The sequence below is a fragment of the Oncorhynchus clarkii genome, chromosome 31, assembly GCF_045791955.1.
Source record: "Oncorhynchus clarkii lewisi isolate Uvic-CL-2024 chromosome 31, UVic_Ocla_1.0, whole genome shotgun sequence".
In the NCBI taxonomy this organism is placed as follows: Eukaryota; Metazoa; Chordata; class Actinopteri; order Salmoniformes; family Salmonidae; genus Oncorhynchus; species Oncorhynchus clarkii.
In genome coordinates, this window is record NC_092177.1 from 1788070 (window position 1) to 1860158 (window position 72089).

General features: G+C 40.5%; 3 protein-coding genes across 3 annotated transcripts; 1 reads left to right on the top strand and 2 right to left on the bottom strand.

Annotated features, from left to right (window-relative positions):
• Positions 1-3940: 3940 nt before the first annotated feature.
• Positions 3941-12690, bottom strand: LOC139391000 (threonylcarbamoyl-AMP synthase-like). The gene is made up of 6 exons (XM_071138457.1): positions 12565-12690; positions 11983-12092; positions 11452-11809; positions 10869-11034; positions 5219-5313; positions 3941-4940 (listed from the first exon to the last, which is right to left on the bottom strand). Exons 1-6 carry the CDS (start codon positions 12626-12628, stop codon positions 4855-4857), a joined length of 879 nt encoding a protein of 292 aa, XP_070994558.1. The 5' UTR covers positions 12629-12690; the 3' UTR covers positions 3941-4854.
• A 2373-nt stretch (positions 12691-15063) lies between these two features.
• LOC139390475 (uncharacterized) lies at positions 15064-22108 on the bottom strand. Its single transcript, XM_071137605.1, has 4 exons — positions 22016-22108; positions 19256-19433; positions 16389-17951; positions 15064-15242 (listed from the first exon to the last, which is right to left on the bottom strand). Exons 2-4 carry the CDS (start codon positions 19410-19412, stop codon positions 15064-15066), a joined length of 1899 nt encoding a protein of 632 aa, XP_070993706.1. The 5' UTR covers positions 19413-19433; positions 22016-22108.
• A 313-nt stretch (positions 22109-22421) lies between these two features.
• LOC139390998 (cis-aconitate decarboxylase-like) lies at positions 22422-35001 on the top strand. The gene is made up of 6 exons (XM_071138455.1): positions 22422-22654; positions 23845-23902; positions 25025-25212; positions 27844-27936; positions 33035-33240; positions 33855-35001. The coding sequence occupies exons 1-6, from the start codon at positions 22637-22639 to the stop codon at positions 34798-34800; spliced, it is 1509 nt and encodes a 502-aa protein (XP_070994556.1). The 5' UTR covers positions 22422-22636; the 3' UTR covers positions 34801-35001.
• The last annotated feature ends 37088 nt before the right edge of the window (positions 35002-72089 follow it).

Consider the following 72089-nt stretch of genomic DNA (forward strand, 5'->3'; position numbering starts at 1 on the left):
CATCAGACCGAGGCTCTGCATCTGTCCTCGTGCTCCTAGACCTTAGTGCTGCTTTTGATACCATCGATCACCACATTCTTTTGGAGAGATTGGAAACCCAAATTGGTCTACACGGACAAGTTCTGGCCTGGTTTAGATCTTATCTGTCGGAAAGATATCAGTTTGTCTCTGTGAATGGTTTGTCCTCTGACAAATAAACTGTACATTTCGGTGTTCCTCAAGGTTCCATTTTAGGACCACTATTGTTTTCACTATATATTTTACCTCTTGGGGATGTCATTCGAAAACATAATGTTAACTTTCACTGCTATGCGGATGACACACAGCTGTACATTTCAATGAAACATGGTGAAGCCCCAAAAATGCCCTCGCTAGAAGCATGTGTTTCAGACATAAGGAAGTGGATGGCTGCAAACTTTCTACTTTTAAACTCGGACAAAACAAAGATGCTTGTTCTAGGTCCCAAGAAACAAAGAGATCTTCTGTTGAATCTGACAATTAATCTTAATGGTTGTACAGTCGTCTCAAATAAGACTGTGAAGGACCTCGGCGTTACTCTGGACCCTGATCTCTCTTTTGAAGAACATATCAAGACGTGTAGGTATGTACGGCATATCAAGAACATTGCAAAAATCAGAAACTTTCTGTCCAAAAATGGTGCAGAAAAATTAATCCATGCTTTTGTCACTTCTAGGTTAGACTGCTGCAATGCTCTACTTTCCGGCTACCCGGATAAAGCACTAAATAAACTTCAGTTAGTGCTAAATACGGCTGCTAGAATCCTGACTAGAACCAAAAAAGTTGATCATATTACTCCAGTGCTAGCCTCCCTACACTGGCTTACTGTCAAGGCAAGGGCTGATTTCAAGGTTTTACTGCTAACCTACAAAGCATTACATGGGCTTGCTCCTACCTATCTCTCTGATTTGGTCCTGCCGTACATACCTACACGTATGCTACGGTCACAAGACGCAGGCCTCCTAATTGTCCCTAGATTTTTTAAGCAAACAGCTGCAGGCAGGGCTTTCTCCTATAGAGCTCCATTTTTATGGAATGGTCTGCCTACCCATGTAAGAGACGCAAACTCGGTCTCAACCTTTAAGTCTTTACTGAAGACTCATCTCTTCAGTGGGTCATATGATTGAGTGTAGTCTGGCCCAGGAGTGGGAAGGTGAATGGAAAGGCTCTGGAGCAACGAACCGCCCTTGCTGTCTCTGCCTGGCCGGTGCCCCTCTTTCCACCTCTTTCCACTATTACAGGGGCTGAGTCACTGGCTTACTGGGGCTCTTTCATACTGTCCCTGGGGGGGGGGTGTCACTTGAGTGGGTTGAGTCACTGATGTGATCTTCCTGTCTGGGTTGGCGCCCCCCCCCCACCCTTGGGTTGTGCCGTGGGGGAGATCTTTGTGGGCTATACTCGGCCTTGTCTCAGGATGGTAAGTTGGTGGTTGAAGATATCCCTCTAGTGGTGTGGGGGCTGTGCATTGGCAAAGTGGGTGGGGTTATATCCTTCCTGTTTGGCCCTGTCCGGGGGTTTCCTTGGATGGGGCCACATTGTCTCCTGACCCCTCCTGTCTCAGCATCCAGTATTTATGCTGCAGTAGTTTATGTGTCGGGGGGCTAGGGTCAGTTTGTTATATCTGGAGTACTTCTCCTGTCCTATTCGGTGTCCTGTGTGAATTTAAGTGTGCTCTCTCTAATTCTCTCTTTTTCTCTTTCTTTCTCTCTCTCGGAGGACCTGAGCCCTAGGACCATGCCTCAGGACTACCTGACATGATGACTCCTTGCTGTCCCCAGTCCACCTGGCCGTGCTGCTGCTCCAGTTTCAACTGTTCTGCCTTATTATTATTGGACCATGCAGGTCATTTATGAACATTTGAACATCTTGGCCATGTTCTGTTATAATCTCCACCCGGCACAGCCAGAAGAGGACTGGCCACCCCACATAGCCTGGTTCCTCTCTAGGTTTCTTCCCTGGTTTTGGCCTTTCTAGGGAGTTTTTCCTAGCCACAGTGCTTCTACACCTGCATTGCTTGCTGTTTGGGGTTTTAGGCTGGTTTTCTGTACAGCACTTTGAGATATCAGCTGATGTACGAAGGGCTATATGAATAAATTGGATTTTATTTTATTTGACTAGTCTCTACCCACACACTGACTAGACTCTACTCACACACTCACTAGACTCTACCCACACACTGACTAGACTCTACCCACACACTCACTAGACTCTACCCACACACTGACTCTACCCACACACTGACTAGACTCTACCCAAACACTGACTAGACTCTACCCAGACACTGACTAGACTCTACCCACACACTGACTAGACTCTACCCACACACTGACTAGTCTCTACCCACACACATACTAGACTCTACCCACACACTCACTAGACTCTATCCACACAATCACTAGACTCTACCCATACACTCACTAGCCTCTACCCACACACTGACTAGTCTCTAATCACACACTGACTAGACTCTACCCACACACTCAGTAGACTCTACCCACACACTCACTAGGCTCTACCCACACACTCACTAGCCTCTACCCACACACTGACTAGACTCTACCCACACACTGACTAGACTCTACCCAAACACTGACTAGTTTCTAATCACACACTGACTAGATTCTACCCACACACTTACTAGATTCTACCCACACACTCACTAGACTCTACCCACACACTCACTAGACTCTACCCACACACTCACTAAAATCTACTAACACACTCACTATTCTCTACCCACACACTCACTAGAATCTACCCACACACTCACTAGTCTCTACCCACACACTCACTAGCCTCTACCCACACACTGACTAAACTCTACCCACACACTCACTAGTCTCTACCCACACACTCACTAGAATCTACCCACACACTCACTAGTCTCTACCCACACACTCACTAGCCTCTACCCACACACTCACTAGACTCTACACACACACTCACTAGACTCTACCCACACACTCACTAGACTCTACCCACACACTGACTAGTCTCTAATCACACACTGACTAGACTCTACCCACACACTGACTAGACTCTACCCACACACTCACTAGACTCTACCCACACACTCACTAGACTCTACCCACACAATCACACGTACTACACCACACATTCTCCCACATGCAAAACAAGCACACTTGCATATTGACGCCACACTCACACACACTCTTCACATACGCTGCTGTTACTGTGTTTATTATCTATCTTGATTGACTAGACACTTTAACCCCTACATATGGTACATGTTACCTCAACTACCTGATACTCCCTTTATATAGCCATGTTATTACCTGGTACTCCCTGTATATAGCCATGTTATTACCTCTCTGTATATAGCCATGTTATTACCTGGTACTCCCTGTATATGCCCATGTTATTACCTGGTACTCCCTGTATATAGCCATGTTATTACCTGGTACTTCCTGTTTATAGCCATGTTATTACCTGTTACTCCCTGTATATAGCCATGTTATTACCTGGTAATCCCTGTATATAGCCATGTTATTACCTGGTACTCCTTGTATATAGCCATGTTATTACCTGGTACTCCCTGTATATAGCCATGATATTACCTGGTACTTCCTGTTTATAGCCATGTTACTACCTGGTACTTCCTGTTTATAGCCCTGTTACTACCTGGTACTCCCTGTTTATAGCCATGTTACTACCTGGTACTTCCTGTTTATAGCCCTGTTACTACCTGCAACTTCCTGTTTATAGCCTCGTTATTGTTTTCATTGTCTTCCTTTTTCCTTATTAATTTAGCAAACATGTGTCTTACTTTTTAACTTCACCGTTGGTTAAGGGCTCGTAAATCAGCATTTCACGGTAAAGTCTACCCCTGCTGTATTTGGCACATGTGGAAAATATCGTTTGATTTGATGATCTGAAATGTTGGTTACAGAGCAGAACAAAGTGGAGAAATAAGTATATTTAATTAGAGTTTTATTCTGAAAGTATAACTTCACTATATACATGAATCTACAACAGTTTTTTTGAAAGTATAACTTCACTATATACATGGATCTACAACAGTTTTTTTTAAGTATAACTTCACTATGTACATGGATCTATTGCAGTAAATTGCCAAAGCAAATAATGCTTTTCAATGTTGCATGTATGCATTTGGCCTGCGTCAATCTCCCATATTAAACAATATATATATTCCCAGTTAAACAGTACTTCACAATAATGTATTATTAATTTATACCCAGCAGCATCGTACATTCACATACATCATCCTTCATTAATCCCTCATTTAGAGTTCTACATCATCCTTCATTAATCCCTCATTTAGAGAACTACATCATCCTTCATTAATCCCTCATTTAGAGTTCTACATCATCCTTCATTAATCCCTCATTTAGAGAACTACATCATCCTTCATTAATCCCTCATTTAGAGTTCTACATCATCCTTCATTAATCCCTCATTTAGAGAACTACATCATCCTTCATTAATCCCTCATTTAGAGTTCTACATCATCCTTCATTAATCCCTCATTTAGAGTACTACATCATTAGCGTATAATTTCTGTTAACACTTCATTTTACATAATCAAATCATACAGAACAAAACAAACATACTTATAATCCTAAAATCAAATCTAAAATGTACATATTTATATAGGATTACATCGACAACATACAGAATAAATATGTAACAACTGTTCCTCAACATGTTTGAGAGACATATTGGATGGTGGCCTGAGGTGGGTGGGTCCAGTATCTGATCTGAGTGTCGTCATTGGTCAACAGAGGATGGAGGGAGAGAATGGGGGAGGGGAGCTGGGTGGAAGAGAGGATAGAGGGACGGAGGGAAGGGTCCTCCTCACAACATACTGGTCTTCACCCTCTCAAAGATCTGTCGGACCTTCACAGCCGGGACGCAGCCTTCCCTCACGATACTAATCGTGCCTGGAGGAGGAGGAAACACAATATTGACTGAGTGATCACTGACACACAATGAATCATAGGGTGGGACAAGGGTTGCAATGTCCCGGTAACGTTCCCAGGTTTTCTAGAAATCCTGGTCAGAGGATTCTTTGAAATCCAGGAATCTTTCAACCTATATTTCTGGAAAGCCTGGGAATTTGAGGAAAGTTTCCAGAATGTTCCATCCCAAGACAGGACAACACAACCTAAGAGATTAGTAATTAGTTATTGTAGTGTGCTTCTGTTCTATAACATCATACCTTCATCTATCTTGAGGCAGTTCACCACCGTTGAGGCTACGATCTCGTTGGAATCCCCGTCACACAGAACCCCCTGGATCTTATGGCCCAGCCGACTAGGATACACATAGAGACAGACAGTGTCAGAGTAGGTTCAGGTTCAGGTTTAGATTGGCCCAGCCGACTAGGATTCACATGGAGACAGACAGTGGCAGAGTAGGTTCAGGTTCAGGTTTAGATTGGCCCAGCCGACTAGGATACACATAGAGACAGACAGTGTCAGAGTAGGTTCAGGTTCAGGTTCAGGTTTAGGTTAGGTTTAGATTGGCCCAGCCGACTAGGATACACATAGAGACAGACAGTGTCAGAGTAGGTTCAGGTTCAGGTTTAGGTTAGGTTTAGATTGGCCCAGCCGACTAGGATACACATAGAGACAGACAGTGTCAGAGTAGGTTCAGGTTCAGGTTTAGGTTAGGTTTAGATTGGCCCAGCCGACTAGGGTACACATAGAGACAGACAGTGTCAGAGTAGGTTCAGGTTCAGGTTTAGGTTAGGTTTAGATTGGCCCAGCCGACTAGGATACACATAGAGACAGACAGTGTCAGGGTAGGTTCAGGTTCAGGTTTAGTTTAGGTTTAGATTGGCCCAGCCGACTAGGATACACATAGAGACAGACAGTGTCAGAGTAGGTTCAGGTTCAGGTTTAGGTTAGGTTTAGATTGCCCCAGCCGACTAGGATACACGTAGAGACAGACAGTGTCAGAGTAGGTTCAGGTAAAGGTTTAGGTTAGGTTTAGATTGGCCCAGCCGACTAGGATTCACATAGAGACAGACAGTTTCAGAGTAGGTTAAGGTTCAGGTTCAGGTTTAGGTTAGGTTTAGATTGGTCCAGCCAACTAGGATACACATAGAGACAGACAGTGTCAGAGTAGGTTCAGGTTCAGGTTTAGGTTAGGTTTAGATTGGCCCAGCAGACTAGGATACACATAGAGACAGTCAGTGTCTACAGTTGGTTCAGGTTTAGGTTCAGGTTTAGGTTAGGTTTAGATTGGCCCAGCCGACTAGGATACACATAGAGACAGACAGTGTCAGAGTAGGTTCAGGTTCAGGTTTAGGTTAGGTTTAGATTGGCCCAGCCGACTAGGATACACGTAGAGACAGACAGTGTCAGAGTAGGTTCAGATTCAGGTTAGGTTTACACCTTGTATATTGACTCTATACCGGTACCCCCTGTATATAGCCTCCACATTGACTCTGTACCGTAATACCCTGTATATAGTCTCCACATTGAATCAGTACTGTAATACCCTGTATATAGCCTCCACATTGACTCTGTACCGGTACCCAAACTGTATATAGCCTCCACATTGACTCAGTACCGTAATACCCTGTATATAGCCTCCACATTGACTCTGTACCAGTACCCCCCTGTATATAGCCTCCACATGGCTCTGTACTGTAATACCCTGTATATAGCCTCCACATTGACTCAGTACCATAATACCCTGTATATAGCCTCCACATTGACTCTGTACTGTAATACCCTGTATATAGCCTCCACATTAACTCTGTACCGTAATACCCTGTATATAGCCTCCACATGGCTATGTACTGCAATACCCTGTATATAGCCTCCACATTGACTCAGTACCATAATACCCTGTATATAGCCTCCACATTGACTCTGTACTGTAATACCCTGTATATAGCCTACACATTGACTCTGTACTGTAATACCCTGTATATAGCCTCCACATTGATTCAGTGCCGTAATACCCTGTATATAGCCTCCACATTGACTCTGTACCAGTACCCAAACTGTATATAGCCTCCACATTTACTCAGTACCGTAATACCCTGTATATAGCCTCCACATTGACTCTGTACTGTAATACCCTGTATATAGCCTCTACATTGACTCTGTACCGTAATACCCTGTATATAGCCTCCACATTGACTCTGTACCGTAATACCCTGTATATAGCCTCCACATGGCTCTGTACTGTAATACCCTGTATATAGCCTCCACATTGACTCAGTACCATAATACCCTGTATATAGCCTCCACATTGACTCTGTACTGTAATACCCTGTATATAGCCTCCACATTGACTCTGTACTGTAATACCCTGTATATACCCTCCACATTGACTCTGTACTGTAATACCCTGTATATAGTCTCCACATGGCTCTGTACTGTAATACCCTGTATATAGCCTCCACATTGACTCAGTACCATAATACCCTATATATAGCCTCCACATTGACTCTGTACTGTAATACCCTGTATATAGCCTCCACATTGACTCTGTACCGTAATACCCTGTATATAGCCTCCACATGGCTCTGTACTGTAATACCCTGTATATAGCCTCCACATTGACTCAGTACCATAATACCCTGTATATAGCCTCCACATTCACTCTGTACTGTAATACCCTGTATATAGCCTACACATTGACTCTGTACTCTAATACCCTGTATATAGCCTCCACATTGACTCTGTACTGTAATACCCTGTATATAGCCTCCACATTGACTCTGTACTGTAATACCATGTATATAGCCTCCACATTGACTCTGTACTGTAATACCATGTATATGGCCTCCACATTGTTAGTTTGATTATTGGTTACTTTTATTTTTTATTTTTTTATTTTTTTACTTAACACTTGTTCTTTAACATTGTTGGTTAAGGGCTTGTAAGTTTACTACACCTGTTGTAAGTCAGCAGTTCACTGTAAGGTCTACTACACCTGTTGTATTCAGCATTTCACTGTAAGGTCTACTACACCTGTTGTATTCAGCAGTTCACTGTGAGGTCTACTACACCTGTTGTATTCAGCAGTTCACTGTGAGGTCTACTACACCTGTTGTATTCAGCATTTCACTGTAAGGTCTACTACACCTGTCAGCATTTAACAGTAAGGTCTACTACACCTGTTGTATTCAGCATTTCACTGTAAGGTCTACTACACCTGTTGTATTCAGCATTTCACTGTAAGGTCTACTACACCTGTTGTATTCAGCATTTCACTGTAAGGTCTACTACACCTGTTGTATTCATAATTTCACTGTAAGGTCTACTACACCTGCTGTATTCAGCATTTCACTGTAAGGTCTACTACACCTGTTGTATTCAGCATTTCACTGTAAGGTCTACTACACCTGTTGTATTCAGCATTTCACTGTAAGGTCTACTACACCTGTTGTATTCAGCAGTTCACTGTGAGGTCTACTACACCTGTTGTATTCAGCAGTTCACTGTAAGGTCTACTACACCTGTTGTATTCAGCATTTCACTGTAAGGTCTACTTCACCTGTGTATTTGGCGCATGTGACAAATAACATTTGATTTGATTTTGTTTGTACGAATGATTCCACCCTAGATCAGCTAGATGCAGGCAAGAGTGTGAAAGGCGATATTGAATGTGTCACTGTCTGTCACCTTGATTACACGACCTGCGCACCTACGTTGTAAACGTTCATTTGTAGGCTAGGTTGTAGCAACCTCATGATGGGTAGAGGGAAAATTAGAGTATCATGTAGTAGCCTAAACCGATCACTGTTACATTGAACTGGGTGAATGGAATAATGTATTCCAGTCATTCAATATGCTGTAATAGATTTAAGGCCATGCTCTTAGAAAAATAATCGTCCTCACTATTCTTAAACGGCACCTACCATCAATGGAAACTAATCATCATGACCCTACAGCCATCAGGACACAAGGCAGAGGACTGATTAACACAGATATATTAGTAGAACTGGATATTTACACAGCAGGCTGACTGATATGAAACCAGTCTGACAGGAAATATCAGACCAGTTTACAATACAACCAGCAATCCAAGATAGAAAAATACTTCAATACTGACATCACTTTTAGTATCATGATCAGCATGAAGGGAGCATAGCTGTTCAAACTATCTGATGAAGGGAGCATAGCTGTTCAAACTATCTGATGAAGGGAGCATAGCTGTTCAAACTATCTGATGAAGGGAGCATAGCTGTTCAAACTATCTGATGAAGGGAGCATAGCTGTTCAAACTATCTGATGAAGGGAGCATAGCTGTTCAAACTATCTGATGAAGGGAGCATAGCTGTTCAAACTATCTGATGAAGGGAGCATAGCTGTTCAAACTATCTGATGAAGGCAGCATAGCTGTTCAAACTATCTGATGAAGGCAGCATAGCTGTTCAAACTATCTGATGAAGGCAGCATAGCTGTTCAAACTATCTGATGAAGGCAGCATAGCTGTTCAAACTATCTGATGAAGGCAGCATAGCTGTTCAAACTATCTAATGAAGGCAGCATAGCTGTTCAAACTATCTAATGAAGGCAGCATAGCTGTTCAAACTATCTGATGAAGGCAGCATAGCTGTTCAAACTATCTGATGAAAGGAGCATAGCTGTTCAAACTATCTGATGAAGGGAGCATAGCTGTTCAAACTATCTGATGAAGGGAGCATAGCTGTTCAAACTATCTAATGAAGGGAGCATAGCTGTTCAAACTATCTGATGAAGGGAGCATAGCTGTTCAAACTATCTGATGAAGGGAGCATAGCTGTTCAAACTATCTAATGAAGGGAGCATAGCTGTTCAAACTATCTGATGAAGGGAGCATAGCTGTTCAAACTATCTGATGAAGGGAGCATAGCTGTTCAAACTATCTGATGAAGGGAGCATAGCTGTTCAAACTATCTGATGAAGGGAGCATAGCTGTTCAAACTATCTGATGAAGGGAGCATAGCTGTTCAAACTATCTGATGAAGGGAGCATAGCTGTTCAAACTATCTGATGAAGGGAGCATAGCTGTTCAAACTATCTAATGAAGGGAGCATAGCTGTTCAAACTATCTGATGAATGGAGCATAGCTGTTCAAACTATCTGATGAAGGGAGCATAGCTGTTCAAACTATCTGATGAAGGGAGCATAGCTGTTCAAACTATCTGATGAAGGGAGCATAGCTGTTCAAACTATCTGATGAAGGGAGCATAGCTGTTCAAACTATCTAATGAAGGGAGCATAGCTGTTCAAACTATCTGATGAAGGGAGCATAGCTGTTCAAACTATCTGATGAAGGGAGCATAGCTGTTCAAACTATCTGATGAAAGGAGCATAGCTGTTCAAACTATCTGATGAAGGGAGCATAGCTGTTCAAACTATCTAATGAAGGGAGCATAGCTGTTCAAACTATCTGATGAAGGGAGCATAGCTGTTCAAACTATCTGATGAAGGGAGCATAGCTGTTCAAACTATCTAATGAAGGGAGCATAGCTGTTCAAACTATCTGATGAATGGAGCATAGCTGTTCAAACTATCTAATGAAGGGAGCATAGCTGTTCAAACTATCTAATGAAGGGAGCATAGCTGTTCAAACTATCTGATGAATGGAGCATAGCTGTTCAAACTATCTAATGAAGGGAGCATAGCTGTTCAAACTATCTAATGAAGGGAGCATAGCTGTTCAAACTATCTGATGAAGGGAGCATAGCTGTTCAAACTATCTGATGAAGGCAGCATAGCATACTAACAGGCTTAAGTGCTTAAGTATAGGTGAGTACAGGGTACAGGTGGGTACAGGTGGGTACAGGTGAGAACAGGCGAGTACAGGTGAGTAGAGGTGGGTACTGGTGGGTACAGGTGAGTGTTATGATAGGACTTTACCTGATGACCATGTCGTGGTGCGTGCTGTCGGGTTCTCCACTGGGATTGGCTGAGGTGATTGCAAGTGGTCCGGTGATGTTACACAGGTGTCCTGTGACGGTGTGGTCAGGGACTCGGATCATGATGCTATCATTGGTCCCCACGCGGTCGTAGGCCGGACCCACACCTGGACAACATAGGTAAACAATTAGAACATCAATCGAATGATCGCTCACAATATAGAATAAAGAGACCAAATAATATGTTGTTTCAATAAGTGGAAGTCAGGCATGCTGTTATCAAACCATTTCTGAGAGTATCCCTAACTCTAAACCAATGTAACCCGGCAGGGTAGCCTAGTGGTTAGCGCGTTGGACTAGTAAGCGGAAGGTTGCAAGTTCAAACCTCTGAGCTGACAAGGTACAAATCTGTCATTCTGCACCTGAACAGGCAGTCAACCCACTGTTCCTAGGCTGTCATTGAAAATAAGAATTTGTTCTTAACTGACTTGCTTAGTTAAATAAAGTTTTAAAAAACTATTTAAAATCCCAATGCAGTTGAAGCCACCCTCCTCCTCCCCTCTCTTCCCCTCGTCACCCCTTACCCAGTCTGAGTAGCCAGTCTCCCTTGCTGACGATGCAGCTGATCCCTCCAGGGTAGACGTTCCTCATAAATTCCCAGAGTAGAGAGCTGAATGGGGGCTTGGCTGCCACCAGCTGCTCCACACTGGAGATACAGATACAGATGGGTTTCTCTGCTGGACGGTCCTTAATGTTGTAGATGTTCTCGATGGCCTGAGGGTTCTTGCAGGATGCGGCCAGGGCGTAGACCGTATCGGTGGGGATTCCACAGACCCCCCCGTCGTCCAGCAGTCTGGAGATCTTCAGAAGACCGCTGGTCAGTCTGGAGTCTGCTACGGGACAAGGCAGGGCAGGGGAGGACATCTGCTGCTGATTCACATCCTGAGACACAACAACACAGGGAGAGAGACACACGATATGGAACACAATAGAAAAGGAATGAACTGGATTGGAGAAAAGTAGAATAAAATGTAATGAAGCACATGAACCCACTCCATTCTACTTGTCAGCTCATCCAGTGGAAAGCAACAGAATGGAATAGTGCTTGTTCTCACCTTAACCAGTGGAGGCCCCATGGGCATCACACTCTGACGGAAGGTGCAGTTGACCAGTGATGCCAGGGTTCCATATAGACAGACGACAGAGAACACAGCTAGCATGGCAACTACAAGAACAACGCCAGAAATGTATTAGAACAGTAACACAGCTGACATCTAGATTGCAAAATAATGTGTACATTTTACAGTTACTGTTTGAGCAGCAAACGTATTGATGGATACCACATAACACTGTCTGAATCACAAACCCAACACTTCAACCACTCCGATCACTCCATAAAGGGCAGATGGCCAAGTGTTGGTTTTGGGTTTCAGCCTTACTGTATATCACAATAGGTTGGTGGAACCTTCATTGGGGAGAAATGAGGGCTTGCCATTAGGGCTTGTTCTATTGACTGGAACAGAATCAGTGGAATGGTAGCAAATACATCAAACACATAGTTTCAAGGTGGTTGATGCCATTCCATTTGCTCCGTTCCGGCCATTATTATGAGCCGTTCTCCCCTCAGGAGCCTCCTGAGCCGTTTATGTAGAATGTGAGTCCTGTCAGTGTAGGGAGGTGAAAAGCAGGTCACTTACTCTCCAGCTGGTAGGGGAGCTGTTGCAGAGTGGACAGGAGGAAACACACTAGAACCATCTCCATGACCACGGTCAGAGACAAGAGGGTCCTCCATACGCAGCTGGAGGGGACATGGAGAGGGTTAGGACCAGGTTACCATGGAGAGGGTTAGGACCAGGTTACCATGGAGGGGGTTAGGACCAGGTTACCATGGAGAGGGTTAGGACCAGGTTACCATGGAGTGGGTTAGGACCAGGTTACCATGGAGAGGTTTCGGACCAGGTTACCATGGAGTGGGTTAGGACCAGGTTACCATGGAGAGGGTTAGGACCAGGTTACCATGGAGAGGTTTCGGACCAGGTTACCATGGAGAGGGTTAGGACCAGGTTACCATGGAGAGGCTTAGGACCAGGTTACCATGGAGAGGGTTAGGACCAGGTTACCATGGAGGGGGTTAGGACCAGGTTACCATGGAGAGGGTTAGGACCAGGTTACCATGGAGAGGTTTAGGACCAGGTTACCATGGAGAGGGTTAGGACCAGGTTACCATGGAGAGGGTTAGGACCAGGTTACCATGGAGAGGTTTAGGACCAGGTTACCATGGAGAGGGTTAGGACCAGGTTACCATGGAGAGGGTTAGGACCAGGTTACCATGGAGTGGGCACTACTTTAGACCAGTGCCCTATTCCCTATATAGTGCACTACTATAGACCAGTGCCCTATTCCCTATATACAGTGCATTGCGAAAGTATTCGGCCCCCTTGAACTTTGCGACCTTTTGCCACAGGCTTCAAACATAAAGATATAAAACTGTATTTTTTTGTGAAGAATCAACAACAAGTGGGACACAATCATGAAGTGGAACGACATTTATTGGATATTTCAAACTTTTTTAACAAATCAAAAACTGAAAAATTGGGCGTGCAAAATTATTCAGCCGCCTTAAGTTAATACTTTGTAGCGCCACCTTTTGCTGCAATTACAGCTGTAAGTCGCTTGGGGTATGTCTCTATCAGTTTTGCACATCGAGAGACTGAAATTTTTTCCCATTCCTCCTTGCAAAACAGCTCGAGCTCAGTGCGGCTGGATGGAGAGCATTTGTGAACAGCAGTTTTCAGTTCTTTCCACAGATTCTCGATTGGATTAAGGTCTGGACTTTGACTTGGCCATTCTAACACCTGGATATGTTTATTTTTGAACCATTCCATTGTAGATTTTGCTTTATGTTTTGGATCATTGTCTTGTTGGAAGACAAATCTCCGTCCCAGTCTCAGGTCTTTTGCAGACTCCATCAGGTTTTCTTCCAGAATGGTCCTGTATTTGGCTCCATCCATCTTCCCATCAATTTTAACCATCTTCCCTGTCCCTGCTGAAGAAAAGCAGGCCCAAACCATGATGCTGCCACCACCATGTTTGACAGTGGGGATGGTGTGTTCAGGGTGATGAGCTGTGTTGCTTTTACGCCAAACATAACATCTTGCATTGTTGCCAAAAAGTTCAATTTTGGTTTCATCTGACCAGAGCACCTTCTTCCACATGTTTGGTGTGTCTCCCAGGTGGCTTGTGGCAAACTTTAAACGACACTTTTTATGGATATCTTTAAGAAATGGCTTTCTTCTTGCCACTCTTCCATAAAGGCCAGATTTGTGCAATATACTGATTGTTGTCCTATGGACAGAGTCTCCCACCTCAGCTGTAGATCTCTGCAGTTCATCCAGAGTGATCATGGGCCTCTTGGCTGCATCTCTGATCAGTCTTCTCCTTGTATGAGCTGAAAGTTTAGAGGGACGGCCAGGTCTTGGTAGATTTGCAGTGGTCTGATACTCCTTCCATTTCAATATTATCGCTTGCACAGTGCTCCTTGGGATGTTTAAAGCTTGGGAAATCTTTTCGTATCCAAATCCGGCTTTAAACTTCTTCACAACAGTATCTCGGACCTGCCTGGTGTGTTCCTTGTTCTTCATGATGCTCTCTGCCCTTTTAACGGACCTCTGAGACTATCACAGTGCAGGTGCATTTATACGGAGACTTGATTACACACAGGTGGATTGTATTTATCATCATTAGTCATTTAGGTCAACATTGGATCATTCAGAGATCCTCACTGAACTTCTGGAGAGAGTTTGCTGCACTGAAAGTAAAGGGGCTGAATAATTTTGCACGCCCAATTTTTCAGTTTTTGATTTGTTAAAAAAGTTTGAAATATCCAATAAATGTCGTTCCACTTCATGATTGTGTCCCACTTGTTGTTGATTCTTCACAAAAAAATACAGTTTTATATCTTTATGTTTGAAGCCTGAAATGTGGCAAAAGGTCGCAAAGTTCAAGGGGGCCGAATACTTTTGCAATGCACTGTAGTGCACTACTTTAGACCAGTGCCCTATTCCCTATATAGTGCACTGCTATAGACCAGTGCCCTATTCTCTATATAGTGCACTACTATAGACCAGGGCCTATTCTCTATATAGTGCACTACTTTAGACCAGGACCTATGGGGCTGTGTAGGGAATAGAATGACATTAGGGAAAACCCACTCCGTTCTTCTCTCCCTCTGTATTGCAGCAGGAGAAGAGGTAGATATAGATGATTTCATGTAAAGACTGACCGATGAGCATGAGGAAAGCGTTGATGACCAGGAAAGCGATGGCTCCAGCTGTAAACCCATAGGATCCTACTGGAGAGATCTGCAGCAAGGGGCCTGAGAAAAGAACACAGAGATGTTTTACTGAAACAGGCAACAGAGCATGGAGACAGCAACAACAACAACAACAACAGCAACAACAACCACATCAACAACATCAACAACAACAACATCAACAACATTAACAACAACATTAACAACAAGCACATCAACAGCAACAACAACAAGATCAACAACAACGTCAACATTAACAACAACAACAACCACAGGGTACGAGATAATTACATGGCTATATATACGGGGTATCAGGTAATAAGATGGCTATATATACAGGGTATCAGATAATAACATGGCTATATATACAAGGTATGAGATAATAACATGGCTATATATACAGGGTACGAGAAAATAACATGGCTATATATACAGGGTATCAGGTAATAACATGGCTATATATACAGGGTACCAGATAATAACATGGCTATATATACAGGGTATCAGATAATAACATGGCTATATATACAGGGTACCAGATAATAACATGGCTATATATACGGGGTATCAGATAATAACATGGTTATATATACAGGGTACCAGATAATAACATGGATATATATACAGGGTATCAGGTAATAACATGGCTATATATACAGGGTATCAGATAATAACATGGCTATATATACAGGGTATGAGATAATAACATGGCTATATATACAGGGTACGAGATAATAACATGGCTGTATATACAGGGTATGAGATAATAACATGGCTATATATACAGGGTACCAGATAATAACATGGCTATATATACAGGGTATCAGATAATAACATGGCTATATATACAGGGTATCAGATAATAACATGGATATATATACAGGGTACCAGATAATAACATGGCTATATATACAGGGTATCAGGTAATAACATGGCTATATATACAGGGTATCAGATAATAACATGGCTATATATACAGGGTATGAGATAATAACATGGCTATATATACAGGGTAGAAGAGGTAGAAGTGTTTCAGGGTCCTGTTGGTTGCAGACTTGGTACATTGGTACTGCTTGCCGTCCGGTAGCAGAGAGAACATTCCATGGCTTGGGTGGCTGGAGTCTGAATTTTTATGGGGCTTTTCCTAGTTATGAAAAAAGTTAACTCCAGTTAGGATTGGTTAGTGTTAGCTTGAAGTCATCCACATACCTGCGAAGCGATACCATGTCCAGGTGGCCCAGACAGACAGGTAGAAGGATGGGATGACGGAGCCAAACCTTTGTCCTCCTCTGACCTGCAGCCTGCTGACGAACCCCTGTACCACCGCTCCAGATACCAGAACCCAGGGAACACTCAGTCGCAGGAAGGACACGCTCTGACTGGATGAGGCCGCGTGGAGCGCCGAGAGAGCGGCCACGCCGTTGGTCAGGTAGAACAGAGCGTCAGGGATCTGATTGGTCGGGGAGGATGCTGATGATGATAAAGGCAGCGCCCCCTGGAGTTTCCCCGGGGAGCGAAAGCAGGACAGGAAGGAGTGGAGACGGTCGGAGGAGATGGGCTGAGGACCCACCGGGATCAGACTCTTTTCAGCGATGGAGTTGATCAGGCGGCAAAATGTCCCGTAGAGCGAAGCGGAGGCGAACAGGGAACAGGACACCCCGAAGAACACATAGTACCCCTGGAGGGGGATCTGGGGGACCGTGGAGACGGACAGCAGCAGGAACAGAGCATTATGGGTAACCTCCAGGGTGTCATTACTCAGACTGACAACTAGGAGGAGGAGCGCCACCGCCACGAAGAACCAATCACCAACCATCGCCTGTCTCCCAGTAGCCACCTCTCTCTCCGGCTCCGACACGATCACAGCCGACAACAGAAACTCCTCCCACGCCTTGGTAAGCCAGTAGGCGGCATGCAGGCCGGCCTTGGTGACCAGGTAGCCATCTTGCCGCAGGTGAGCGTAGTAGCTAGAGAGGAGTTGAGCAGCAGAGATTATGGAGACCCACACAGCACCCAGGGAGAAGGATGTGACGTATCCAAAGCTGTAGAACAACATGATGAAGGGAGACACCGTGTCACAGAAGAAGGAGAGCGCCTGAGGTTCAGCGTACTTGGTGTTCTTCTTCTTCTCCTGTCCCAGGCTCTGGGCGCTGGCCGCAGGGCTGTTGGTCCCCAGCAGGAGCACGTTGAACAGCGGCGTGCCGAACCCCTTGAGGACATAGCGCTGCGCCAGACCTTTCACCAACAGGGCGGCGCTGCCGTACACGGCGAAAAGGAGGATGAGGAGTTCTAGAATGCCAGAGACGACCAGTGGCCAGGCCGAGGACACGCCCACCGCCACAGCCTCAAACAGCAGGGTAAGCGTGATGGCACCGAACACGAAGGGCATGATGACGTTTACCGTGGCAGAGCAGAAGGCCAATAGGAAGGATAGAAGGATGTAGGGGACCAATCCCGCGATGGCAGACTGGGGGATGAGCAGGAGAGACAGCCAATCAGGGCTCTGCGAGGTGCTGTTCCAGAGTTCAGCCGACAGGGATAGGTTGGTCGTGAGGGCAGTGAGCTGGGTCGTGTTACTCATCAGGTCATGTGACATGGTCAGGTTAGTTGTGATTGATTGGGATGCACCCAGGAAGATGCGTGTGGCACCATAGCTGCCCCAGAGAGCTGCATAGCCAATGAAGGCGGTGCCACTCAGGTGGTCGTATTTACGGAACGACAGGAGGCCGGCAATCAGCTGACACACTCCACCTATCAGGATGAGATGAACACCTGAAACACAACACAATGATGTTGAACAACACCTGAAACACAACACAATGATGTTGAACAACACCTGAAACACAACACAATGATGTTGAACAACACCTGAAACACAACACAGTGATGTTGAACAACACCTGAAACACAACACAGTGATGTTGAACAACACCTGAAACACAACACAGTGATGTTGAACAACACCTGAAACACAACACAATGATGTTGAACAACACCTGAAACACAACACAGTGATGTTGAACAACACCTGAAACACAACACAGTGCTGTTGAACAACACCTGAAACACAACACAATGATGTTGAACAACACCTGAAACACAACACAATGATGTTGAACAACCACCTGAAACACAACACAGTGCTGTTGAACAACACCTGAAACACAACACAGTGATTTTGAACAACACCTGAAACACAACACAATGATGTTGAACAACACCTGAAACACAACACAATGATGTTGAACAACACCTGAAACACAACACAGTGATGTTGAACAACACCTGAAACACAACACAATGATGTTGAACAGCACCTGAAACACAACACAATGATGTTGAACAACACCTGAAACACAACACAGTGATGTTGAACAACACCTGAAACACAACACAGTGATGTTGAACAACACCTGAAACACAACACAGTGCTGTTGAACAACCACCTGAAACACAACACAGTGCTGTTGAACAACCACCTGAAACACAACACAATGATGTTGAACAACACCTGAAACACAACACAGTGATGTTGAACAACACCTGAAACACAACACAGTGATGTTGAACAACACCTGAAACACAACACAGTGATGTTGAACAACACCTGAAACACAACACAGTGATGTTGAACAACACCTGAAACACAACACAGTGATGTTGAACAACACCTGAAACACAACACAGTGATGTTGAACAACACCTGAAACACAACACAATGATGTTGAACAACACCTGAAACACAACACAGTGATGTTGAACAACACCTGAAACACAACACAGTGATGTTGAACAACACCTGAAACACAACACAGTGATGTTGAACAACACCTGAAACACAACACAGTGATGTTGAACAACACCTGAAACACAACACAGTGATGTTGAACAACACCTGAAACACAACACAATGATGTTGAACAACACCTGAAACACAACACACTGATGTTGAACAACACCTGAAACACAACACAATGATGTTGAACAACACCTGAAACACAACAGATCAAGAACAGGGAAAAAAGTAGGGTTAGTCATTGTGAAAGTGATTGTGATGGATGGATTGATTAGCGTACCTGCCAGAATGTTTTCCACCCCCTCTGCAGATACTCCGGTTCTAGCTGTGTTGAAGTTCTGCAGTAGAACCAGGAACGCACTGATCCCATTGGCCAACATACCCAACACCCCCGGCTCCCCATAGAAACTGGCGGGAAAACCATCCAAGGTTGCCATGGCGCAGTGGTTTAGCTACAGCTGTAAAACAGAGAAGATCCGAATATCATGTCAACATGAGAGAGACAACTGGAAAATAAAGAAAGAGTGAGAGAGACGGCCGAATGATACAAATAGACGTTAATCAGTAGGCTTTTATTCCAGCCTTAGGTCAAATGTTTAACCACAAGGTTGTAGACTGAGCCCCCTTGGCTCCCTCTTTCCTATGGGGAACCTGGTCAAAAGTAGTGCACTACAGTATATAGGGAGGAGGGGGCCATTTAGGATGCAGCCTAGCTGGTGTGGTTGGCTTGTCTGTCTGTCAACACGCTCCTCCAACCCAGGGCCTTCCTCTAGCTATACACTTAAACCTAATATTTGCTCTTTTCGATATCCTGTGGAATGGAAGTAAAGTATAAATGTGTTTCTGGTATAAATGTGTTTTGGATAATAAAATAGAAGATATATTTGGAGAGCTGATGATGTCACCGAGCCAGGCCATCATGAAGGATAAATGTTTTGTTGACTGGAGAGATGACACATCCTCGACAGACAGACAGACAGACAGACAGACAGACAGGCAGGCAGAGGATAGACAGTAGGGGGGCATCAGAGAGACAGGCAGACAATCAGACAGGCAGGCAGACAGACAGAGGAAAGACAGTAGGGGGGCGTTAGAGAGACAGACAGACAATCAGACAGGCAGACAGACAGACAGAGGATAGACAGTAGGGGGGGCATTAGAGAGACAGACAGACAATCAGACCGGCAGACAGACAGACAGACAGACAGACAGACAGACAGACAGGCAGACAGACAGACAGACAGACAGACAGACAGACAGACAGACAGACAGACAGGCAGACAGACAGACAGACAGACAGACAGACAGACAGACAGACAGACAGACAGACAGACATAGGATAAACAGTAGGGGGGCGTTAGAGAGACAGACAGACAATCAGACAGGCAGGCAGAGGATAGACAGTAGGGGGGCGTTAGAGAGACAGACAAACAATCAGACAGACAAACAGACAGACAGACAGACAGACAGACAGACAGACAGGCAGGCAGACAGACAGACAGACAGACAGACAGACAGACAGACAGACAGACAGACAGACGATAAACAGTAGGGGGGCGTTAGAGAGACAAACAATCAGACAGACAGACAGACAAACAGACAGACAGGGGATAGACAGTAGGGGGGCATTAGAGAGACAGACAGACAGACAGACAGACAGACAGACAGACAGACAGACAGACAGACAGACAGACAGACAGACAGAGGATAGACAGTAGGGGGGCATTAGAGAGACAGACAGACAGACAGACAGACAGACAGACAGACAGAGACAGATATTCTTCATGTTAACTGATCCTATCTCAGCAGTCCTAGTCTGACAGACTTCCTGGATACGAAGCAGGCCAGATTTATCTCAATACTTCATGTTATTTCTCAGTGAACATAAAGATCACAGCTCCCTCTAGATGGAACACAGCAAACTACACTTATTATGAGAAAACATTTAGGAATTATTATATATATATATGTAAGTATATCTGTTAAACTGTCATACTGTATATCTGTTAGACTGTCATACTGTATATCTGTTAGACTGTCATACTGTATATCTGTTAGACTGTCATACTGTATATCTGTTAGACTGCCATACTGTATATCTGTTAGACTGTCATAATGTATATCTGTTAGACTGTCATACTGTATATCTGTTAGACTGTCATACTGTATATCTGTTAGACTGTCATAATGTATATCTGTTAGACTGTCATACTGTATATCTGTTAAACTGTCATACTGTATATCTGTTAGACTGTCATACTGTATATCTGTTAGACTGTCATACTGTATATCTGCTAGACTGTCATATTGTATATCTGTTAGACTGTCATACTCTATATCTGTTAGACTGTCATACTGTATATGTGTTAGACTGTCATACTGTATATGTGTTAGACTGTCATACTGTATATCTGTTAGACTGTCATACTGTATATCTGTTAGACTGTCATACTGTATATCTGTTAGACTGTCATACTGTATATCTGCTAGACTGTCATACTGTATATCTGTTAGACTGTCATACTGTATATTTGTAAACTGTCACAATGTATATATGTTAGATTGTCAAACATCAAGTATTATTAAGTTGAGGACTGTTTTTAGTTTAGTAGAGGTCTTCTACTAATATCAGACCTCTCTCTCTCTCTCTCTCTCTCTCTCTCTCTCACTGTCTCTCACTCTCTCTCACTCTCTCTCACTCTCTCTCACTCACACTCGCTCTCACTCTCTACTCTCCACTCTCTCACTCTCTCTCTCTCACTCTCCACTCTGCTCTCCTGTCCTCATCTCTCTCTCTCACCATTTTACCATTTCTCCACTGAGAGTCTCTGCTAACTTGTCAGACAACTTCTCCACGGTGCTAAAAGCTGTTTTTAACTTTCTTTAACATTCATATTTACATCAAATACATGTTATTTCTAATCGTGCCATGAATTTTTTAAAATAATATATTGTTTGATCTGAAACTAGCCTATACAGTGTATTTACAGAGGGAAGAGATGGACAGATTATTCAGTGACAAGTAAGACAGAGTTTTTACCTGGCGGAGGTTAAGATGGTGATAATGATGATTGTCAGGCTGAGAGAGAGAAGAGGTGATGCTGGGACGGAGAGAGAGAAAGGCTGTTAATCTGATGCTCTGGAGGAATGTTGATGTTTATCACCAGAAATATCCTGTCTTCAGGGTGGGAGGAGTTTCTGGAGTTCCCCTGGTCCCACCCTTGAGTGGTGACATCATACCTTACCTAAGAAGTCAATTACTTCCTTCTGATGATGATGATGAGGAGGAAAAATCTCAGCTTGTGATTGGAATAGAGGTGGTGTTTTGGAAGTTCCTCCCCCTCTCCCTGTTGTCTATCAGTTTAGACCTTTTGTCCATTCTGCAGTATATAAGACAGGCAGAGCTCACCTGAGAGACAACCTGCATCCTCCCTACCTACGCTACATCATCCACCCATCCATCGATCCCTCGCCGACAAAGAAGAGAGAGGAGAAACAGAGAGAAGAGATCAAAAACGACCAAGCAGAGGACAGACAGACACACAACCAAGGAAGAGTTGAACAACAGAGAGAGTGAAGACAGACAGACAGACAGACAGACAGACAGACAGACAGACAGACAGACAGACAGACAGACAGACAGACAGACAGACAGACAGACATGTTCTCCAAAGTACAGGTAAGACTCAGTCATGTAGTCAATATGGTCACCAGGCATAACCTACAGTATATGAGACTTATGTTCAATTATTTAGTTTGAAATGTATAGGTCTCTTTCTGTTCAACTGCCTCATTGTGTTAGAGACCTAGAAACCTGTCAGTACATTAGTAGAGGTTAGAGGTTAGATAACTAGAAATCTGTCAGTACATTAGTAGAGGTTAGAGACCTAGAAACCTGTCAGTACATTAGTAGAGGTTAGAGGTTAGAGGTTAGAGACCTAGAAACCTGTCTGTGGCATGTTGAGATTTAACCATGTTGTGCTGCTACCATTTTATGCTGCTACTATGTTGTGTTGCCACCATGTTGTTCTGCTACCATGTTGTGCCTCTACCATGTTGAGCTTCTGCCATGTCGCGCTGCTACCATGTTGTGTCACTACCATGTGCTTCTGCCATGTTGCGTTGCTACCATGTTGCTCTACTACCATGTTGTGTTTCTTCCATGTTGTGTTGCTACCATGTTGCTCTGCTACCATGTTGTGATGTTGGTCTGCTACCATGCTGTGTTGCTTCCATGTTGTGTTGTTTCCATGTTGTTCTGCTACCATGTTGTGCTACTACCATGTGGTGATGCTACTATGTTGTGTTGCTACCATGTTGTGTTGCTACCATGTTGAGCTGCTGCCATGTTGAGCTGCCACCATGTTGTGCTGCTACCATGTTGTGTTGCTACCATGTTGTAATGCTACCATGTTGTGCTGCGACCTTGTTGTGTTGCTACCATGTTGTGCTGCTACCATGTTGCACTGCTACCATGTGAAACTTCTACCATGTTGTGGTTCTACCATGTTGTTCTGCTACCTTGTTGTACTGCTACCATGTTTCCTGCTGATATGTTGCTCTGCTGCCATGTTTCTGGCTCAGTATCTGGCAGAGTATTGTTACCCCCTGGCTCAGTATCTGGCATAGTATTGTTACCCTCTGGCTCAGTATCTAGCAGAGTATTGTTACCCTCTGGCTCAGTATCTGGCATAGTATTGTTACCCTCTGGCTCAGTATCTGGCATAGTATTGTGCCTTAGTAACCAAGGAAGAGAGCCTACATCAATGTTTCATGTTTTGATTCACACTGTGAACCTGTCATTCAGTAACTCATATGCAACAGTAAGCTGTGGTTTGTTTTATGCTGTTTTCTGTCTGTGTTTCTCAGAGATCCTTCAGACCTGCGTCTGTTACGCTGAGACGACTCCACCAGTCAGCCCTGGATGGTCAGTAACATCTCAGCTTGATCTCACTCACTCTCTCTCTCTCTCTCTCTCTCCTCTCTCTCCTCTCTCTCTCTCTCTCTCTCTCTCTCCTCTCTCTCTCTCTCCTTTCTCTCCTCTCTCTCTCTTTCTCTCTCTATCTCTCCCCTCTCTCTCTCTCTCTCTCCTCTCTCTCTCTAACACACATGAAGCTTCTTCTGTCCTCAGTGTTTCCACTAGGCTGTCTGCTGTCTCTCATCCTGTTAGGGCTGTCCTTTATCCCAATATCAGCCTCGTAGACAAACACACCCATTGGGATATGAGGAAGCTGAGCTCTGATAATATATAGGCTGTTGGTCGGCTCTATACTAACATAGAAATAGGCTATATAGACCTTCCAAGATACAGGCTGTGTTGGTTCTATACCAACCTCTCCTCTTGTCTCAGTTCAGACATCAGTAAACTGAGCTTGGAACATACTGGGGAGGTTTAAAACATTCCTGACTTCTTTCCTCGTCTCTCTCCTTCTCCCCTCTCCTCTTCAACCCCTCTCCTATCCTCTCCACCTCTCCTCCTCCTCTCGTCCTCTCCTCCTCCTCCTCCTCCCCCTCTCCTTCTCCTCCTCCATATCCTCCTCTCCTCCTCCTCCTCCTCCTCCTCCTCCTCCTCCTCCTCTCCTCTTCCTTTCCTCTCCTCCTCTTCTCTCCTCCTCCTCTCCTCCTCCTCCTCCTCCTCTTCCTCCTCCTCCTCCTCCTCCTCCTCCTCCCCCTGTCCTCCTCCTCCTCTCCTCCTCTCCTCCTCCTCCCCTCTCCTCCTCCCCTCTCCTCCTCCCCTCTCCTCCTCCTCCTCCTCCTCCTCCTCCTCTCCTCCTCTCCTCCTCCTCCTCCTCCTCTCCTCCTCTCATCCTCCTCTCCTCCTCCTTCTCCTCCTCCTCCTCCCCTCTCCTTCTCCCCTCTCCTCCTCCCATCTCCTCCTCCTCCTCTCCTCTCCTCCTCCTCCTCATATCCTCCACTCCTCCTCCCATCTCCATCTCCTCCTCCTCTCCTCTCCTCCTCCTCCTTCTCCTCATCCTCCTCCCCTCTCCTCCTCTCCTCCCATCTTCTCCTCCTCCTCTCCTCCTCTCCTCCTCCTCCTTCACCCCTCCAGTGGTAGATCATCCAGCCTCAGAGGACAATGTGACAGACAGTTTTGGCAGGTTCATCCAGGGTGTCCAGCCCCACCAGCTGACCCCCACCGTGCTCCACCGCAGTAAGAGGATGGTCCTAGACTCCATCGGAGTGGGACTACTGGGCAGCACCACACATGTCTTCCAGCTGGCCCTGCAACACTGTCAGGTGAGAGAACAGAAGCCAACTTTATTGTCCATTGGTTACAATGTTTAATGTTACTGTCTATCCTCTGTCTGTCTGTATGCCTGTCAGATTGTATGTCTGTCTCTCTAACACCCCCTACTGTCTATCCTCTGTCTGTCTATCTGTCTGTCTGTCTGTCTGTCTGTCTGTCTGTCTGTCTGTCTGTATGCCTGTCAGATTGTATGTCTGTCTCTCTAACACCCCCTACTGTCTATCCTCTGTCTGTCTGTCTATCTGTCTGTCTGTCTGTCTGTCTGTCTGTCTGTCTGTCTGTCTGTCTGTCTGTCTCTCTAACGCCCCCCTACTGTCTGTCTGTCTGTCTCTCTAACGCCCCCCTACTGTCTGTCTGTCTGTCTGTCTGTCTGTCTGTCTGTCTGTCTGTCTCTCTAACGCCCCCTACTGTTTATCCTCTGTCTGCCTGTCTGTCTGTCTCTCTTACGCCCCCCCTACTGTTTATCCTCGGTCTGTCTGTCTGCCTGTCTGTCTCTCTAACGCCCCCCTACTGTCTATCCTCTGTCTGTCTGTCTGTCTCTCTAACGCCCCCCTACTGTTTATCCTCTGTCTGTCTGATTGTCTGTCTGTCTCTCTAACGCCCACCTACTGTTTATTCTCTGTCAGTCTGTCTGTCTGTCTGTCTGTCTCTCTGTCTGTCTCTCTCTCTGTCTCTCTGTCTCTCTAACGCCCCCCTCCCCCCCACTGTTTATCCTCTAACGCCCACCTACTGTTTATTCTCTGTCTGCCTGTCTGATTGTCTGTCTGTCTCTCTAACGCCCCCCTACTGCCTATCCTCTGTCTGTCTGTCTGTCAGATTGTCTGTCTGTCTCTCTAACGCCCCCCTACTGTGATTATCCTCTGTCTGTCTGTCTGTCTGTCTGTCTGTCTGTCTGTCTGTCTGTCTCTCTGTCTCTCTAATGCCCCCCTCCCCCCCACTGTTTATCCTCTGTCTGCCTGTCTGATTGTCTGTCTGTCTCTCTAACGCCCCCCTACTGATTATCCTCTGTCTGTCTGCCTGTCTGTCTGTCTGTCTGTCTGTCTGTCTGTCTGTCTGCCTGTCTGATTGTCTGTCTGTCTCTCTAACGCCCCCCTACTGATTATCCTCTGTCTGTCTGTCTGTCTGTCTGTCTGTCTGTCTGTCTGTCTGTCTGTCTGTCTGTCTGTCTGCCTGTCTGATTGTCTGTCTGTCTCTCTAACGCCCCCCTACTGCCTATCCTCTGTCTGTCTGTCTGTCAGATTGTCTGTCTGTCTCTCTAACGCCCCCCTACTGTTTATCCTCTGTCTGCCTGTCTGATTGTCTGTCTGTCTCTCTAACGCCCCCTACTGTTTATCCTCTGTCTGCCTGTCTGATTGTCTGTCTGTCTCTCTAACGCCCCCCTACTGCCTATCCTCTGTCTGTCTGTCTCTCTAACGCCCCCCCTACTGATTATCCTCTGTCTGTCTGTCTGTCTGTCTGTCTGTCTGTCTGTCTGTCTGTCTGTCTGATTGTCTGTCTGTCTCTCTAACGCCCACCTACTGTTTATTCTCTGTCAGTCTGTCTGTCTGTCTGTCTGTCTGTCTGTCTCTCTGTCTCTCTGACGCCCCCCTCCCCCCCACTGTTTATCCTCTGTCTGCCTGTCTGATTGTCTGTCTGTCTCTCTAACGCCCCCCTACTGATTATCCACTGTCTGTCTGTCTGTCTGTCTGTCTGTCTGTCTGTCTGTCTGTCTCTCTAACGCCCCCCTCCCCCCCACTGTTTATCCTCTGTCTGCCTGTCTGATTGTCTGTCTGTCTCTCTAACGCCCCCTACTGTTTATCCTCTGTCTGCCTGTCTGTCTGTCTCTCTAACGCCCCCCTACTGTCTATCCTCTGTCTGTCTGTCTCTCTTACGCCCCCCTACTGTTTATCCTCGGTCTGTCTGTCTGCCTGTCTGTCTCTCTAACGCCCCCCTACTGTCTATCCTCTGTCTGTCTGTCTGTCTCTCTAACACCCCCCTACTGTTTATCCTCTGTCTGTCTGATTGTCTGTCTGTCTCTCTAACACCCCCCTACTGTTTATCCTCTGTCTGTCTGATTGTCTGTCTGTCTCTCTAACGCCCACCTACTGTTTATCCTCTGTCAGTGTGTCTGTCTGTCTGTCTCTCTGTCTCTCTGTCTCTCTGACGCCCCCCTCCCCCCCACTGTTTATCCTCTGTCTGCCTGTCTGATTGTCTGTCTGTCTCTCTAACGCCCCCCTACTGTTTATTCTCTGCCTGTCTGTCTGTCTGTCTGTCTGTCTGGCTGGCTGTCTGTCTGTCTGCCTGTCTGATTGTCTGTCTGTCTCTCTAACGCCCCCCTACTGTTTATTCTCTGTCTGTCTGTCTGTCTGTCTGTCTGTCTGTCTGGCTGTCTGTCTGTCTGCCTGTCTGATTGTCTGTCTGTCTCTCTAACGCCCCCCTACTGTTTATTCTCTGCCTGTCTGTCTGTCTGTCTGTCTGTCTGGCTGGCTGTCTGTCTGTCTGCCTGTCTGATTGTCTGTCTGTCTCTCTAACGCCCCCCTACTGTTTATTCTCTGTCTGTCTGTCTGTCTGTCTGTCTGTCTGTCTGTCTGTCTGTCTGATTGTCTGTCTGTCTGTCTAACGCCCCCCTACTGTCTCTGCAGCACATGTACGGTCCTGATGACATCAGCAGTGTGTACGGACGCAGAGGAACCAGACTCTCCCCAACCCTGGCTGCCTTCGTCAACGGAGTGGCTGTGAGTAGATATATTTACACTAGATCTGAACAGACACATGTTGAGTAGATATATTTACACTAGATCTGAACAGACACATGTTGAGTAGATATATTTACACTAGATCTGAACAGACACGTGTTGAGTAGATATATTTACAATATTTACACTAGATCTGCACAGCCACATGTTGAGTTGTTATATTTACACTAGATCTGAACGGACACATGTTGAGTAGATATATTTACACTAGATCTGAACAGACACATGTTGAGTAGATATATTTACACTAGATCTGAACAGACACACAGTGAGTAGATATATTTACACTAGATCTGAACAGACACATGTTGAGTAGATATACTAGCATGCCCCGCCCACCTGAGGATCTGTCATTTTCAGCCATCTATTTCCTGTGTTTGAGTGGTGCAAAATCAACTTGTCACTTAAAACCTCTTAAATGTGAAGTCCCCAATTTGGGGACTGTATTTGAATGTTGTTATAAAATTCAATCTGGTATGAGAACGGTAGCCCCTCTCTGCAGAAGCAGGGTGTCTGCGGAAAGCTGAGTATCTTGGCTATTGATCAATGCCGTCAAATATCTGGTATGACTTACTACCATATATGGGCATACGAATTTATAAGAACAGAATGAGCCGATGACCCTATTTCAAGATGGCTGCTACCTACATTCCGGTTAGCGTTGTGAAGCATAAACGAAATAATACGTAATACACCGAAAGCCGGGACTCCACAGATCATGAGGATATCTTATTTGTCTGCCTGTGACCTTCCGTTATTGATCACCAGCCCCGAGATTCAAAATGTTAATTTTACAAGTTTTCACCAAACAGCAAACATCTTCCAAGGTAAGCTTCCATTTGTTCTGTGTTTGAGCTGTAGCTACATGGGGGAACACATCTGGCCTATTGCCATCTGATGATGTATGACTTAATGGGAACATCAAATGTCCACCGAGTGACTATCTGTGCACATCAAACATATGATGTTGCCTGCTTACCAAGATTGAACGCTTTGGCCTGAATGTCACGTCTGGAGGAAACTTGGCACCATCCCTACGGTGAAGCATGGTGGTGGCAGCATCATGCTGTGGGGATGTTTTTCATCGGCAGAGACTGGGAGACTAGTCAGGATCGAGGCAAAGATAAAGGGAGCAAAGTACAGAGATCCGTGATGAAAACCTGCTCCAGAGTGCTCAAGACCTCAAACTGGGGCAATGGTTCATCTTACAACAGGACAATGACCCTAATCACACAGTCAAGACAACGCAGGAGTGGTTTTGGGACAAATCCTTGAGTGGACCAGCAAGAGCCCGGACTTGAACCCAATCAAACATCTCTGGAGAGACCTGAAAATAGATGTGCAGCGACACTCCCCATCCAACCTGACAGAGCTTGAGAGAATATGCAGAGAGGAATGGGAGAAACTCCCCAAATACAGGTGTAGCGTCATACCCAAGAAGACTCAAGGCTGTAATCGCTTCCAGAGGTTCTTCAACAAAGTACTAAGTAAAAGGTCTGAATACTTATGTAAATGTGATATTTCAGTATTTTTTAAATAAAGTCTGTCTAACGCCTGTTTTTGCTTTGTCATTATGGGGTATTGTGATGTCATTATGGGGTATTGTGATGTCATTATGGGATGTTGTGATGTCATTATGGGGTATTGTGATGTCATTATGGGGTATTGTGTGTAGATTGATGAGAGTGAAAAAACAATTTAATCCATTTTAGAATAAGCCTGCAACGTAACAAAATGTGGAAAAAGGTCAAGGGGCCTGAATACTTTCCGAATGCACTTACGCGAATGAGGCACATCTAATTTTCTTCATTTTAACACAAAATATAAATGATAATATCTGAAACAATGAGGATAGAGGTCAGGTAGAACATTAACCATAAGGGTACAGTGCTCTAATGCCATGGCAGTACTTCAGCCAGACGGTGAGGATGGTGATAATGTACACAGCAGCCAGCCATGAGAACCCTGGCCTCACCTCACCTCACCTCTCCAGGGTTTCCCTGCTCTGTCTGAGCGTTAGAGACAGACAGACACAGACGGCAGAGAGGTAAAAATATCAGAGAGCTGACAGGCAGATCGTCATCTTGTCATGCTAAGATCATTTAGCTCCACCCTTGGCAGAGCTCAGGACTAAAACAGAACTAGAACAGAGATTAGAGTCCTGATGTCCAAAACAAGCTGGATATGTCAATAGGGTGGAGTCCAGCAGAGTGGACTGGCTGAAGTACATACTGAGTGAACATCCTTGTTGTTAAAACAATCTACCCTCTGTGCCCAATAACATGCTTAACTTAGAGCCTCTCTCTGTAGGATACATAAAGAGATATTCATGACTCTACAGTCACTACACAGTCACTCTGACAGACCTGCTACCGTTATTATATTCCTGGGTCTCTACAGTCACTACACAGTCACTCTGACAGACCTGCTACCGTTATTATATTCCTGGGTCTCTACAGTCACTGCACAGTCACTCTGACAGACCTGCTACCGTTATTATGTTCCTGGGTCTCTACAGTCACTACACAGTCACTCTGACAGACCTGCTACCATTATTATATTCCTGGGTCTCTACAGTCACGACACAGTCACTCTGACAGACCTGCTACCGTTATTATATTCCTGGGTCTCTACAGTCACTACACAGTCACTCTGACAGACCTGCTACCGTTATTATATTCCTGGGTCTCTACAGTCACTACACAGTCACTCTGACAGACCTGCTACCATTATTATATTCCTGGGTCTCTACAGTCACTACACAGTCACTCTGACAGACCTGCTACTGTTATTATATTCCTGGGTCTCTACAGTCACTCTGACAGACCTGCTACTGTTATTATATTCCTGGGTCTCTACAGTCACTACACAGTCACTCTGACAGACCTGCTACCGTTACTATATTCCTGGGTCACTACACAGTCACTCTGACAGACCTGCTACTGTTATTATATTCCTGGGTCTCTACAGTCACTACACAGTCACTCTGATAGACCTGCTACCGTTATTATATTCCTGGGTCTCTACAGTCACTACACAGTCACTCTGACAGACCTGCTACTGTTATTATATTCCTGGGTCACTACACAGTCACTCTGACAGACCTGCTACCGTTATTATATTCCTGGGCCTCTACAGTCACTACACAGTCACTCTGACAGACCTGCTACCATTATTATATTCCTGGGTCTCTACAGTCACTACACAGTCACTCTGACAGACCTGCTACCATTATTATATTCCTGGGTCTCTACAGTCACTACACAGTCACTCTGACAGACCTGCTACTGTTATTATATTCCTGGGTCTCTACAGTCACTACACAGTCACTCTGACAGACCTGCTACTGTTATTATTTTCCTGGGTCTCTACTGTCACTACACAGTCACTCTGACAGACCTGCTACCGTTATTATATTCCTGGGTCTCTACAGTCACTACACAGTCACTCTGACAGACCTGCTACTGTTATTATATTCCTGGGTCTCTACAGTCACTGCACAGTCACTCTGACAGACCTGCTACCATTATTATATTCCTGGGTCTCTACAGTCACTACACAGTCACTCTGACAGAACTGCTACCGTTACTATATTCCTGGGTCTCTACAGTCACTACACAGTCACTCTGACAGACCTGCTACCGTTACTATATTCCTGGGTCACTACACAGTCACTCTGACAGACCTGCTACCGTTATTATATTCCTGGGTCTCTACAGTCACTACACAGTCACTCTGACAGACCTGCTACCGTTACTATATTCCTGGGTCACTACACAGTCACTCTGACAGACCTGCTACCGTTATTATATTCCTGGGTCTCTACAGTCACTACACAGTCACTCTGACAGACCTGCTACCGTTATTATATTCCTGGGTCTCTACAGTCACTACACAGTCACTCTGACAGACCTGCTACCGTTATTATGTTCCTGGGTCTATACAGTCACTACACAGTCACTCTGACAGACCTGCTACTGTTATTATATTCCTGGGTCTCTACAGTCACTACACAGTCACTCTGACAGACCTGCTACCGTTATTATATTCCTGGGTCACTACACAGTCACTCTGACAGACCTGCTACTGTTATTATATTCCTGGGTCTCTACAGTCACTACACAGTCACTCTGACAGGCCTGCTACCGTTATTATATTCCTGGGTCACTACAGTCACTACACAGTCACTCTGACAGACCTGCTACCATTATTATATTCCTGAGTCTCTACAGTCACTACACAGTCACTCTGATAGACCTGCTACCGTTACTATATTCCTGGGTCACTACACAGTCACTCTGACAGACCTGCTACCATTATTATATTCCTGGGTCTCTACAGTCACTACACAGTCACTCTGCCAATTAATACACCAGATAACTCTCTCACTGTTTACTGTCTGGTGTGGTTAACCAGCTGTCTTCCTTGGATTAGTGATGACACATTTACCATCAACCACCGAGTCTGTTAATAACAGGTGTCTTTTTTCTGGGTCTGTTGTCAAGGATCACTGTGTCTGTTGTCCAGGATCACTGTGTCTGTTGTCCAGGCTAATTGTGTTTGTTGTATGTCTGTTCTCCAGGCTAACTGTGTTTCTTATTCAGGCTAACTGTGTTTGTTGTGTGTCTGTTCTCCAGGCTAACTGTGTCTGTTCTCCAGGCTAACTGTGTTTGTTATTCAGGCTAACTGTGTTTGTTGTGTGTCTGTTCTCCAGGCTAACTGTGTCTGTTCTCCAGAATAACTGTGTTTGTTGTGTGTCTGTTCTTCAGGCTAACTGTGTTTGTTGTGTGTTTGTTATTCAGGCTAACTGTGTTTGTTGTGTGTCTGTTCTCCAGGCTAACTGTGTTTGTTGTGTGTTTGTTATTCAGGCTAACTGTGTTTGTTGTGTGTCTGTTCTCCAGGCTAACTGTGTCTGTTCTCCAGGCTAACTGTGTTTGCTGTGTGTCTGTTATTCAGGCTAACTGTGTTTGTTGTGTGTCTGTTCTCCAGGCTAACTGTGTTTCTTCTCCAGGCTAACTGTGTTTGTTGTGTGTCTGTTCTCCAGGCTAACTGTGTTTGTTGTGTGTCTGTTCTCCAGGCCCACTCCATGGACTTTGATGACACCTGGCATCCTGCCACTCACCCCTCAGGGGCAGTCCTTCCTGCCCTGCTGGCGGTCAGTGATATGCTGCCCAGTAACAGCAAGCCTAGTGGGCGGGACTTCCTGCTTGCGTTCAATGTCGGTATAGAGATCCAGGGACGACTGATGAGATTCTCCAACGAGGCTCACAACATCCCCAAGAGGTAAGGACTCTGACCCCTGACCCCTAAACCTAACACCGACACTAACCCACAACATCCCCAAGAGGTGAGATCGGTAACATCAGAACCTTAGAGTGTACACTTCAGAGACCAGAGGAAGGTAACATCAGAACCTTGGAGTGTACACTTTTGAGACCAGAGGAAGGTAACATCAGAACCTTGGAGTGTACACTTTAGAGACAGGAGGAAGGTAACAGCAGAACCTTGGAGTGTACACTTTAGAGACAGGAGGAAGGTAACAGCAGAACCTTGGAGTGTACACTTCAGAGACCAGAGGAAGGTAACATCAAAACCTTGGAGTGTACACTTTAGAGACCAGAGGAAGGTAACATCAGAACCTTGGAGTGTACACTTTAGAGACCAGAGGAAGGTAACATCAGAACCTTGGAGTGTACACTTCAGAGACCAGAGGAAGGTAACATCAGAACCTTGGAGTGTATACTTCAGAGACCAGAGGAAGGTAACATCAGAACCTTGTTGAGTGTTGTGCTTCCTTAACAACTGACCCCCCCCCCCCCCCCCCCTCTCCCTCCAGGTTCCACCCCCCTACTGTTGTTCTTCCTTAACATCTGACCCCCCCCACCCTCTCCCTCCAGGTTCCACCCCCCTACTGTTGTGGGTACTCTGGGTAGTGCAGCAGCCTGCGCCCGCCTCCTCTCTCTGGAACACTCCCAGTGTAGCCACGCCCTGGCCATCGCTGCCAGCCTATCAGGAGCCCCCATGGCTAATGCCGCCACCCAGTCCAAACCCCTCCACATCGGCAACGCAGCGCGGCTGGGGCTTGAGGCGGCTCTACTGGCCTCTAGAGGTCTGGAGGCCTCACCCAGGGTCCTGGATGACACCGCCGGGGTCGCAGGGTTCAGCGCCTTCTACGAGGACTACGCCCCACAACCTTTGGCCTCCCCAGAGGAAGAGGGGTTGCAGTTCCTCCTAGAGAACCAGGATATAGGGTTTAAGAGGTTCCCGGCCCACCTGGGGATGCACTGGGTGGCCGACGCTGCTGCCGCCGTACACAAACTGCTGCTGGGGGAGCAGGGATCAGGGGGGAGTGGTCAGGGGTCAGGGGTCGTAGGTCAGGTCCAGGACATCCTGCTCAGGGTTCCCCGCTCCAAGTACATTGATCGTCCGTTCCCGGAGTCGGAGCATGAGGCCAGACACTCCTTCCAGTTCAACGCCTGCTCTGCCCTGCTGGACGGAGAGGTCACCGTGGACTCATTCTCCCAGGAAGCACTGCAGCGCCCCGACCTCTACTCCCTGCTGGGGCGTGTCCACGTCGAGCATCCCCATGACAACCCCGCTAACTTTGACCGCATGTACGGCGAGGTGCAGGTGACGCTGGTGGGCGGGGACGTCCTGAACGGACGCTGTGATACTTTTTATGGTCACTGGCGTAACCCTTTGACCAATGAGAGCCTGAGGAAGAAGTTCCGTAGCAACGCTGGGGCGGTCCTTCCCAGAGAGAAGGTGGAGGGTCTGATAGAGGCAGTAGAGGGACTAGACAAACTGGAGGACTGCTGTCCTCTGCTGGAGCAGCTACAGTGATCACACACAGAGCTACAGGGATCACACACAGAGCTACATGGGTCACACACAGAGCTACAGGGGTCACACACAGAGCTACAGGGATCACACACAGAGCTACAGGGGTCACACACAGAGCTACAGGGGTCACACACAGAGCTACAGGGATCACACACAGAGCTACAGGGATCACACACAGAGCTACAGGGATCACACACAGAGCTACAGGGTAACACACAGAGCTACAGGGGTCACACACAGAGCTACAGGGGTCACACACAGAGCTACAGGGATCACACACAGAGCTACAGTGATCACACACAGAGCTACAGTGATCTCACACACAGAGCTACAGGGATCATACACAGAGCTACACGGATCACACACAAAGCTACAGGGATCACACACACAGAGCTACAGGGGTCACACACAGAGCTACAGAGATCACACAAAGAGCTACAGGGATCACACACAGAGCTACAGGGATCACACACAGAGCTACAGGGGTCACACATAGAGCTACAGGGGTCACACACAGAGCTACAGGGGTCACACACAGAGCTACAGGGATCACACACAGAGCTACAGGGATCACACACAGAGCTACAGGGATCACACACAGAGCTACAGGGGTCACACACAGAGCTACAGGGATCACACACAGAGCTACAGGGGTCACACACAGAGCTACAGGGATCACACACAGAGCTACAGGGGTCACACACATCACGTCACAGAACTTCTGACCAGTTAATGTTTCTGCCTTTTACAATATCATGTTAACACTTTACATTGTGAGCTGAGGTACAATGAAGAATCTAGTTCCAATGTGAGGGAAGAGACAAGTAAATTATTTAAAGAATCAAACATAAATGAAGTTAAAATGAAGAATCTACTTCCAATGTGAGGTAAGAGGGAGAGTCTATAGGTGATTAACTTTAGCTGTACATTAAATTATATAAACAATCAAAGCTAAATGATTAAGTACAGTATATTTTGGTGTATCCATTTATATGACCCCGATTAGGGTCCCTGTGTTTCCTTGACAACGTATCTCTACAGTCCTGAGTGGATGTTGACAATAACAACAATTCATTTGAAGGATGGAAGTGTATGTACATGTGATTTTATTATGAAGTTTATTTTCTATTTTGTTAAACAGTCTTGTATTCTACCAAACATGTATATTATTATGATTCTATACTTGAATCTTCATAAACAAATTATGTTAAACTAATTACAGCCTTGATCTGTTTATCCTTCTCATTTACCTCACTGAATCAGAAGAACAGAAGCAAACAATAACATGGGAATGTTACCTGACAAAAACAACACATAGATACTATATATATATGTATATATATATATATAAATATTAACGCATAGATACAATATAAATATTTATACAATAATAACACACATATATATATATATATATATACCCAATATTAACACATAGATATTATATATATATTTATATATACAATATTAACACATAGATACTATATATATATGTATATATATATATATAAATATTAACGCATAGATACTATATAAATATATATACAATAATAACACACATATGTATATACCCAATATTAACACATAGATACTATATAAATATATATACAATAATAACACATATATACTGTATATATATATATATATATATATATATATATATATATATATATATATATATTAACGCATAGATACTATATAAATATATATACAATAATAACACACAGATACTATATATATATATATACAATAGAAATATATATATATACAATAATATTAACATATAGATACTATATATGTATATACACAATATATTAACGCATAGATACTATATAAATATATATACAATAATAACACATATATAATATAATAGAGACAATAGATGTAGCTGGTCTGTCATAATATAATATAGACAGCAGATGTAGCTGGTCTGTTAAAAAATAATTGAGACAGTAGATCGAGCTGGTATGTCATAATATATTAGAGACAGTAGATCGAGCTGGTATGTCATAATATAATAGAGACATTAGATCTAGCTGGCCTGTCATAATATATTAGAGACAGTAGATCGAGCTGGTATGTCATAATATAATAGAGACAGTAGATCTAGCTTGTCTGACATAATATAAATTAGGCTGCAGACCTATAATAGAGACAGTAGATCTAGCTGGTCTTTTATAGTATAATAGAGACAGTAGATCTAGCTGGTCTGTCATAATATAATAGAGGCAGTAGATCTAGCTGGTCTCTCATAATATAACAGAGACAGTAGATCTAGCTGCTCTGTCATAATATAATAGAGACAGTAGATCTAGCTGGTCTGTCATAATATAATAGACACAGCATATCTAGCTGGTCTCTCATAATATAACAGAGACAGTAGATCTAGCTGGTCTTTCATAATATAATAGAGACAGTAGATATAGCTGGTCTTTTATAGTATAATAGAGACAGTAGATCTAGCTGGTCTGTCATAATATAATAGAGGCAGTAGATCTAGCTGGTCTCTCATAATATAACAGAGACAGTAGATCTAGCTGCTCTGTCATAATATAATAGAGACAGTAGATCTAGCTGGTCTGTCATAATATAATAGACACAGCATATCTAGCTGGTCTCTCATAATATAACAGAGACAGTAGATCTAGCTGGTCTTTCATAATATAATAGAGACAGTAGATATAGCTGGTCTTTTATAGTATAATAGAGACAGTAGATCTAGCTGGTCTGTCATAATATAATAGAGGCAGTAGATCTAGCTGGTCTCTCATAATATAACAGAGACAGTAGATCTAGCTGCTCTGTCATAATATAATAGAGACAGTAGATCTAGCTGGTCTGTCATAATATAATAGAGACAGCATATCTAGCTGGTCTGTCATAATTTAATAGAGACAGTAGATCTAGCTGGTCTGTCATAATATAACAGAGACATAGAGAGAGTAGATCTACCTGGTCTGTCATAATATAATAGAGACAGTAGATCTAGATGCTCTGTCATAATATAATAGAGACAGTAGATCTTGCTGGTCTGTAATAATATAATAGAGACAGTAAATATAGCTGGTCTGTCATAATATATTAGCGACATAGAGAGAGTAGATCTACCTGGTCTGTCATATTATAATGGAGGCAGGAGATCTAGCTGGTCTGTCATATTATAATAGAGACAGTAGATCTAGCTGGTCTCTCATAATATAACAGAGACAGTAGATCTAGCTGGTCTGTCATAATATAATAGACACAGTAGATCTAGCTGGTCTGTCATACTATAATAGAGGCAGTAGATATAGCTGGTCTGTCATATTATAATAGAGACAGTAGATCTAGCTGGTCTCTCATAATATAACAGAGACAGTAGATCTAGCTGCTCTGTCATAATATAATAGAGACAGTAGATCTAGCTGGTATGTCATAATATAATTGAGACAGCATATCTAGCTGGTCTGTCATAATTTAATAGAGACAGTAGATCTAGCTGGTCTGTCATAATATAACAGAGACATAGAGAGAGTAGATCTACCTGGTCTGTCATAATATAATAGAGACAGTAGATCTAGATGCTCTGTCATAATATAATAGAGACAGTAGATCTTGCTGGTCTGTAATAATATAATAGAGACAGTAAATATAGCTGGTCTGTCATAATATATTAGAGACATAGAGAGAGTAGATCTACCTGGTCTGTCATATTATAATGGAGGCAGGAGATCTAGCTGGTATGTAATAATATAATAGACACATCAGATCTAGCTCATAATAAAATAAAGACAGTAAATCTAGCTGTTCTGTCATAATATAATAGATACATTGAGACAGCAGATCTACCTGGTCTGTCATATTATAATAGAGGCAGGAGATCTAGCTGGTCTGTCATATTATAATAGAGACAGTAGATCTAGCTGGTCTTTCATATTATAGTAGAGACTGTAGATCTAGCTGGTCTGTCATAATATAATTGAGACAGTAGATCTAGCTGGTCTGTCATATTATTATAAGACATTAGATCTAGCTGGTCTGAAATAATATTATAGAGACAGTAGATCTAGCTGGTTTGGTATAATACAACAGAGACAGTAGATCTAGCTAGTCTGTCATATTATAATAGAGGCAGGAGATCTTGCTGGTCTGTAATATTATAAAAGAGACAGTAGATATAGCTGGTATGTCATAATAGAATAGAGACAGTTGATCTAGCTGGTCTGTCATATTATAATATAGGCAGTAGTTCTAGCTGGTCTGTCATAATATATTAGAGACAGTAGATCTAGCTGGTCTGTCATAATATAACAGAGACATAGAGAGAGTAGATCTACCTGGTCTGTCATATTATAATAGAGACAGTAGATCTAGCTGGTCTGTCATATTCTATAGAGACAGTAGATCTAGATGTTCTGTCATAATATAATAGAGACAGTAGATCTTGCTGGTCTGTCATATTATAATATAGGCAGTAGATCTAGCTGGTCTGTCATACCATAATAGAGACAGCAGATCTAGCTGGTCTGTCATATTATAAAAGAGACTGTAGATCTACCTGGTCTGTCATATTATAATAGAGGCAGGAGATCTAGCTGGTCTGTCATATTATAAAAGAGACTGTAGATCTAGCTGGTCTGTCATAATAGAATAGAGACAGTTGATCTAGCTGGTCTGTCATATTATAATATAGGCAGTAGATCTAGCTGGTCTGTCATACCATAACAGAGACAGCAGATCTAGCTGGTCTGTCATAATATAATAGAGACAGTAGATATAGCTGGTCTGTCATAATATAATATAGACAGTAGATCTAGCTGGTCTGTCATAATATATTAGAGGCAGGAGAAATAGCTGGTCAATCATAATATGATAGAGACAGTTGATCTAGCTGGTCTGTCATATTATAATATAGGCAGTAGATCTAGCTGGCCTGTGATAATATAATATAGACAGTAGATCTAGCTGGTCTGGCTTAATATAATACAGACAGTAGTTCTAGCTGGTCTGGCTTAATATAATACAGACAGTAGTTCTAGCTGGTCTGGCTTAATATAATAGAGACTGTAGTTCTAGCTGGTATGGCTTAAAATAATAGAGACTGTAGTTCTAGCTGGTATGGCTTAAAATAATACAGACAGTAGTTCTAGCTGGTCTGGCTTAATATAATAGAGACTGTAGTTCTAGCTGGTATGGCTTAAAATAATACAGACAGTAGTTCTAGCTGGTCTGGCTTAATATAATACAGACAGTAGTTCTAGCTGTTCTATCATAATATAATACAGACAGGAGATGTAGCTGGTCTGTCATAAAATAATAGAGACAGTAGATCTAGCTGGTCTGTCATATTCTATAAAGACAGTAGATCTAGCTGGTCTGTCATAATATAATAGAGACAGTAGATCTAGATGCTCTGTCATAATATAATAGAGACAGTAGATCTAGCTGGTCTGTAATAATATAATTGAGACTGTCGATCTAGCTGGTCTGTCATATTATAATAGAGACAGTAAATCTAGCTGGTCTGTCATAATATATTAGAGACATAGAGAGAGTAGATCTACCTGGTATGTCATATTATAATGGAGGCAGGAGATCTAGCTGGTCTGTCATATTATAAAAGAGACAGTAGATCTAGCTGGTCTGTAATAATATAATAGACACATCAGATCAAGCTCATAATATAATAGAGACAGTAAATATAGCTGTTCTGTCATAATATAATAGATACATTGAGACAGCAGATCTACCTGGTCTGTCATATTATAATAGAGGCAGGAGATCTAGCTGGTCTGTCATATTATAATAGAGACAGTAGATCTAGCTGGTCTTTCATATTATAGTAGAGACTGTAGATCTAGCTGGTCTGTCATAATATAATTGAGACAGTCGTTCTAGCTGGTCTGTCATATTATTATAAGACATTAGATCTAGCTGGTCTGAAATAATATTATTGAGACAGTAGATCTAGCTGGTTTGGTATAATACAACAGAGACAGTAGATCTAGCTAGTCTGTCGTATTATATTAGAGGCAGGAGATCTAGCTGGTCTGTCATATTATAAAAGAGACAGTAGATCTAGCTGGTCTGTCATATAATAATAAAGACAGTAGATCTAGCTGGTCTGTCATATTATAGTAGAGACAGTAGATCTTGCTGGTCTGTCATAATATAATAGAGACAGTAGATCTAGCTGGTCTGTCATATTATTATAAGACAGTAGATCTAGCTGGTCTGTCATAATATAATAGAGGCAGTAGATCTAGCTGGTCTCTCATAATATAATAGAGAGTAGATCTAGCTGGTATGTCATAATATAATAGAGACTGTCGATCTAGCTGGTCTATAATAGAGACAGTAGATCTACCTGGTCTGTCATATTATAGTAGAGGCTGGAGATCTAGCTGGTCTGTCATATTATAATAGAGACAGTAGATCTAGCTGGTCTGTCATAATATAATAGAGACAGCAGATATAGCTGGTCTGTCATAATATAATAGAGGCAGCAGATCTAGCTGGTCTGTCATAATATAATAGAGACATTAGATCAAGCTGCTCTGTCATAATATTATAGAGACAGTAGATCTAGCTAGTCTGTCATAATATAATAGAGACAGTAGATCTAGCTGGTCTGTGATAATATAATATAGACAGTAGATCTAGCTGGTCTGTCATAATATAATAGAGACAGTAGATCTAGCTGGTCTGTAATATTATAATAGAGACAGCAGATCTAGCTGATCTGTCATATTATAATAGAGACATTAGATCAAGCTGCTCTGTCATAATATAATAGAGACAGTAGATCTAGCTGGTCTGTCATAATATAATAGAGACAGTAGATCTAGCTGGTCTGTGATAATATAATAGATACATAGAGACAGTAGATCTACCTGGTCTGTCATATTATAATAGAGGCAGGAGATCTAGCTGGTCTGTCTTATTATAATAGAGAAAGCAGATCTAGATGATCTGTCACAATATAATAGAGACTGTCGATCTAGCTGGTCTATAATAGAAAAAGTAGATCTACCTGGTCTGTCATATTATACTAGAGGCAGGAGATCTAGCTGGTCTGTCATATTATAATAGAGACAGTAGATCTAGCTTGTCTGTCATATTATAGTAGAGGCAGTAGATCTAGCTGGTCTGTCATATTATTGTAAGACAGTAGATGTAGCTGGTCTGTCATAATATAATAGAGACAGTAGATCTAGCTGGTCTGTCATATTATTATAAGACAGTAGATCTAGCTGGTCTGTCATAATATAATAGAGGCAGTAGATCTAGCTGGTCTCTCATAATATAATAGAGAGTAGATCTAGCTGGTATGTCATAATATAATAGAGACTGTCGATCTAGCTGGTCTATAATAGAGACAGTAGATCTACCTGGTCTGTCATATTATAGTAGAGGCTGGAGATCTAGCTGGTCTGTCATATTATAATAGAGACAGTAGATCTAGCTGGTCTGTCATAATATAATAGAGACAGCAGATATAGCTGGTCTGTCATAATATAATAGAGGCAGCAGATCTAGCTGGTCTGTCATAATATAATAGAGACATTAGATCAAGCTGCTCTGTCATAATATTATAGAGACAGTAGATCTAGCTAGTCTGTCATAATATAATAGAGACAGTAGATCTAGCTGGTCTGTGATAATATAATATAGACAGTAGATCTAGCTGGTCTGTCATAATATAATAGAGGCAGGAGAACTAGCTGGTCTGTCATAATATAATTGAGACAGTCGTTCTAGCTGGTCTGTCATATTATTATAAGACATTAGATCTAGCTGGTCTGAAATAATATTATTGAGACAGTAGATCTAGCTGGTTTGGTATAATACAACAGAGACAGTAGATCTAGCTAGTCTGTCGTATTATATTAGAGGCAGGAGATCTAGCTGGTCTGTCATATTATAAAAGAGACAGCAGATCTAGCTGGTCTGTCATATAATAATAAAGACAGTAGATCTAGCTGGTCTGTCATATTATAGTAGAGACAGTAGATCTTGCTGGTCTGTCATAATATAATAGAGACAGTAGATCTAGCTGGTCTGTCATATTATTATAAGACAGTAGATCTAGCTGGTCTGTCATAATATAATAGAGGCAGTAGATCTAGCTGGTCTCTCATAATATAATAGAGAGTAGATCTAGCTGGTATGTCATAATATAATAGAGACTGTCGATCTAGCTGGTCTATAATAGAGACAGTAGATCTACCTGGTCTGTCATATTATAGTAGAGGCTGGAGATCTAGCTGGTCTGTCATATTATAATAGAGACAGTAGATCTAGCTGGTCTGTCATAATATAATAGAGACAGCAGATATAGCTGGTCTGTCATAATATAATAGAGGCAGCAGATCTAGCTGGTCTGTCATAATATAATAGAGACATTAGATCAAGCTGCTCTGTCATAATATTATAGAGACAGTAGATCTAGCTAGTCTGTCATAATATAATAGAGACAGTAGATCTAGCTGGTCTGTGATAATATAATATAGACAGTAGATCTAGCTGGTCTGTCATAATATAATAGAGACAGTAGATCTAGCTGGTCTGTAATATTATAATAGAGACAGCAGATCTAGCTGATCTGTCATATTATAATAGAGACATTAGATCAAGCTGCTCTGTCATAATATAATAGAGACAGTAGATCTAGCTGGTCTGTCATAATATAATAGAGACAGTAGATCTAGCTGGTCTGTGATAATATAATAGATACATAGAGACAGTAGATCTACCTGGTCTGTCATATTATAATAGAGGCAGGAGATCTAGCTGGTCTGTCTTATTATAATAGAGAAAGCAGATCTAGATGATCTGTCACAATATAATAGAGACTGTCGATCTAGCTGGTCTATAATAGAAAAAGTAGATCTACCTGGTCTGTCATATTATACTAGAGGCAGGAGATCTAGCTGGTCTGTCATATTATAATAGAGACAGTAGATCTAGCTAGTCTGTCATATTATAGTAGAGGCAGTAGATCTAGCTGGTCTGTCATATTATTGTAAGACAGTAGATGTAGCTGGTCTGTCATAATATAATAGAGACAGTAGATCTAGCTGGTCTGTCATATTATTATAAGACAGTAGATCTAGCTGGTCTGTCATAATATAATAGAGGCAGTAGATCTAGCTGGTCTCTCATAATATAATAGAGAGTAGATCTAGCTGGTATGTCATAATATAATAGAGACTGTCGATCTAGCTGGTCTATAATAGAGACAGTAGATCTACCTGGTCTGTCATATTATAGTAGAGGCTGGAGATCTAGCTGGTCTGTCATATTATAATAGAGACAGTAGATCTAGCTGGTCTGTCATAATATAATAGAGACAGCAGATATAGCTGGTCTGTCATAATATAATAGAGGCAGCAGATCTAGCTGGTCTGTCATAATATAATAGAGACATTAGATCAAGCTGCTCTGTCATAATATTATAGAGACAGTAGATCTAGCTAGTCTGTCATAATATAATAGAGACAGTAGATCTAGCTGGTCTGTGATAATATAATATAGACAGTAGATCTAGCTGGTCTGTCATAATATAATAGAGGCAGGAGAACTAGCTGGTCTGTCATAATATAATAGAGACAGTAGATCTAGCTGGTCTGTAATATTATAATAGAGACAGCAGATCTAGCTGATCTGTCATATTATAATAGAGACATTAGATCAAGCTGCTCTGTCATAATATAATAGAGACAGTAGATCTAGCTGGTCTGTCATAATATAATAGAGACAGTAGATCTAGCTGGTCTGTGATAATATAATAGATACATAGAGACAGTAGATCTACCTGGTCTGTCATATTATAATAGAGGCAGGAGATCTAGCTGGTCTGTCTTATTATAATAGAGACAGTAGATCTAGCTGGTCTGTAATAATATAATAGAGACAGCAGATCTAGATGATCTGTCACAATATAATAGAGACTGTCGATCTAGCTGGTCTATAATAGAAAAAGTAGATCTACCTGGTCTGTCATATTATAATAGAGGCAGGAGATCTAGCTGGTCTGTCATATTATAATAGAGACAGTAGATCTAGCTTGTCTGTCATATTATAGTAGAGGCAGTAGATCTAGCTGGTCTGTCATATTATTGTAAGACAGTAGATGTAGCTGGTCTGTCATAATATAATAGAGGCAGTAGATCTAGCTGGTCTCTCATAATATCATAGAGACAGTAGATCTAGCTGGTCTCTCATAATATAATAGAGACAGTAGATCTAGCTGGTATGTCATAATATAATAGAGACTGTCGACCTAGCTGGTCTATAATAGAGACAGTAGATCTACCTGGTCTGTCATATTATAATAGAGACAGTAGATGTAGCTTGTCTGTCATATTATAGTAGAGGCAGTAGATCTAGCTGGTATGTCATAAAATAATAGAGACAGCAGACATAGCTGGTCTGTCATAATATAATAGAGGCAGCAGATCTAGCTTGTCTGTCATAATATAATAGAGATATTAGATCAAGCTGCTCTGTCATAATATAATAGAGACATTAGATCTAGCTGGTCTGTCATAATATAATTGAGACAGTAGATCTAGCTGGTCTGTCATAATATAATAGAGACAGTAGATCTAGCTGGTCTGTGATAATATAATATAGACAGTAGATCTAGCTGGTCTGTCATAATATAATAGAGGCAGGAGAACTAGCTGGTCTGTCATAATATAATAGCGACAGTAGATCTAGCTGGTCTGTCATAATATAATAGAGGCAGGAGAACTAGCTGGTCTGTCATAATATAATAGAGACAGTAGATCTAGCTGGTCTGTCATAATATAATGAAGAAAGTAGATCTAGATGCTCTGTCATAATATAATAGAGGCAGGAGAACTAGCTGGTCTGTCATATTATAATAGAGTCATTAGATCAAGCTGCTCTGTCATAATATAATAGAGACAGTAGATCTAGCTGGTCTGTCATAATATAATAGTGACAGTAGATCTAGCTGGTCTGTGATAATATAATATAGACAGTAGATCTAGCTGGTCTGTCATAATATAATAGAGGCAGGAGAACTAGCTGGTCTGTCATAATATAATAGAGACAGTAGATCTAGCTGGTCTGTCATAATATAATAGAGGCAGGAGAACTAGCTGGTCTGTCATAATATAATAGAGACAGTAGGTCTAGCTGGTCTGTCATAATATAATAGAGGCAGGAGAACTAGCTGGTCTCTCATAATATAATAGAGACAGTAGATCTAGCTGGTATGTCATAATATAATATAGACTGTCGACCTAGCTGGTCTATAATAGAGACAGTAGATCTACCTGGTCTGTCATATTATAATAGAGGCAGTAGATCTAGCTGGTCTGTCATATTATAATAAAGACAGTAGATGTAGCTTGTCTGTCATATTATAGTAGAGGCAGTAGATCTAGCTGGTATGCCATAAAATAATAGAGACAGCAGACATAGCTGGTCTGTCATAATATAATAGAGGCAGCAGATCTAGCTTGTCTGTCATAATATAATAGAGATATTAGATCAAGCTGCTCTGTCATAATATAATAGAGACATTAGATCTAGCTGGTCTGTCATAATATAATTGAGACAGTAGATCTAGCTGGTCTGTCATAATATAATAGAGACAGTAGATCTAGCTGGTCTGTGATAATATAATATAGACAGTAGATCTAGCTGGTCTGTCATAATATAATAGAGGCAGGAGAACTAGCTGGTCTGTCATAATATAATAGCGACAGTAGATCTAGCTGGTCTGTCATAATATAATAGAGGCAGGAGAACTAGCTGGTCTGTCATAATATAATAGAGACAGTAGATCTAGCTGGTCTGTCATAATATAATGAAGAAAGTAGATCTAGATGCTCTGTCATAATATAATAGAGGCAGGAGAACTAGCTGGTCTGTCATATTATAATAGAGTCATTAGATCAAGCTGCTCTGTCATAATATAATAGAGACAGTAGATCTAGCTGGTCTGTCATAATATAATAGTGACAGTAGATCTAGCTGGTCTGTGATAATATAATATAGACAGTAGATCTAGCTGGTCTGTCATAATATAATAGAGGCAGGAGAACTAGCTGGTCTGTCATAATATAATAGAGACAGTAGATCTAGCTGGTCTGTCATAATATAATAGAGGCAGGAGAACTAGCTGGTCTGTCATAATATAATAGAGACAGTAGATCTAGCTGGTCTGTCATAATATAATAGAGGCAGGAGAACTAGCTGGTCTCTCATAATATAATAGAGACAGTAGATCTAGCTGGTATGTCATAATATAATAGAGACTGTCGACCTAGCTGGTCTATAATAGAGACAGCAGATCTACCTGGTCTGTCATATTATAATAGAGGCAGTAGATCTAGCTGGTCTGTCATATTATAATAAAGACAGTAGATGTAGCTTGTCTGTCATATTATAGTAGAGGCAGTAGATCTAGCTGGTATGTCATAAAATAATAGAGACAGCAGACATAGCTGGTCTGTCATAATATAATAGAGGCAGTAGATCTAGCTGGTCTGTCATATTATAATAAAGACAGTAGATGTAGCTTGTCTGTCATATTATAGTAGAGACAGTAGATCTAGCTGGTCTGTCATAATATAATAGAGACAGTAGATCTAGCTGGTCTGTGATAATATAATATAGACAGTAGATCTAGCTGGTCTGTCATAATATAATAGAGGCAGGAGAACTAGCTGGTCTATAATAGAGACAGTAGATCTACCTGGTCTGTCATATTATAATAGAGGCAGTAGATCTAGCTGGTCTGTCATATTATAATAAAGACAGTAGATGTAGCTTGTCTGTCATATTATAGTAGAGACAGTAGATCTAGCTGGTCTGTCATAATATAATAGAGACAGTAGATCTAGCTGGTCTGTGATAATATAATATAGACAGTAGATCTAGCTGGTCTGTCATAATATAATAGAGGCAGGAGAACTAGCTGGTCTGTCATAATATAATAGCGACAGTAGATCTAGCTGGTCTGTCATAATATAATAGAGGAAGGAGAACTAGCTGGTCTGTCATAATATAATAGAGGCAGCAGATCTAGCTGGTCTGTCATAATATAATAGAGACATTAGATCAAGCTGCTCTGTCATAATATTATAGAGACAGTAGATCTAGCTAGTCTGTCATAATATAATAGAGACAGTAGATCTAGCTGGTCTGTGATAATATAATATAGACAGTAGATCTAGCTGGTCTGTCATAATATAATAGAGGCAGGAGAACTAGCTGGTCTGTCATAATATAATAGAGACAGTAGATCTAGCTGGTCTGTAATATTATAATAGAGACAGCAGATCTAGCTGATCTGTCATATTATAATAGAGACATTAGATCAAGCTGCTCTGTCATAATATAATAGAGACAGTAGATCTAGCTGGTCTGTCATAATATAATAGAGACAGTAGATCTAGCTGGTCTGTGATAATATAATAGATACATAGAGACAGTAGATCTACCTGGTCTGTCATATTATAATAGAGGCAGGAGATCTAGCTGGTCTGTCTTATTATAATAGAGACAGTAGATCTAGCTGGTCTTTAATAATATAATAGAGACAGCAGATCTAGATCATCTGTCACAATATAATAGAGACTGTCGATCTAGCTGGTCTATAATAGAAAAAGTAGATCTACCTGGTCTGTCATATTATAATAGAGGCAGGAGATCTAGCTGGTCTGTCATATTATAATAGAGACAGTAGATCTAGCTTGTCTGTCATATTATAGTAGAGGCAGTAGATCTAGCTGGTCTGTCATATTATTGTAAGACAGTAGATGTAGCTGGTCTGTCATAATATAATAGAGGCAGTAGATCTAGCTGGTCTCTCATAATATCATAGAGACAGTAGATCTAGCTGGTCTCTCATAATATAATAGAGACAGTAGATCTAGCTGGTATGTCATAATATAATAGAGACTGTCGACCTAGCTGGTCTATAATAGAGACAGTAGATCTACCTGGTCTGTCATATTATAATAGAGGCAGTAGATCTAGCTGGTCTGTCATATTATAATAGAGACAGTAGATGTAGCTTGTCTGTCATATTATAGTAGAGGCAGTAGATCTAGCTGGTATGTCATAAAATAATAGAGACAGCAGACATAGCTGGTCTGTCATAATATAATAGAGGCAGCAGATCTAGCTTGTCTGTCATAATATAATATAGATATTAGATCAAGCTGCTCTGTCATAATATAATAGAGACATTAGATCTAGCTGGTCTGTCATAATATAATTGAGACAGTAGATCTAGCTGGTCTGTCGTAATATAATAGAGACAGTAGATCTAGCTGGTCTGTGATAATATAATATAGACAGTAGATCTAGCTGGTCTGTCATAATATAATAGAGGCAGGAGAACTAGCTGGTCTGTCATAATATAATAGCGACAGTAGATCTAGCTGGTCTGTCATAATATAATAGAGGCAGGAGAACTAGCTGGTCTGTCATAATATAATAGAGACAGTAGATCTAGCTGGTCTGTCATAATATAATGAAGAAAGTAGATCTAGATGCTCTGTCATAATATAATAGAGGCAGGAGAACTAGCTGGTCTGTCATATTATAATAGAGTCATTAGATCAAGCTGCTCTGTCATAATATAATAGAGACAGTAGATCTAGCTGGTCTGTCATAATATAATAGTGACAGTAGATCTAGCTGGTCTGTGATAATATAATATAGACAGTAGATCTAGCTGGTCTGTCATAATATAATAGAGGCAGGAGAACTAGCTGGTCTGTCATAATATAATAGAGACAGTAGATCTAGCTGGTCTGTCATAATATAATAGAGGCAGGAGAACTAGCTGGTCTGTCATAATATAATAGAGACAGTAGGTCTAGCTGGTCTGTCATAATATAATAGAGGCAGGAGAACTAGCTGGTCTCTCATAATATAATAGAGACAGTAGATCTAGCTGGTATGTCATAATATAATAGAGACTGTCGACCTAGCTGGTCTATAATAGAGACAGTAGATCTACCTGGTCTGTCATAATATAATGAAGAAAGTAGATCTAGATGCTCTGTCATAATATAATAGAGGCAGGAGAACTAGCTGGTCTGTCATATTATAATAGAGTCATTAGATCAAGCTGCTCTGTCATAATATAATAGAGACAGTAGATCTAGCTGGTCTGTCATAATATAATAGTGACAGTAGATCTAGCTGGTCTGTGATAATATAATAGTGACAGCAGACATAGCTGGTCTGTCATAATATAATAGAGGCAGTAGATCTAGCTGGTCTGTCATATTATAATAAAAACAGTAGATGTAGCTTGTCTGTCATATTATAGTAGAGACAGTAGATCTAGCTGGTCTGTCATAATATAATAGAGACAGTAGATCTAGCTGGTCTGTGATAATATAATATAGACAGTAGATCTAGCTGGTCTGTCATAATATAATAGAGGCAGGAGAACTAGCTGGTCTATAATAGAGACAGTAGATCTACCTGGTCTGTCATATTATAATAGAGGCAGTAGATCTAGCTGGTCTGTCATATTATAATAAAGACAGTAGATGTAGCTTGTCTGTCATATTATAGTAGAGACAGTAGATCTAGCTGGTCTGTCATAATATAATAGAGACAGTAGATCTAGCTGGTCTGTGATAATATAATATAGACAGTAGATCTAGCTGGTCTGTCATAATATAATAGAGGCAGGAGAACTAGCTGGTCTGTCATAATATAATAGCGACAGTAGATCTAGCTGGTCTGTCATAATATAATAGAGGCAGGAGAACTAGCTGGTCTGTCATAATATAATAGAGACATTAGATCTAGCTGGTCTGTCATAATATAATGAAGAAAGTAGATCTAGATGCTCTGTCATAATATAATAGAGGCAGGAGAACTAGCTGGTCTGTCATATTATAATAGAGTCATTAGATCAAGCTGCTCTGTCATAATATAATAGAGACAGTAGATCTAGCTGGTCTGTCATAATATAATAGTGACAGTAGATCTAGCTGGTCTGTGATAATATAATATAGACAGTAGATCTAGCTGGTCTGTCATAATATAATAGAGGCAGGAGAACTAGCTGGTCTGTCATAATATAATAGAGACAGTAGATCTAGCTGGTCTGTCATAATATAATAGAGGCAGGAGAACTAGCTGGTCTGTCATAATATAATAGAGACAGTAGATCTAGCTGGTCTGTCATAATATAATAGAGGCAGGAGAACTAGCTGGTCTGTCATAATATAATAGAGACAGTAGATCTAGCTGGTCTGTCATAATATAATAGAGACAGTAGATCTAGCTGGTCTGTCATAATATAATAGAGGCAGGAGAACTAGCTGGTCTGTCATAATATAATAGAGAGTAGATCTAGCTGGTCTGTCATAATATAATGGAGACATAGAGACAGTAGATCTACCTTGTCTGTCAGATTATAATAGAGGCAGGAGATCTAGCTGGTCTGTCTTATTATAATAGAGACAGTAGATCTAGCTGGTCTGTAATAATATAATAGAGACAGCAGATCTAGATGATCTGTCACAATATAATAGAGACTGTCGATCTAGCTGGTCTATAATAGAAAAAGTAGATCTACCTGGTCTGTCATATTATAATAGAGGCAGGAGATCTAGCTGGTCTGCCATATTATAATAGAGACAGTAGATCTAGCTTGTCTGTCATATTATAGTAGAGGCAGTAGATCTAGCTGGTCTGTCATATTATTGTAAGACAGTAGATGTAGCTGGTCTGTCATAATATAATAGAGGCAGTAGATCTAGCTGGTCTCTCATAATATAATAGAGACAGTAGATCTAGCTGGTCTCTCATAATATAATAGAGACAGTAGATCTAGCTGGTATGTCATAATATAATAGAGACTGTCGACCTAGCTGGTCTATAATAGAGACATTAGATCTACCTGGTCTATCATATTATAATAGAGGCAGTAGATCTAGCTGGTCTGTCATATTATAATAGAGACAGTGGATCTAGCTTTTCTGTCATATTATAGTAGAGGCAGTAGATCTAGCTGGTATGTCATAAAATAATAGAGACAGCAGACATAGCTGGTCTGTAATAATATAATAAAGGCAGCAGATCTAGCTGGTCTGTCATAATATAATAGAGACATTAGATCTAGCTGGTCTGTAACAATATAATTGAGGCAGGAGATCTAGCTGGTCTGTCATAATTTAATTGAGGCAGTAGATCTAGCTGGTTTGTCGTAATATAAAAGAGACATAGAGACAGTAGATCTACCTTGTCTGTCAGATTATAATAGAAGCAGGAGATCTAGCTGGTCTGTCTTATTATAATAGAGACAGTAGATATAGCTGGTCTGTAATAATATAATAGAGACAGCAGATCTAGATGCTCTGTCATAACATAATAGAGACAGTAGATCTAGCTGGTCTGTCATAATATAATAGAGACATAAAGACAGTAGATCTACCTTGTCTGTCAGATTATAATAAGAAGCAGGAGATCTAGCTGGTCTGTCTTATTATAATAGAGACAGTAGATCTAGCTGGTCTGTCATAATATAATAGAGACATTAGATCTAGCTGGTCTGTCATAATATAATTGAGACTGTCGATTTAGCTGGTATGTAATAGAGACAGTAGATCTAGCTGGTCTGTAAAAATATAATAGAGGCAGGAGATCTAGCTGGTCTGTCATAATTTAATTGAGGCAGTAGATCTAGCTGGTTTGTCATAATATAATAGAGACAGTAGATCTAGCTGGTCTGTTATATTATAATAGAGGCAGGAGATCTAGCTGGTCTGTCATATTATAAAAGAGACAGTAGATCTAGCTGGTCTGTCATAATATAATAGAGAAAGTAGATCAAGATGCTCTGTCATAATATAATAGAAACTGTCGATCTAGCTGGTCTGGCATAATATAAAAGAGACATAGAGACAGTAGATCTACCTTGTCTGTCAGATTATAATAGAAGCAGGAGATCTAGCTGGTCTGTCTTATTATAATAGAGACAGTAGATCTAGCTGGTCTGTAATAATATAATAGAGACAACAGATCTAGATGCTCTGTCATAACATAATAGAGACTGTCGATCTAGCTGGTCTGTCATAATATAAAAGAGACATAGAGACAGTAGATCTACCTTGTCTGTCAGATTATAATAGAAGCAGGAGATCTAGCTGGTCTGTCTTATTATAATAGAGACAGTAGATCTAGCTGGTCTGTAATAATATAATAGAGACATCAGATCTAGATGATCTGTCACAATATAATAGAGACTGTCGATCTAGCTGGTCTATAATAGAGACAGTAGATCTACCTGGTCTGTCATATTATAGTAGAGGCAGTAGATCTAGCTGGTCTGTCATAATATAATAGAGAGTAGATCTAGCTGGTCTGTCATATTATTTTATAAGACAGTAGATCTAGCTGGTCTGTCATAATATAATAGAGGCAGCAGATCTAGCTGGTCTGTAATAATATAATAGAGACAGCAGATCTAGATGATCTGTCACAATATAATAGAGACTGTCGATCTAGCTGGTCTATAATAGAAAAAGTAGATCTACCTGGTCTGTCATATTATAATAGAGGCAGGAGATCTAGCTGGTCTGTCATATTATAATAGAGACAGTATATCTAGCTTGTCTGTCATATTATAGTAGAGGCAGTAGATCTAGCTGGTCTCTCATAATATAATAGAGACAGTAGATCTAGCTGGTCTCTCATAATATAATAGAGACAGTAGATCTAGCTGGTATGTCATAATATAAAAGAGACTGTCGACCTAGCTGGTCTATAATAGAGACAGTAGATCTACCTGGTCTGTCATATTATAATAGAGGCAGTAGATTTAGCTGGTCTGTCATATTATAATAGAGACAGTAGATCTAGCTTGTCTGTCATATTATAGTAGAGGCAGTAGATCTAGCTGGTATGTCATAAAATAATAGAGACAGCAGACATAGCTGGTCTGTCATAATATAATAGAGGCAGCAGATCTAGCTGGTCTGTCATAATATAATAGAGATATTAGATCAAGCTGCTCTGTCATAATATAATAGAGACATTAGATCTAGCTGGTCTGTCATAATATAATTGAGACAGTAGATCTAGCTGGTCTGTCATAATATAATAGAGACAGTAGATCTAGCTGGTCTGTCATAATATAATAGAGGCAGTAGAACTAGCTGGTCTGTCATAATATAATAGAAACAGTAGATCTAGCTGGTCTGTCATAATATAATAGAGGCAGGAGAACTAGCTGGTCTGTCATAATATAATAGAGACAGTAAATCTAGCTGGTCTGTCATAATATAATAAAGAAAGTAGATCTAGATGCTCTGTCATAATATAATAGAGGCAGGAGAACTAGCTGGTCTGTCATACTATAATAGAGACAGCAGAACTAGCTGGTCTGTCACAATATAATAGAGACAGTACATCTAGCTGGTCTGTCATAATATAATATAGACAGTAGATCTAGCTGGTCTGTCATAATATAATAGAGGCAGGAGAACTAGCTGGATAATATGACAGACCAGGTAGATCTACTGTCTCTATCATAATATAATAGAGACTGTCGATCTAGCTGGTCTGTCATAATATAATAGAGACATAGAGACAGTAGATCTACCTTGTCTGTCAGATTATAATAGAGGCAGGAGATCTAGCTGGTCTGTCAGATTATAATAGAGACAGTAGATCTAGCTGGTCTGTCTTATTATAATAGAGACAGTAGATATAGCTGGTCTGTAATAATATAATAGAGACAGCAGATCTAGCTGGTCTGTCATAATATAATAGAGACAGTAGATCTAGCTGGTCTGTGATAATATAATATAGACAGTAGATCTAGCTGGTCTGTCATAATATAATAGAGGCAGGAGAACTAGCTGGTCTGTCATAATATAATAGAGACAGTAGATCTAGCTGGTCTGTCATAATATAATAGAGGCAGGAGAACTAGCTGGTCTGCCATAATATAATAGAGACAGTAGATCTAGCTGGTCTGTCATAATATAATGGAGACCTAGAGACAGTAGATCTACCTTGTCTGTCAGATTATAATAGAGGCAGGACATCTAGCTGGTCTGTCTTATTATAATAGAGAAAGTAGATCTAGCTGGTCTGTAATAATATAATAGAGACAGCAGATCTAGATGATCTGTCACAATATAATAGAGACTGTCGATCTAGCTGGTCTATAATAGAAAAAGTAGATCTAACTGGTCTGTCATATTATAATAGAGACAGTAGATATAGCTTGTCTGTCATATTATAGTAGAGGCAGTAGATCTACCTGGTCTGTCATATTATAATAGAGGCAGGAGATCAAGCTGCTCTTTAATAATATAATAGAGACAGTAGATCTAGCTGGTCTGTCATAATATAATAGAGACAGGAGAACTAGCTGGTCTGTCATAATATAATAGAGACAGTAGATCTAGCTGGTCTGTCATAATATAATAGAGGCAGGAGAACTAGCTGGTCTGTCATAATATAATAGAGACAGTAGATCTAGCTGGTCTGTCATAATATAATGGAGACCTAGAGACAGTAGATCTACCTTGTCTGTCAGATTATAATAGAGGCAGGAGATCTAGCTGGTCTGTCTTATTATAATAGAGAAAGTAGATCTAGCTGGTCTGTAATAATATAATAGAGACAGCAAATCAAGATGATCTGTCAAAATATAATAGAGACTGTCGATCTAGCTGGTCTATAATAGAAAAAGTAGATCTACCTGGTCTGTCATAATATAATTGAGACAGTAGATCTAGCTGGTCTGTCATAATATAATAGAGACAGTAGATCTAGCTGGTCTGTCATAATATAATAGAGACAGTAGATCTAGCTGGTCTGTCATAATATAATAGAGGCAGGAGAACTAGCTGGTCTGTCATAATATAATAGAAACAGTAGATCTAGCTGGTCTGTCATAATATAATAGAGGCAGGAGAACTAGCTGGTCTGTCATAATATAATAGAGACAGTAGATCTAGCTGGTCTGTCATAATATAATAAAGAAAGTAGATCTAGATGCTCTGTCATAATATAATAGAGGCAGGAGAACTAGCTGGTCTGTCATACTATAATAGAGACAGCAGAACTAGCTGGTCTGTCACAATATAATAGAGACAGTACATCTAGCTGGTCTGTCATAATATAATATAGACAGTAGATCTAGCTGGTCTGTCATAATTTAATAGAGGCAGGAGAACTAGCTGGATAATATGACAGACCAGGTAGATCTACTGTCTCTATCATAATATAATAGAGACTGTCGATCTAGCTGGTCTGTCAGATTATAATAGAGGCAGGAGATCTAGCTGGTCTGTCTTATTATAATAGAGACATTAGATCAAGCTGCTCTGTAATAATATAATAGAGACAGTAGATCTAGCTGGACTGTCATAATATAATAGAGACAGTAGATCTAGCTGGTCTGTGATAATATAATATAGACAGTAGATCTAGCTGGTCTGTCATAATATAATAGAGGCAGGAGAACTAGCTGGTCTGTCATAATATAATAGAGACAGTAGATCTAGCTGGTCTGTCATAATATAATAGAGGCAGGAGAACTAGCTGGTCTGTCATAATATAATGGAGACCTAGAGACAGTAGATCTACCTTGTCTGTCAGATTATAATAGAGGCAGGACATCTAGCTGGTCTGTCTTATTATAATAGAGAAAGTAGATCTAGCTGGTCTGTAATAATATAATAGAGACAGCAGATCTAGATGATCTGTCACAATATAATAGAGACTGTCGATCTAGCTGGTCTATAATAGAAAAAGTAGATCTAACTGGTCTGTCATATTATAATAGAGACAGTAGATATAGCTTGTCTGTCATATTATAGTAGAGGCAGTAGATCTACCTGGTCTGTCATATTATAATAGAGGCAGGAGATCAAGCTGCTCTTTAATAATATAATAGAGACAGTAGATCTAGCTGGTCTGTCATAATATAATAGAGACAGGAGAACTAGCTGGTCTGTCATAATATAATAGAGACAGTAGATCTAGCTGGTCTGTCATAATATAATAGAGGCAGGAGAACTAGCTGGTCTGTCATAATATAATAGAGACAGTAGATCTAGCTGGTCTGTCATAATATAATGGAGACCTAGAGACAGTAGATCTACCTTGTCTGTCAGATTATAATAGAGGCAGGAGATCTAGCTGGTCTGTCTTATTATAATAGAGAAAGTAGATCTAGCTGGTCTGTAATAATATAATAGAGACAGCAAATCAAGATGATCTGTCAAAATATAATAGAGACTGTCGATCTAGCTGGTCTATAATAGAAAAAGTAGATCTACCTGGTCTGTCATAATATAATTGAGACAGTAGATCTAGCTGGTCTGTCATAATATAATAGAGACAGTAGATCTAGCTGGTCTGTCATAATATAATAGAGACAGTAGATCTAGCTGGTCTGTCATAATATAATAGAGGCAGGAGAACTAGCTGGTCTGTCATAATATAATAGAAACAGTAGATCTAGCTGGTCTGTCATAATATAATAGAGGCAGGAGAACTAGCTGGTCTGTCATAATATAATAGAGACAGTAGATCTAGCTGGTCTGTCATAATATAATAAAGAAAGTAGATCTAGATGCTCTGTCATAATATAATAGAGGCAGGAGAACTAGCTGGTCTGTCATACTATAATAGAGACAGCAGAACTAGCTGGTCTGTCACAATATAATAGAGACAGTACATCTAGCTGGTCTGTCATAATATAATATAGACAGTAGATCTAGCTGGTCTGTCATAATTTAATAGAGGCAGGAGAACTAGCTGGATAATATGACAGACCAGGTAGATCTACTGTCTCTATCATAATATAATAGAGACTGTCGATCTAGCTGGTCTGTCAGATTATAATAGAGGCAGGAGATCTAGCTGGTCTGTCTTATTATAATAGAGACATTAGATCAAGCTGCTCTGTAATAATATAATAGAGACAGTAGATCTAGCTGGACTGTCATAATATAATAGAGACAGTAGATCTAGCTGGTCTGTGATAATATAATATAGACAGTAGATCTAGCTGGTCTGTCATAATATAATAGAGGCAGGAGAACTAGCTGGTCTGTCATAATATAATAGAGACAGTAGATCTAGCTGGTCTGTCATAATATAATAGAGGCAGGAGAACTAGCTGGTCTGTCATAATATAATAGAGACAGTAGATCTAGCTGGTCTGTCATAATATAATGGAGACCTAGAGACAGTAGATCTACCTTGTCTGTCAGATTATAATAGAGGCAGGAGATCTAGCTGGTCTGTCTTATTATAATAGAGAAAGTAGATCTAGCTGGTCTGTAATAATATAATAGAGACAGCAGATCTAGATGATCTGTCACAATATAATAGAGACTGTCGATCTAGCTGGTCTATAATAGAAAAAGTAGATCTACCTGGTCTGTCATATTATAATAGAGACAGTAGATCTAGCTTGTCTGTCATATTATAGTAGAGGCAGTAGGTCTACCTGGTCTGTCATATTATTGTAAGACAGTAGATGTAGCTGGTCTGTCATAATATAATAGAGGCAGTAGATCTAGCTGGTCTCTCATAATATATTAGAGACAGTAGATCTAGCTGGTCTGTCATAATATAATAGAGGCAGGAGAACTAGCTGGTCTGTCATAATATAATAGAGACAGTAGATCTAGCTGGTCTGTCATAATATAATAAAGAAAGTAGATCTAGATGCTCTGTCATAATATAATAGAGGCAGGAGAACTAGCTGGTCTGTCATACTATAATAGAGACAGCAGAACTAGCTGGTCTGTCACAATATAATAGAGACAGTACATCTAGCTGGTCTGTCATAATATAATATAGACAGTAGATCTAGCTGGTCTGTCATAATTTAATAGAGGCAGGAGAACTAGCTGGATAATATGACAGACCAGGTAGATCTACTGTCTCTATCATAATATAATAGAGACTGTCGATCTAGCTGGTCTGTCAGATTATAATAGAGGCAGGAGATCTAGCTGGTCTGTCTTATTATAATAGAGACATTAGATCAAGCTGCTCTGTAATAATATAATAGAGACAGTAGATCTAGCTGGTCTGTCATAATATAATAGAGACATTAGATCTAGCTGGTCTGTGATAATATAATATAGACAGTAGATCTAGCTGGTCTGTCATAATATAATAGAGGCAGGAGAACTAGCTGGTCTGTCATAATATAATAGAGACAGTAGATCTAGCTGGTCTGTCATAATATAATAGAGGCAGGAGAACTAGCTGGTCTGTCATAATATAATAGAGACAGTAGATCTAGCTGGTCTGTCATAATATAATGGAGACCTAGAGACAGTAGATCTACCTTGTCTGTCAGATTATAATAGAGGCAGGAGATCTAGCTGGTCTGTCTTATTATAATAGAGGAAGTAGATCTAGCTGGTCTGTAATAATATAATAGAGACAGCAGATCTAGATGATCTGTAACAATATAATAGAGACTGTCGATCTAGCTGGTCTATAATAGAAAAAGTAGATCTACCTGGTCTGTCATATTATAATAGAGACAGTAGATCTAGCTTGTCTGTCATATTATAGTAGAGGCAGTAGGTCTACCTGGTCTGTCATATTATTGTAAGACAGTAGATGTAGCTGGTCTGTCATAATATAATAGAGGCAGTAGATCTAGCTGGTCTCTCATAATATAATAGAGACAGTAGATCTAGCTGGTATGTCATAATATAATAGAGACTGTCGACCTAGCTGGTCTATAATAGAGACAGTAGATCTACCTGGTCTGTCATATTATAATAGAGGCAGTAGATCTAGCTGGTCTGTCATAAAATAATAGAGACAGCAGATCTAGCTGGTCTGTCATAATATAATAGAGATATTAGATCAAGCTGCTCTGTCATAATATAATAGAGCCATTAGATCTAGCTGGTCTGTCATAATATAATAGAGACAGTAGATCTAACTGGTCTCTCATAATATAATAGAGACAGTAGATCTAGCTGGTATGTCATAATATAATAGAGACTGTCGACCTAGCTGGTCTATAATAGAGACAGTAGATCTAGCTTGTCTGTCATATTATAGTAGAGGCAGTAGATCTAGCTGGTATGTCATAAAATAATAGAGACAGCAGACATAGCTGGTCTGTCATAATATAATAGAGGCAGCAGATCTAGCTGGTCTGTCATAATAAAATAGAGATATTAGATCAAGCTGCTATGTCATAATATAATAGAGACATTAGATCTAGCTGGTCTGTCATAATATAATTGAGACCGTCGATTTAGCTGGTATATAATAGAGACAGTAGATCTAGCTGGTCTGTAAAAATATAATAGAGGCAGGAGATCTAGCTGGTCTGTCATAATTTAATTGAGGCAGTAGATCTAGCTGGTTTGTCATAATATAATAGAGACATAGAGACAGTAGATCTAGCTGGTATGTAATAATATAATAGAGACAGCAGATCTAGCTGGTCTGTCATACTAAAATAGAGGCAGCAGATCTAGCTGGTCTGTCATAATATAATAGAGTCATTAGATCAAGCTGCTCTGTCATAATATAATAGAGACATTAGATCTAGCTGGTCTGTCACAATATAATTGAGACTGTCGATTTATCTGGTATATAATAGAGACAGTAGATCTAGCTGGTCCGTAAAAATATAATAGAGGAAGGAGATCTAGCTGGTCGGTTATAATATAATAGAGACAGTAGATCTAGCTGCTCTGTCATAATATAATAGAGACAGTAGATCTAGCTGGTCTGTCATAATATAATAGAGACAGTAGATCTAGCTGGTCTGTAATAATATAATAGAGACAGCAGATCTAGATGCTCTGTCATAACATAATAGAGACTGTCGATCTAGCTGGTCTGTCATAATATAATAGAGACAGCAGATCTAGATGATCTGTCACAATATAATAGAAACTGTCGATCTAGCTGATCTATAATAGAGACAGTAGATCTACCTGGTCTTTCATATTATAATAGAGGCAGGAGATCTAGCTGGTCTGTCATATTATAATAGAGACAGTAGATCTAGCTTGTCTGTCATATTATAGTAGAGGCAGTAGATCTAGCTGGTCTGTCATAATATAATAGAGAGTAGATCTAGCTGGTCTTTCATATTATTATAAGACAGTAGATCTAGCTGGTCTGTCATAATATAATAGAGGCAGCAGATCTAGCTGGTCTGTCATAATATAATAGAGACAGTATATCTAGCTGGTCTCTCATAATATAATAGAGACAGTAGATCTAGCTGGTCTGACATAATATAATTGAGACTGTCGATTTAGCTGGTATATAATAGAGACAGTAGATCTAGCTGGTCTGAAAAAATATAATAGAGGCAGGAGATCTAGCTGGTATGTCATAATTTAATTAAGGCAGTAGATCTAGCTGGTTTGTCGTAATATAATAGAGACATAGAGACAGTAGATCTAGCTGGTCTGTCTTATTATAATAGAGAAAGTAGATCTAGCTGGTCTGTAATAATATAATAGAGACAGCAGATCTAGATGATCTGTCACAATATAATAGAGACTGTCGATCTAGCTGGTCTATAATAGAAAAAGTAGATCTACCTGGTCTGTCATATTATAATAGAGACAGTAGATATAGCTTGTCTGTCATATTATAGTAGAGGCAGTAGATCTACCTGGTCTGTCATATTATAATAGAGGCAGGAGATCAAGCTGCTCTTTAATAATATAATAGAGACAGTAGATCTAGCTGGTCTGTCATAATATAATAGAGACAGGAGAACTAGCTGGTCTGTCATAATATAATAGAGACAGTAGATCTAGCTGGTCTGTCATAATATAATAGAGGCAGGAGAACTAGCTGGTCTGTCATAATATAATAGAGACAGTAGATCTAGCTGGTCTGTCATAATATAATGGAGACCTAGAGACAGTAGATCTACCTTGTCTGTCAGATTATAATAGAGGCAGGAGATCTAGCTGGTCTGTCTTATTATAATAGAGAAAGTAGATCTAGCTGGTCTGTAATAATATAATAGAGACAGCAAATCAAGATGATCTGTCAAAATATAATAGAGACTGTCGATCTAGCTGGTCTATAATAGAAAAAGTAGATCTACCTGGTCTGTCATAATATAATTGAGACAGTAGATCTAGCTGGTCTGTCATAATATAATAGAGACAGTAGATCTAGCTGGTCTGTCATAATATAATAGAGACAGTAGATCTAGCTGGTCTGTCATAATATAATAGAGGCAGGAGAACTAGCTGGTCTGTCATAATATAATAGAAACAGTAGATCTAGCTGGTCTGTCATAATATAATAGAGGCAGGAGAACTAGCTGGTCTGTCATAATATAATAGAGACAGTAGATCTAGCTGGTCTGTCATAATATAATAAAGAAAGTAGATCTAGATGCTCTGTCATAATATAATAGAGGCAGTAGAACTAGCTGGTCTGTCATACTATAATAGAGACAGCAGAACTAGCTGGTCTGTCACAATATAATAGAGACAGTACATCTAGCTGGTCTGTCATAATATAATATAGACAGTAGATCTAGCTGGTCTGTCATAATATAATAGAGGCAGGAGAACTAGCAGGATAATATGACAGACCAGGTAGATCTACTGTCTCTATCATAATATAATAGAGACTGTCGATCTAGCTGGTCTGTCATAATATAATAGAGACATAGAGACAGTAGATCTACCTTGTCTGTCAGATTATAATAGAGGCAGGAGATCTAGCTGGTCTGTCTTATTATAATAGAGACAGTAGATATAGCTGGTCTGTAATAATATAATAGAGACAGCAGATCTAGAGGATCTGTCATATTATAATGGAGACATTAGATCAAGCTGCTCTGTAATAATATAATAGAGACAGTAGATCTAGCTGGTCTGTCATAATATAATAGAGACAGTAGATCTAGCTGGTCTCTCATATTATTTTATAAGACAGTAGATCTAGCTGGTCTGTCATAATATAATAGAGGCAGGAGATCTAGCTGGTCTGTAATAATATAATAGAGACAGCAGATCTAGATGATCTGTCACAATATAATAGAGACTGTCGATCTAGCTGGATTATAATAGAAAAAGTAGATCTACCTGGTCTGTCATATTATAATAGAGGCAGGAGATCTAGCTGGTCTGTCATATTATAATAGAGACAGTATATCTAGCTTGTCTGTCATATTATAGTAGAGGCAGTAGATCTAGCTGGTCTCTCATAATATAATAGAGACAGTAGATCTAGCTGGTCTCTCATAATATAATAGAGACAGTAGATCTAGCTGGTATGTCATAATATAAAAGAGACTGTCGACCTAGCTGGTCTATAATAGAGACAGTAGATCTACCTGGTCTGTCATATTATAATAGAGGCAGTAGATTTAGCTGGTCTGTCATATTATAATAGAGACAGTAGATCTAGCTTGTCTGTCATATTATAGTAGAGGCAGTAGATCTAGCTGGTATGTCATAAAATAATAGAGACAGCAGACATAGCTGGTCTGTCATAATATAATAGAGGCAGCAGATCTAGCTGGTCTGTCATAATATAATAGAGATATTAGATCAAGCTGCTCTGTCATAATATAATAGAGACATTAGATCTAGCTGGTCTGTCATAATATAATTGAGACAGTAGATCTAGCTGGTCTGTCATAATATAATAGAGACAGTAGATCTAGCTGGTCTGTCATAATATAATAGAGACAGTAGATCTAGCTGGTCTGTCATAATATAATAGAGGCAGTAGAACTAGCTGGTCTGTCATAATATAATAGAAACAGTAGATCTAGCTGGTCTGTCATAATATAATAGAGGCAGGAGAACTAGCTGGTCTGTCATAATATAATAGAGACAGTAAATCTAGCTGGTCTGTCATAATATAATAAAGAAAGTAGATCTAGATGCTCTGTCATAATATAATAGAGGCAGGAGAACTAGCTGGTCTGTCATACTATAATAGAGACAGCAGAACTAGCTGGTCTGTCACAATATAATAGAGACAGTACATCTAGCTGGTCTGTCATAATATAATATAGACAGTAGATCTAGCTGGTCTGTCATAATATAATAGAGGCAGGAGAACTAGCTGGATAATATGACAGACCAGGTAGATCTACTGTCTCTATCATAATATAATAGAGACTGTCGATCTAGCTGGTCTGTCATAATATAATAGAGACAGTATATCTAGCTTGTCTGTCATATTATAGTAGAGGCAGTAGATCTAGCTGGTCTCTCATAATATAATAGAGACAGTAGATCTAGCTGGTCTCTCATAATATAATAGAGACAGTAGATCTAGCTGGTATGTCATAAAATAAAAGAGACTGTCGACCTAGCTGGTCTATAATAGAGACAGTAGATCTACCTGGTCTGTCATATTATAATAGAGGCAGTAGATTTAGCTGGTCTGTCATATTATAATAGAGACAGTAGATCTAGCTTGTCTGTCATATTATAGTAGAGGCAGTAGATCTAGCTGGTATGTCATAAAATAATAGAGACAGCAGACATAGCTGGTCTGTCATAATATAATAGAGGCAGCAGATCTAGCTGGTCTGTCATAATATAATAGAGATATTAGATCAAGCTGCTCTGTCATAATATAATAGAGACATTAGATCTAGCTGGTCTGTCATAATATAATTGAGACAGTAGATCTAGCTGGTCTGTCATAATATAATAGAGACAGTAGATCTAGCTGGTCTGTCATAATATAATAGAGACAGTAGATCTAGCTGGTCTGTCATAATATAATAGAGGCAGTAGAACTAGCTGGTCTGTCATAATATAATAGAAACAGTAGATCTAGCTGGTCTGTCATAATATAATAGAGGCAGGAGAACTAGCTGGTCTGTCATAATATAATAGAGACAGTAAATCTAGCTGGTCTGTCATAATATAATAAAGAAAGTAGATCTAGATGCTCTGTCATAATATAATAGAGGCAGGAGAACTAGCTGGTCTGTCATACTATAATAGAGACAGCAGAACTAGCTGGTCTGTCACAATATAATAGAGACAGTACATCTAGCTGGTCTGTCATAATATAATATAGACAGTAGATCTAGCTGGTCTGTCATAATATAATAGAGGCAGGAGAACTAGCTGGATAATATGACAGACCAGGTAGATCTACTGTCTCTATCATAATATAATAGAGACTGTCGATCTAGCTGGTCTGTCATAATATAATAGAGACATAGAGACAGTAGATCTACCTTGTCTGTCAGATTATAATAGAGGCAGGAGATCTAGCTGGTCTGTCTTATTATAATAGAGACAGTAGATATAGCTGGTCTGTAATAATATAATAGAGACAGCAGATCTAGCTGATCTGTCATATTATAATAGAGACATTAGATCAAGCTGCTCTGTAATAATATAATAGAGACAGTAGATCTAGCTGGTCTGTCATAATATAATAGAGACAGTAGATCTAGCTGGTCTGTGATAATATAATATAGACAGTAGATCTAGCTGGTCTGTCATAATATAATAGAGGCAGGAGAACTAGCTGGTCTGTCATAATATAATAGAGACAGTAGATCTAGCTGGTCTGTCATAATATAATAGAGGCAGGAGAACTAGCTGGTCTGTCATAATATAATAGAGACAGTAGATCTAGCTGGTCTGTCATAATATAATGGAGACCTAGAGACAGTAGATCTACCTTGTCTGTCAGATTATAATAGAGGCAGGACATCTAGCTGGTCTGTCTTATTATAATAGAGAAAGTAGATCTAGCTGGTCTGTAATAATATAATAGAGACAGCAGATCTAGATGATCTGTCACAATATAATAGAGACTGTCGATCTAGCTGGTCTATAATAGAAAAAGTAGATCTAACTGGTCTGTCATATTATAATAGAGACAGTAGATATAGCTTGTCTGTCATATTATAGTAGAGGCAGTAGATCTACCTGGTCTGTCATATTATAATAGAGGCAGGAGATCAAGCTGCTCTTTAATAATATAATAGAGACAGTAGATCTAGCTGGTCTGTCATAATATAATAGAGACAGGAGAACTAGCTGGTCTGTCATAATATAATAGAGACAGTAGATCTAGCTGGTCTGTCATAATATAATAGAGGCAGGAGAACTAGCTGGTCTGTCATAATATAATAGAGACAGTAGATCTAGCTGGTCTGTCATAATATAATGGAGACCTAGAGACAGTAGATCTACCTTGTCTGTCAGATTATAATAGAGGCAGGAGATCTAGCTGGTCTGTCTTATTATAATAGAGAAAGTAGATCTAGCTGGTCTGTAATAATATAATAGAGACAGCAAATCAAGATGATCTGTCAAAATATAATAGAGACTGTCGATCTAGCTGGTCTATAATAGAAAAAGTAGATCTACCTGGTCTGTCATAATATAATTGAGACAGTAGATCTAGCTGGTCTGTCATAATATAATAGAGACAGTAGATCTAGCTGGTCTGTCATAATATAATAGAGACAGTAGATCTAGCTGGTCTGTCATAATATAATAGAGGCAGGAGAACTAGCTGGTCTGTCATAATATAATAGAAACAGTAGATCTAGCTGGTCTGTCATAATATAATAGAGGCAGGAGAACTAGCTGGTCTGTCATAATATAATAGAGACAGTAGATCTAGCTGGTCTGTCATAATATAATAAAGAAAGTAGATCTAGATGCTCTGTCATAATATAATAGAGGCAGGAGAACTAGCTGGTCTGTCATACTATAATAGAGACAGCAGAACTAGCTGGTCTGTCACAATATAATAGAGACAGTACATCTAGCTGGTCTGTCATAATATAATATAGACAGTAGATCTAGCTGGTCTGTCATAATATAATAGAGGCAGGAGAACTAGCTGGATAATATGACAGACCAGGTAGATCTACTGTCTCTATCATAATATAATAGAGACTGTCGATCTAGCTGGTCTGTCATAATATAATAGAGACATAGAGACAGTAGATCTACCTTGTCTGTCAGATTATAATAGAGGCAGGAGATCTAGCTGGTCTGTCTTATTATAATAGAGACAGTAGATCTAGCTGGTCTGTAATAATATAATAGAGACAGCAGATCTAGCTGATCTGTCATATTATAATAGAGACATTAGATCAAGCTGCTCTGTAATAATATAATAGAGACAGTAGATCTAGCTGGTCTGTCATAATATAATAGAGACAGTAGATCTAGCTGGTCTGTGATAATATAATATAGACAGTAGATCTAGCTGGTCTGTCATAATATAATAGAGGCAGGAGAACTAGCTGGTCTGTCATAATATAATAGAGACAGTAGATCTAGCTGGTCTGTCATAATATAATAGAGGCAGGAGAACTAGCTGGTCTGTCATAATATAATAGAGACAGTAGATCTAGCTGGTCTGTCATAATATAATGGAGACCTAGAGACAGTAGATCTACCTTGTCTGTCAGATTATAATAGAGGCAGGAGATCTAGCTGGTCTGTCTTATTATAATAGAGAAAGTAGATCTAGCTGGTCTCTCATAATATAATAGAGACAGTAGATCTAACTGGTCTCTCATAATATAATAGAGACAGTAGATCTAGCTGGTATGTCATAATATAATAGAGACTGTCGACCTAGCTGGTCTATAATAGAGACAGTAGATCTACCTGGTCTGTCATATTATAATAGAGGCAGTAGATCTAGCTGGTCTGTCATAAAATAATAGAGACAGCAGACATAGCTGGTCTGTCATAATATAATAGAGGCAGCAGATCTAGCTGGTCTGTCATAATATAATAGAGATATTAGATCAAGCTGCTCTGTCATAATATAATAGAGCCATTAGATCTAGCTGGTCTGTCATAATATAATAGAGACAGTAGATCTAACTGGTCTCTCATAATATAATAGAGACAGTAGATCTAGCTGGTATGTCATAATATAATAGAGACTGTCGACCTAGCTGGTCTATAATAGAGACAGTAGATCTAGCTTGTCTGTCATATTATAGTAGAGGCAGTAGATCTAGCTGGTATCTCATAAAATAATAGAGACAGCAGACATAGCTGGTCTGTCATAATATAATAGAGGCAGCAGATCTAGCTGGTCTGTCATAATATAATAGAGATATTAGATCAAGCTGCTATGTCATAATATAATAGAGACATTAGATCTAGCTGGTCTGTCATAATATAATTGAGACCGTCGATTTAGCTGGTATATAATAGAGACAGTAGATCTAGCTGGTCTGTAAAAATATAATAGAGGCAGGAGATCTAGCTGGTCTGTCATAATTTAATTGAGGCAGTAGATCTAGCTGGTTTGTCATAATATAATAGAGACATAGAGACAGTAGATCTAGCTGGTATGTAATAATATAATAGAGACAGCAGATCTAGCTGGTCTGTCATACTATAATAGAGGCAGCAGATCTAGCTGGTCTGTCATAATATAATAGAGTCATTAGATCAAGCTGCTCTGTCATAATATAATAGAGACATTAGATCTAGCTGGTCTGTCACAATATAATTGAGACTGTCGATTTATCTGGTATATAATAGAGACAGTAGATCTAGCTGGTCCGTAAAAATATAATAGAGGAAGGAGATCTAGCTGGTCGGTTATAATATAAAAGAGGCAGCATATCTAGCTGGTCTGTCATAATATAATAGAGACAGTAGATCTAGCTGCTCTGTCATAATATAACAGAGACAGTAGATCTAGCTGCTCTGTCATAATATAATAGAGACAGTAGATCTAGCTGGTCTGTCATAATATAATAGAGACAGTAGATCTAGCTGGTCTGTCATAATATAATAGAGACAGTAGATCTAGCTGGTTTGGAATAATACAATAGAGACAGTAGATCTAGCTGGTCTTTCATATTATAATAGAGGCAGGAGATGTAGCTGGTCTGTCATATTATAAAAGAGACAGCAGATCTAGATGATCTGTCACAATATAATAGAGACTGTCGATCTAGCTGGTCTATAATAGAGACAGTAGATCTACCTGGTCTGTCAAAATATAATAGAGGCATGAGATCTAGCTGGTCTGCCATAATATAATAGAGAGAGTAGATCTAGCTGGTTTGGAATAATATAATAGAGACAGTAGATCTAGCTGGTCTGTTATATTATAATAGAGGCAGGAGATCTAGCTGGTCTGTCATATTATAAAAGAGACAGTAAATCTAGCTTGTCTGTCATAATAGAATAGAGACAGTAGATATAGCTGGTCGGTCATAATATAATAGAGAAAGTAGATCTAGATGCTCTGTCATAATATAATAGAGACTGTCGATCTAGCTGGTCTGTCATAATATAAAAGAGACATAGAGACAGTAGATCTACCTTGTCTGTCAGATTATAATAGAGGCAGGAGATCTAGCTGGTCTGTCATATTATAAAAGAGACAGTAGATCTAGCTGATATGTCATAATAGAATAGAGACCGTTGATCTAGCTGGTCTGTCATATTATAATAGAGACAGTAGATCTAGCTGGTCTGTCATAATATAATAGAGGCAGGAGAATTAGCAGGTCTGTCATAATATAATAGAGACAGTAGATCTAGCTTGTCTGTCATAATATAATAGAGACAGTAGATCTAGCTTGTCTGTCATAATATAATAGAGACAGTAGATCTAGCTGGTCTGTCATAATATAATAGAGACAGTAGATCTAGCTGGTCTGTCATAATATAATAGAGACATAGAGACAGTAGATCTACCTGGTCTGTCATATTATAAAAGAGACAGTAGATCTAGCTGGTCTGTCATAATTTAATAGAGGCAGTAGATCTAGCTGGTTTGTCCTAATATAATAGAGACATAGAGACAGTAGATCTATCTGGTCTGTCATAATATAATAGAGACAATAGATCTTGCTGGTCTGTCATAATATAATTGAGCCAGTAGATCTAGCTGGTCTGTCATAATATAATAGAGACATAGATACAGTAGATCTAGCTGGTCTGACTCAATTTAATAGAGACAGTAGATTTAGCTGGTCTTTCATAATATAATAGTTACAGCAGATCTAGCTGGCCTGTCATAGAATCATAGAGACAGCAGATCTAGCTGGCCTGTCATAATATCATAGAGACAGCATATCTAGATTGTCTGTCATAATATAATAGAGACAGTAGATCTAGCTGGTCTGTCATGATATAGTAGACAGTGGATATAGCTGGTCTGTCATAATTTAATAGAGAATGTAGATCTAGCTGGTCTGTCATAATATAATAGACACCATATATCTAGCTGGTCAGTAATAATATAATAGAGACAGTAGATCTAGCTGGTCTGTCATATTATAAAAGAGACAGTAGATCTAGCTGGTCTGTCATAATAGAATAGAGACAGTTGATCTAGCTGGTCTGTCATATTATAATATAGGCAGTAGTTCTAGCTGGTCTGTCATAATATAATAGAGACAGTAGATCTAGCTGGTCTGAAATGATATAATAGAGACAGTAGATCTAGCTGGTCTGTCATAATATAATAGAGACAGCAGATCTAGCTGGTCTGTCATAATATAATAGAGACAGTAGATCTAGCTGGTCTGTCATAATATAACATAGACAGTAGATCTAGCTGGTCTGTCATAATATAATAGAGGCAGTATATCTAGCTGGTCTCTCATAATATAATAGAGACAGTAGATCTAGCTGGTATGTCATAATATAATAGAGACTGTCGATCTAGCTGGTCTATAATAGAGACAGTAGATCTACCTGGTCTGTCATATTATAATAGAGGCAAGAGATCTAGCTGGTCTGTCATATTATAATAGAGACAGTAGATCTAGCTGGTCTGTCATATTATAGTAGAGGCAGTAGATCTAGCTGGTATGTCATAATATAATAGAGACAGCAGATATAGCTGGTCTGTCATAATATAATAGAGGAAGCAGATCCAGCTGGTCTGTCATAATTTAATAGAGGCAGTAGATCTAGCTGGATTGTCGTGATATAATAGAGACAGAGACAGTAGATATAGCTGGTTTGTCATATTATAAGATAGACAGTAGATCTATCTGGTCTGTCATATTATAATAGAGACAGTAGATCTAGCTGGTCTGTCAAAATACAATAGAGACAGCAGATCTAGAGGCTCTGTCATAATATAATAGAGACAGTAGATCTAGCTGGTCTGTCATAATATAATAGAGACAGTAGATCTAGATGCTCTGTCATACTGGTCTAGAGGCAGTAGATCTTGCTGGTCTGTCATATTATAATAGAGACAGTAGATCTAGCTGGTCTGTAATAATATAATAGAGACAGCAGATCTAGCTGGTCTGTCAAAATACAATAGAGACAGTAGATCTAGAGGCTCTGTCATAATATAATAGAGACAGTAGATCTAGCTGGTCTGTCATAATATAATAGAGAAAGTAGATCTAGCTGGTCTGTCAAAATATAATAGAGACAGTAGATCTAGATGCTCTGTCATAATATAATAGAGACAGTAGATCTTGCTGGTCTGTCATAATATGTTTGAGACTGTCGATCTAGCTGGTCTATAATAGAGACAATACATCTAGCTGGTCTGTCATAATATAATAGAGACATAGAGAGAGTAGATCTACCCGGTCTGTCATATTATAATAGAGGCAGGAGATCTAGCTGGTCTGTCATATTATAATAGAGACAGTAGATCTAGCTGGTCTGTAATAATATAATAGAGACAGCAGATCTAGCTGGTCTGTCAAAATATAATAGAGGCAGGAGATCTATCTGGTCTGTCATAATTTAATTGAGGCAGTAGAACTAGCTGGTTTGTCGTAATATAATAGAGACATAGAGACAGTAGATCTAGCTGGTATGTCATATTATAATAGAGACAGCAGATCTAGCTGGTCTGTCATAATATAATAGAGGCAGTAGATCTAGCTGGTCTGTCATAATATAGTAGACAGTGGATATAGCTGGTCTGTCATAATTTAATAGAGAATGTAGATCTAGCTGGTCTGTCATAATATAATAGACACCATATATCTAGCTGGTCTGTAATAATATAATAGAGACAGTAGATCTAGCTGGTCTGTCATATTATAAAAGAGACAGTAGATCTAGCTGGTCTGTCATAATAGAATAGAGACAGTTGATCTAGCTGGTCTGTCATATTATAATATAGGCAGTAGTTCTAGCTGGTCTGTCATAATATAATAGAGACAGTAGATCTAGCTGGTCTGAAATGATATAATAGAGACAGTAGATCTAGCTGGTCTGTCATAATATAATAGAGACAGCAGATCTAGCTGGTCTGTCATAATATAATAGAGACAGTAGATCTAGCTGGTCTGTCATAATATAACATAGACAGTAGATCTAGCTGGT

Coding starts and splice junctions, on each gene's coding strand:
- LOC139390998 (XM_071138455.1), top strand. Junction 25,213..27,843: donor TGGCCCTGCAACACTGTCAG/GTGAGAGAACAG, acceptor CTGTCTCTGCAG/CACATGTACGGTCCTGATGA. Junction 33,241..33,854: donor GCTCACAACATCCCCAAGAG/GTAAGGACTCTG, acceptor CTCTCCCTCCAG/GTTCCACCCCCCTACTGTTG.
- LOC139390475 (XM_071137605.1), bottom strand. CDS start 19,412: ATGGCAACCTTGGATGGTTTTCCCGCCAGTTTCTATGGGGAGCCGGGG. Junction 17,952..19,255: donor GGTGGAAAACATTCTGGCAG/GTACGCTAATCA, acceptor GTTGTGTTTCAG/GTGTTCATCTCATCCTGATA. Junction 15,243..16,388: donor GACATGGTATCGCTTCGCAG/GTATGTGGATGA, acceptor TTCTTTTCTCAG/GCCCCTTGCTGCAGATCTCT.
- LOC139391000 (XM_071138457.1), bottom strand. CDS start 12,628: ATGGAGATGGTTCTAGTGTGTTTCCTCCTGTCCACTCTGCAACAGCTC. Junction 11,810..11,982: donor TGGGGCCTCCACTGGTTAAG/GTGAGAACAAGC, acceptor GTTGTGTCTCAG/GATGTGAATCAGCAGCAGAT. Junction 5,314..10,868: donor CACCACGACATGGTCATCAG/GTAAAGTCCTAT, acceptor TGTGTATCCTAG/TCGGCTGGGCCATAAGATCC.